Source organism: Hyperoodon ampullatus (assembly GCF_949752795.1).
Source record: "Hyperoodon ampullatus genome assembly, chromosome: X".
In the NCBI taxonomy this organism is placed as follows: domain Eukaryota; kingdom Metazoa; phylum Chordata; class Mammalia; order Artiodactyla; family Ziphiidae; genus Hyperoodon; species Hyperoodon ampullatus.
The window spans coordinates 92008230-92080318 of NC_136913.1; the positions used below are offsets into that span (position 1 = coordinate 92008230).

Here is a 72089-nt window from a genome sequence, read left to right on the forward strand (position 1 = left end):
CAAATTATTTCCCAAAGTAGAGCCCCTTGATGGCTTCTTGTAGCCTTAAGAATGAAGTCTCCACTGCTGTCTCTGGGGAAATGCAGATGGCCAACAGGCACATGCATACATGTTCAACATCACTAATCATCAGGGAAATGCAAACCAAAACCACAATGAGACATCACCTCACAAAAGGACACACATAACAAATTTTGGCGAGGATGTGGAGAAAAGGGAACCATCCTACACAGTTTCGCGGGAGTGTAAACTGTTGCAGCCACTGTGGAAAACAGTATGGATATTTCTCAGAAAACTAAAAGTAGAACTACCGTACGACCCAACAATTCCACTGCTGGGCATCCATCTGTAAAACACAAAAACACGAATTCAAAAAGATGCATGCATCCCAATGTTCATAGCAGTGTCATTTACAATTGCCAGTGTATGGAAGCACTCTGTGTCTTTCAACAGATGAATGGACAAAGAAGATGTCAGGTATATATACAAAGAAATACTAATCAGCCATAAAAAAAGAATTTTGCCATTGGCAGCAACATGGATGGACTTGGAGGGTATTATGTTAAGAGAAATGAGTGAGACAGAGAAAGACAAATACTCAGTAAATTAAAAAGAATTAATAACTGGCTGAATTAACGGACATAGAAATGAATGTAGAACAGACTTAAGAAAGGGTAAGTCTTCAACAACACACATGCTGCACAGAGCAGAGAAAGGGCAGGGCTTATTTGAAAACCACCTAATAAGTTGGTATTACTAGCACTACAGAGCTAGTGGGCCCTTTTGTGTGCGTCTTAAATGCCAAGTTTATTGTGTATGCAGTAGAGTCGTCAAATTTTTCTTACAGGAATTTGGCATGGCCAGAGTTGGGTTTTAGGAAGGTTAACTTAGCAAGTATATGAAGCATGTATCTGTGGGGAAAGACACAGAGGTAGGAGAAGGTTAGGAGTCTAGGGCAAAGTTCAGGCAAGAAGTAATGAAGGTAATGATACTAAGAGTTGGCAAGAATGTGGAGCAAATAGAAATCTCATCCTCTGCTCTTGGGAATATGAACTAGTACAACCGTTTTGAAAGATAATTGGTGTTACCTAGTAAAGTGAACTTGGACAGAACCTAAGACCCAGAAATTTCATGTCTAGGCCTATATTGTAGATCAGGGTTTCTCAACTGCTGACATGTTGGAAAGATAATTCTGGGTTGTAGAGGACTGTCCTGTGCATTGTAGGATGTTTAGCAGTATCCTTGGCCTCCACCCACTAGATGCCAGTAGCACACCCTCAGTTATGTCACCCAAAATGCTTCCAGACGTTATCAAATATCACCCTGGCTGGGGCGGATGGGGAAGTGCAGAGAATTGCTCTCAACTGAGAAACTAAAGAAGCTGTTGTATAAGGGCATAGTGGGATATGAATGAGAAAGTTCATCGCAAAATGATTTGCAAAAGCATAAAGCTGGAAACAAGCCACATGTCCATCAACAGGAAATAGACATATTGTGGAATTTTCATATGATGGATAACTATAGAGCAATGAATAATGATGACAACAGTTGCACACATCAGCATGGATAAATACCACAAACACAAAATTGCGGGGGTAGAGAAAGAGCAAGACAAGTAATACATCCAGTATAATTAGATCTACATGAAGTCCAAAATGGAGAAGAAATATCATTATTTACAGGAACATTCCTCTACAGTAAATGTATAAAAAAGTGAATTATTAACAAGTTCAGGATCGTGGTAACCTCTGGGAAGGAATGAGGGGATGAACCTGGAAGGGCACAGGGGGGCCTCCAAGGCATTAGCCGTGTTCTAGTTCTCAAGCTTGGTGGTGAGTACACAGGTTTACATATTATTAAGATATACCTTACATATATGCTGTATTATCTTCTGTATACATGAAACAGTTCATAAAATTTGTCAGGAAGTGATGCGGTCTAAAATAATGCAGGAAAACGGAGAGAAAGGCAACAGAGTAAATAACTAATTGGATGAGAGACAGAGACAGAGAGAGAGAGAGAAGAGCCAACCTTTAGGTGCCTCTTTGAATCATTTTAAATTCATTTTCTTCACAGAATTGGGGATGAAATCAATTCCTTATCTATAAACACACATAATTCATTGCTCAGACTTCTACAAAATGTACACTTTATGCCTCAACACGGATCCTACTATATGACGTGATTCACAGGACTGGATAATACTACATTTCACAAAACACCATTGTCTGAGAATCCTGCCCTGTTAGACTTGTACACCTGTACTCATTTGTATTCCTTGGAGTTATAAGCATCTGAAAATAGGTGGCTTAGAGTAAAAGTGATTCTTCATCACTAACTTTAGTGTCATTAGCATACACCTAACTGGTACAGAAAACTGTTTCCAACTTCGGCACCCACCCTACCCCTCTGCTTTTCTCCCAATGGTCACCTCTCAGGTAGTGGAATAAAAGGAGAACTTTGGGATCAACTCCTTTCAGAAGATGGAGCCATAACCAAGGAAAATATCAGAACATCCTAACCTTTCCTGGACCAGGCAGAGAGGGACAAGACAGGTCTCTTCCTAGAAAAAGCACAGAGTTTTCAAGGCTGAAGGACTCATTGAAAACATATATTATACATGTGGATACAGAAAAACCCACAAACACCCAGAGAAATAGGAAACACAGGATTTGTCCCTGACCTGATTTAGGGACTGTCTCTCAGAGACTCAGAGAAGCCTGATATGTTAGAGCTACAGCAAACCCTCAGAGCAGCAAGCCTGAGCTTCCTCCCTCAACATGAGAGGCTTCAGGTGCATGCATGTGGATAACGTAGCCCACTTGTCCTGTTACCTGTATACACGGCCATCACCTCGTAGATACCTCTCAGTCCTGAGAGTATAACACTGACAGTGCAACTCACCCCTCAGAAGCACAGACTCAGTGAAGAGGAACACACATGCCTCTTGGGGCTTGGGACATGGGGCCACCTGGAGAGTAAATACAGGGCCCTAGGTAACTGGAGCTCGGTAAGGGGCAGGGATAAGGACTCCAAGCATGCACCAAAAAAGGCTTATCTCAAAAAGAGGTATGCATGCGTTTGTTTAAACTGAAACTCCGGCGACATCCCTGGCAGTCCAGTGGTTGAGACTCTGTGCTCCCAATGCAGGGGGCACGTGTTCGAACCCTGGTCGGGGATCTGATATCCTGCATGCCACATGACATGGCCAAAAATATAAATAAATATATATATAAATATATAAATAAATAAGTGAACCTCCGTAAATTCTTAAGCCCAGGTAAAGGCCTTTAATATTAACTATTAACTATAGTTAATACGCTAACTATATTAACACAGAAATACACACACACACACCCTGCTGGCATGGCATGAACCATACGGAACCAAACCAATTTGAGGTCTTTCGAGGGACCCTACATGGATAAATTTCTACTTGGACTGTTCTTTCATTAAACAATGGTGACAAAAGGCCTCGTGCCTTTTGTTGTTGTTGTTCTAAGCATGAGGAATACTGTGTTACTACATGACAATGCATTTTTAAATGTCAACCCCACTGACAGGGGAAAGGGTTGTGGATACCTTACACTCACATCACTTTAACAGACCTTTATCAAGCATCTACAAAGAAGAAAACCCAGCGATTTAGAAGAGAGAAATCAATAAAAGCCTTTACGTCCTGCACAAGTCAGAAGCTCCCATTTTAGGGAGCTGGGGCGATACACACATAAATAAATAATGTTAATCTACTCTAGGATACGAGAGGAACTAGCATGGAAAACAGAAAATGTACTGATGCTAACCAGGAAGCTCTCAAGCAGCCTTAACTAAATATAGAAATAAGGCTTTGTACCCTCAAACCCCTGGTCCTTCCCTTCTCTGATCGTCTGCTCTGCTCAAGTACCACTTCACTCTTTTCCCTTAAAGAAGTTCCAGATACTAGGCCCATTTCCTCTTTTAATTTTCTTTAAATTAGGACATATTTCAGACCTCGACAAAGGTACAGAGAATGCTACACCCATGCAACCATCAGCCGTCTTAAGAAACGTTAGCTTACAAATAAAATTGAAACCAACTGTACCCCTCCCCAACTGAATTCTCCCTCTTTTTCCATAGATTTAACCACTGTCTTAAATAGGTTTATTGTTCTCATACACACCTTTCTGCATACTACATATGCATGCATTACTCCTATGTATGCCTTTTACTACAAATAGATGTATGTATAATCAATCTAATAATTTTGAATGCCTTTAAACTTCATATGTGCATGGTATCATAATGCTTTTATCGTGTTGGAACTAGGTTCTTCCTTTATCTATTTGTCCCTTCCACTACTGAATCTTTGCCCCTTGTTATAAGCTGAATTGTGTCCCCTCAAAAGATATGTTGAAGTCTTGACCCCCGGAACCTGTAAATGTGACCTTATTTGGAAATAGGGTATTTGCAGGTGTAATAAAGATCAGGTGAGGTCATACTGGATTAGGGTGGGCCCTTCATCCAATATGACTGGTGTCCTTATAAGAAGGGAAAGAACACAGAAAGAGAGACAGGGGAAAACACTATGTAAAGATGAAGAAAGAGACTGGAAATCTGCATGTACAAGCCGAGTGATGCCAAGGATTGACAGCAACCACCAGAAACTAGGAGAGAGGCATGGAACAGATGCTTCCTCTAAGCCTCCAGAAGGAACCAACCCTGCCGACACTTTAACCTCGGACTTCTGGTCTCCAGAACTGTGAGAGAATAAATTTCGGTTGTTTTAAGCCACCTGCTTTGTGGTAATTTGTTACGGTAAACCTAGGAAACTAACACATCCCTCCGGGAGGTCTTTGTGTCTCAGGCCCCTGAGAATTCTAGTACCTTCCTCAGTCCAGATCTTACCATCCTGTTCAGTTTACCTGCAATAGTACCAAGTCAGTGAATTAAGGCTGGTTCTACTGTAGGTGTAGTTAAATGTTTCCCCCATTGCTCTAAAGCAGTGGTTCTCAAACTTTAGTGTGCTTCAGTAGCACTTGGAGGACCTGTAAAACCCTGATGGCTAGCAGCCTACCTTCAGAATATCCAATCCAGTAGGTCTGGGGCAGGGTCTGAGAATTTGCATTTCAAACAAGTTCCCAGCTGATGCTGATGCTGATGATGATGCTGCTGCTCCATGGCAGGCCAGTAGCACCATCTGGTCCCCAGGCAAGCTAGGTCATCCATCAGTTTCTTTCAATAACATATACTAGAGGCTGGGCCACCATCTCTATCGTCACACAAGTTGTTTATAATCTAATGTTTTAATTTATTTGAGGCTGCTATAAAAGGATGTCAAACAGGCTTACCAAATACTTGAAAGGAATCCCTTTCAATGACAGTAAGGTGGGCCGAAATAAATAGAACAAAGATACATTGGAGTCAGTGTTATTTATGTTAAAAAAATCTGCAGCTTATTCGTGTCAAACAAGCTTTTATTTTCAATGTGAACAATACTGTCAAAGTTATATCTAAAAGGTAAGAATAAAGTCAGATAGCAGTTAATATCATTTTGGCATGATGAACTTTGAAACAAAATCTGTGTTGTGGGCTAATGAAAACTAGAATGTTCATGAAGAACAAATTCTTCTCTTCTTTCGCTGTCCACTTCTTTTAATGTCTTCCAACTGTAGGATGGGATAAGAGTCAATTAACAATTGTACACCAACAACATGCACCAGGGACTTTCTAAATATGAGTCAATACTATGTACATCTCTTGGCTCTCCAAGGAGAAAACAAAATGTTTTCTTCTTGTAACCCAGACCCTTGGTTGTCAGGGTGCACATCATTTCATCACACCAACCTCATTTCTCTCTTGCCAACCACTATATATGTTAGTTTTTTTTCTTGAAAGGCCACTCTGTGATTTAAATGTCTTTCCACCTTAAGAGCCTATGCTCCTTACCAAATCATAAATCCCTTATAATCCCAGACCTTCAGTTTCCGTATCTGTATAATGAGAATGAGGCTGTTATCAAACATCCACAGGTGTCAAAATTAAGAAAGGGAGAAAGAAAGAGTGTGATACTGAGAGAGAGAGAGAGAGAGATGAGAGAGAGAAAGGAAAAGATGAATGGGTAGCGGAAAGAGAAATTAGGATTGAATTACCAACTCAGTGATAGCCAATAATAATACTATGGCTCATTTTCTTTCCTTTTGAATAAAACATCTAAATTGAACTAATATTTGTGAATTACTCATGAAATGCAGTCTTATTTGAAATCCTTAACTTTTTACTACTTTGTAAGGAGTCACCTTCTCAAAGGCATTGTTATTCCAAGAGACTTCATTTCTGTGGCCAGGTGATGAAGGTACAGCTAGTGCACAGCTTAGTCACTTTAGCTGCTTCTCCTGGTGACCAGTCTCTAAAAGTATAGGTCTCTATATTTTAGACCGCTAAAAAAATATAGGTCTCTATTTACAGGTCTGATAAATTTCCCATCTGCAGTAGACTTAAAGCTACAGGACAAAGGACTTGTGGCTGTAAATGAAATACATTTCAGAACACACTTCCTTCTATACCATCTAGAATACAAGTACATTATTAACATTAAACTGTTTTTCCAAAACTAAATTTCAACAATTTTTTCTTATTATTTTACAAAAACAATTAAAAACATGATAGATGGCTAGAGGGAAGCAGCTGCATAGCACAGGGAGATCAGCTCGGAGCTCTGTGACCACCTAGACGGGTGGGATAGGGAGGGTGGGAGGGAGACGCAAGTGGGAAGAGAAATGGGGATATAGGTATACTATAGGTGATTCACTTTGGTATAAAGCAGAAACTAACACACCACTGTAAAGCAATTATACGCCAATAAAGATGTTAAAAAGATAAACAAAAAATACATTAAGGATGTAAACAAAACAAAACATAAAGCTGTCAGTAACAGGTATATGTCAGGACCGGTTGCACTATACAATAATACCTTGTCTTCTCCAGAACTGCCCTCTGCTGAGTCCATATCCAGCTTCAGTCCTTCTTCTGCTTTTTCATCTCCATCCTCTTTCTCTTCCTCAGCATTTTCATAATGATATTCACTCTCTTCTTTAGTGTCGAATGATACGGACTTTGGCATCACAAGGTGGTGGGAAACATTTCCCGATTTGAAATCAGCAGCAGAATCTAGTTCTCTGCTCTCAGGAGGATCTGGAGAAGAGAAATATGTCCGAAAATAAATAAATAAATAAGGAGAATAGCTGGTCATGTTCCTACTGGTTGATACAGCACTTCCTTGGCCCTCACACTTCTGCTGCTTGACAGTTTTCACAACATTATCCCCCTGTTTCCAGTAGATCTCACACACTGTGCTGCTGATTTTTTCTGGCCCTTTGGAGAAGGGATGGAAATCATTTGATCCTGAGAGCAATTTTGTATGTTTCTGCCAGAACGTCACTGGAAAATGTTCACCCCATTTCAAGACAAATTCTACCGCGAACCTCATTGATTCCTCAGCCACTGAAAAGTGCCCCTGTGCCATTTCATCATTTTCTCAGGTCATCGTACTGAGAATCTTTACATTTTTAGAAGCCCGTCAGCCAAAAGTGAGGTATGCCATTTGTTTGCCCCTAGGTTGGTAGAAGGCAGCATACTTTTTCTCAAGATCCTAAAGGTCTTTAGAGAATTGGGCTTCTACTTGTGCATATCGTGGCTGAAGGTTTTTGAGAGCTTTGACCCGCTGCTTAACCGCCAGAGGCCAGCGCTGAGTGCACCCTGCCTTTGAGGCCGATGCCGCAGCAGGGGCTGCAAGGGACAGGGGACTGGGCCTCCCCTAGCCAGCCTCGGCCCCTTCGACGGGTCCACAAGTCCCAGCCACCCAGGACTCGGAGGCATCAGCCAGGACCTCGCCCGCCCAGAACTCAGCCTCCCCTGCCCCCGCCACCGGTTCCTCTGCCTTCTGGGATGCCACCCCCTCCGCAGGCTCCCGCGGCTCCCAGGGCGGGGGGCCCTCTGCCTGGCACTCGCCCCACCAGACCTCACCTGCCTCTCCCAGGTCTTCCTGCCCATGAGGAAGCGCGGCAGCCTCTGCAGGGTCTGAGGGCCGTCGGGAGCGGCGCCTGACCATCACGCGGCCGGCGTGGGGCCCGGCCAGGACACGGTCGTTGTAGTGGCTGTGGTGCAGAAGACAATGGCCCACATCCCGGAGCAGGGAATGAAACTGCACCGCGGGCGCCCCGCGGCCTGCGACCACTCCCGCGCCTCCCTGCCCATGCTCGTCTTCCTCTTCTGTCTCTTCCTCCTCCTCGACCTCTTCCTCAGTTTCCTCCCCCTCTTCTGACTGGTACTCAGCCTCCTCCCGGTCCTCGATGTCTAATTCAAACTCTTCCTCCTCCTCGACCTCTTCCTCAGTTTCCTCCCCCTCTTCTGACTGGTACTCAGCCTCCTCCCGGTCCTCGATGTCTAATTCAAACTCTTCCTCCTCCTCCTCCACCATCTCTGCATCCCAGTCTTCTGCCACTGTGGCCTGGGCGGCCTCCTGCCCACCATCCTCCCCGTGAAGGGCTCTGGAGAGCCTCAGGGAGGCCAGAAGTGCTGTGACCCCCTCGACTCCATCCATCCCTCCAGAAGGGGAGGCACGGACCCCGAGGGGACTGGGGTCGCCACCCCCCCTGCCACCAGCTCCGTCCTGGCCACCTGGGATCGGCCCACGCTCCTCTGTGGCAGACATGGCAGGAGGGACACGCCAGACACGGATCGGGCTGCAGTGACGACCGTGGGGAAGATGGCGGCCGCTGCACTGAGTGTCGCTGAGGGAGCGGACGCTGTTGGCAGCTGGGCCACCGGGACGGGGTGGGGGCTGCAGAGAAGCCAGCTGCCCAGGGGACCAGAGTCGGAGAAAATGCCTCTGCGAGCCCCGCTACGGGAAGTGCAGACGGCCTGCCCGCGGAGCGCCCCGGCGAGACAGGGTCGCGGCCGCTGCGCACAGGGCGGGAAAGAGCTTGATTGGCTGCTGACGGGAGGCGGACCTTACAAGGGTCAACGAAGGGCCACTTCCTCCAGCGCCGACTCTAAGCTCATTTGCCAGCAGCCAAGGATTGACAGCACCACCGTCCAATGAGTGATCAAGTTCTTCACTTTCCCTGGAGGCCTTAAAGGGCCAGCTCACCCTCAGCCTCTGTGATCACACAGGAATCCCTTCTTTTCATTCCACCACTGCAAGAGCAAAACTACAATGCCCCTAAAGGCGGCGCCCTGGGGTATGGGAACCTGCATGTGTTCCCCAGTTGCCACCCTGGGGCAGCTCACGCTGATACAGACACACGTAGTTCAAAACTGAGAGAGAGAGAGAAGGTGTATAGATCAAATCTCAGCAACGCTTAAAACCTCCCACAAGAGACAGCAAGCGAATTTGGAGGTTTTAATGCTGTTAAGGCTCCTTAGAAAAGGACATACAGAGTCGATATGGATGCAGTGAGAATGGAGAGTGGAAGAAGCAGTAAAGACAGGAGCTGGAGAGTGTTTCATCAGGGCTCCCCAATTCAGTTGCAGCCTCCAAGAAATGAAGACAGACAGAGAGAGGGAAGAGAGACAGAGACAGAGACAGAGAGAGAGATTTCTTTTAAAGTCTGGGCTGAGCACCTGCTCTGCACTGGATTGTGCACACCCCTTGCCTCCCAAATTCATACGAGAAGCCCGTCCCCAGCCCCACCCCACCCCCAGGAGATGGTATTTGGAGACTGGGTCTTCAGTAGGTCATTCAGTTTTGGTAAGGTCAGGAGGCTGGGGTCCACACATTGGGATTATTGCCCTTACAGGAAGAGACCATAGATGGTACTCTCCTCCCACCATCCCAACGTGAAGCCACAGGAAGAAGGTGGCTATCTTCAAGCCAAAACGAGGGCCCTCACCAAGAACTCCACCCTCCTGGCACCCTGACTTTGGGCTTCCTAGCCTCCAGAACTGTAGGAAATAAATAACTGTCTTGTTTAAGCCGCCCAGCCCATGGCATTTTATTAGGGCAGCCTGAGCAGACTAATACAGCATGGCAGACGTTAACAGCACAGGCTTCCTAGAATCATTTCTCGGTCAACAGTCCGAGACTTTTTGTTGTACTCAGCCCCACTTAGCCGAGTGGTCAAGGGTAACGAATGCTGAAAACGAGGAAGAAATCAACAACTATTTTATGCTAATCCCAGTTACTACTGTTGATGGGCATAGAAGCAAGACTGGGTGTCAGCTGTAACTTCACGTTCAGGAGAACATAAGCTATGTCCCTTACTTCCAGTAAGCACACTGCCTTGGGATCCAGGACATCGAATTTGACACATCCTAACGTTTCACAGATGGGAAGCACACATTCTGCAGTGCGCTCCTGGGAAGGCTCAGGAGAAGAGCTGTTGTTGCCACCCTGAGTCACTATGGACTCCTCCTATCCCAAGTTGGGTTCAACGGTCAATCAAGACTGGTGACACCACACACACACACACACACACACGCACACACACACACACACACACACACACACTACCGAGACGCGATGCAAAGTGTATTCCTTACGTGAGGAGGCTTCTGGGGGGAGAGCAGGGCAGCCTTCTCAAGCTGCTCCAAAATAGACTTCAGAGAGTCAGGAATGGAAGAAATTGCTTTGGGAGTTCTACTGTGATTAGTGGATGGGGCCAGCATGACAGTTCCCTTGTGCTGGCAGTAGCTAGTGTCGTTTGATGCCCACTCCTCCTGCCCTCCACCCTACAACCGTGCCAAAGGAGAGAGTGGAGTGTGGGGCATTGGGGAAGAGGGAGGGTTGACGTTTAAAAGCCCTCAGCAGTCAAACATCAAAGGATGCAGTCAGACCCTATACTATAATTCACCTCTGGCGTGTTGCAAGCGACAGAAACGTGCCATTTTCGTGTAATGGAATCTGAACTTGTGGAAGTAAGCCACTCTGGAACTCTGAGTCCTGCAGCCTAAGGCCGGGTAGGGAGGCAAAAGGTCCACTGAAGGCTGTTCAAGAGCCCAGCGTGGTGTATCCTGAGAAGTAAAATGCATGCCTCGGTCACCATCAATAAGGCCCGGAACTCCAAACCCCATCAGGAGGGTCTTGGCGAAGCCCTGCGTAGTGGTTTTAGTATATGTAGAGACACGTGTGACCTGGATTTATAATTTGGGAGTCTGTGGGCCAAGAGATTCCCACGGCTCTTTACCCCAAAGGGGACAGTTTTACACAAGGAAACGTCGCTGCCGCCATGGGCCGGACCAGACAGCCAGACCGATGACAACGGCCTGATTGTCCATGAAAATGTGAAGATGGTGCTAACTGTTGGCCAGAGCATCCAGCGCTAAGGTGACTGCCTGAAGTTCACTCACTGGTGCTGTCTTTTCGTTGAACAGTTTTATCTATGGTTATTGTATTGATTACTGACAAGGAAAGAGTTTTCCTGACATTTTCCTATTTATTTTCCACATGTCAGTCTTTTTTGTTCCTTCACTCCTCAATTACTCTGCTTTCTGTTATTAATTACTTTTTATAGTGTACAAAGTGATCCTTTATCTCTCCTTTTGCTGTACTTTTTTAGTTTTTTTTTAGTGCTGGAGCTTTTTGTGGGGGCAGTGTCGGTGGTTACACTGGGAGTTACAATTAGTATCTTAGCTTTATAATAATCAAGTTTGTATTAACACGGAGATAGTTGCCATAGTATTCAAAAACTCTGCTTTTCCCTAGCTCTGCCACATTTCTTTATTTAATTATGGTGACACATGGCATGTCTGTATATTTGGTGCCCATTAACAGAGATTTATAGTTAATGCTTTATACATTTGTATTTTAAATCATATATGAGAACAAAAAGAGGAGATATAAACCAAAAGTGCAGCAGTACTGGCTTCTGCGTTTACCTGTGTAGTTACCTTGGCCTTTGTGGTTTATTTCTTCATATTGCTTCAAATATGTGCCCAGCATTGTTTCAATTCAGCCTGAAGGACTCCTTTCAGTACTTTCTATAGGGCAAGCTTACTAGCTATGTACTCTCTCAGTTATTGTTTGTCTTGGAATGTCTTTAACTCCCCTTCATTTCCCCCACATATAGAATTCTTGGTTGAAAGGGTATTTTTGTTCATTTGTTCTACGCTTTTAATATGCCATTCCAATGCCACCTGTCCTGTGTGGTTTCTGTAGAGGAATGCGCACAAATCTTACTGACGATTACTTGTATATGAGGAGTTGTTTCTATTGCTGTTTTCAAGGTTCACTCTTTGTCTTTGACTTTTGATGATTTGATCATGATGTGCCTAGGTGGGGATCTCTGATTCTATCCTGCTTGGAGTTTGTAGAACTTACTGGGTGTGTAGATTCATGTCTTTCCTCCGAGTTTGGAGGTTTTCAGGCATCATTTCTTCAAAGATTTCCTGCCCCTTTCTCTCTCTCCTCTGCCTCTGCAACTGTCATTATGTGTACATTGATAAGCTTGCTGATGCATATAAGTCTCATAGGATTTGCTCATTATTCTTCATTCTTTGCTTTTTCTGCTCCTCTTTTCCTTTCCAGAGACTGGATATCTCAACTAACCTTTTAAACTTTGCTGATTCTTTTTCTCCTGTTCAAATTTGCTGTTGGACATCTTTTATTAAATTTTCATTTCACTTACGGTGCTTTTCAGCTGAAGAACTTTTATTTTGTCCCTATTCATAATTTCTATCTCTTTGGGATACATCTTTCTCATTGTTTCCTAGTTCTTTGATCACTGTTTCCTTTCGGTCATTGAGTTTATTGAAGACAGCTGACTAAAAGTGTATTTTTCTAGTAACCCAAATACTGGGCTTCACCTCTGACAGTTTATAGTAATTAATTTTTTCCATGTGAACAGGACACACATTCCTCCCATCCCCTCCAACTTTATGGAAGTACAATTTACAAATAAAATTTGTATATTCAAGGGGAACAATATGATGCTTGATGTATGTACACATTGTTAAATGATTACCACAGTCAAACTAATTTATGCATCTATAACCTCACATAGCTAAAGGTTTTTTGGGGTGGTGCGTGGGATAAAACTAAGATCTACTCTCTCAGCAAGTCTCCAGCATACCATACAACATCTTAAATTAAATCTGCATGCTGTGCATTAGATCCCTAGAATGTATTCATCTTATAACTGATCATTTGTACCCTTTGATGAACCACCCCACAAATAACAAACCTGGAGGCATCATGGTTCCTGATTTCATTATTTGACAAAGGTATAGTAATGAAAACAGTATGGTAGTGGCATAAGAACAGATATATATATAGACCAATGGATCAAAATATGGAGCCCAGAAATAAACCCACACATATATGTTCAACTATTTGACAAGAACTCCAAGAACACACAATGAGGACAGGATAGTCTCTTCAATAAATGCTGCTGGGAACACTGCATATCCACGTGCAATGATACTATACTGGAGCCTTATCTTACACCATATCCCAAAATGAACTCAAAATGGATCAAAGACTTAAACGTAAGGCCTGAATCTGTGAAACTCCTAGAGGAAGAAACAGGGGTAAGCTCCTTGACATAGGTTATGGCAATGATATTTTTTTGAAATGACACCAAAACAAAGGCAACAAAATCAAAAATAAACAAGTGGACGACATCAAACTCAAAAGCTTCTGCACAGCAAAGGAAACAATCAACAAAATGAAAAGGCAACTGACCTATGAAGCAGAAGAAAATATTTGCAAATCATGTTATCTGTTGAGGGGATAATATGCAAAATATAAAAGGAATTCAATCAACTCAACAGCAAAAAACAAACCAAAAAAACATCAACCAATAATTCATAAAAGGGCACACGGTCCGAATAAACATTTTCCCAAAGAAGACATACAACTGGCAAATAGGTATATGAAGAGGTGTTCAACATCACTAACCATCAGGGAAATGCAAATCAAAGCTGCAATTAAGACATCACACCTATTAGGATGGCTATTATCAAAAGGACAAGAGACAGCATGTGTTGGCAAGAGTGTGGTAAAAAGGGAACCCTCGTGCCCTGTTGGTGGGAAAGTAAAATGGTGCAGCCACTGTGGACAACTGCATGGAGGTTCCTCAAAAGACTGAAAGTAGAACTATCAGATCAGCCAGCAATCCCACTCCTGAAAACAGATCCAAAGGAGGTGATTTCTGCTCTGCTCCCTTATGCTCATTGCAGCATTATTCACAATAGCCAAGGAATGGAGACAAGCTAAGTGTTCTGGGCAGATGAAAGGATAAAGAACATATCACAATTATATAAAAGACATATAAAAGAATTCTTCTTAAAAATTCATCAGAGGGCTTCCCTGTGGCACAGTGATTAAGAATCCACCTGCCAACGCAGTGAACATGGGTTCAAGGCCTGGTCCGCGAAGATCCCACACGCTGCGGAGCAACTTAGCCTGTGAGCCACAACTACTGAGCCTGTGCTCTAGAGCCTGTGAGCTGCAACTTCTGAGCCCGCTTGCTACAACTACTGAAGCCCGCAAGTCTAGAGGCCGTGCTGCACAAGAGAAGCCACCGTAATGAGAAGCCCGCGCACCACAACGAAGAGTAGTCCCCGCTCGCCGCACCTAGAGAAAGCCCATGCGCAGCAACGAAGACCTGACACAGCCAAAAATAATAAATCAATAAAAACAAAATAAATAAAGTAATAAAAGTTCATTTGCAAGACTATTCTTACCTTTAGGGGGTGACACAGAGAGGAACAGGAACAGAGACAAGACATGGTAGATTCTCCTTCCTTCAGACGTCTTGTCTCTCTCAGGAAATCTCTACAGGCACAGCTTAATAGTGAGCCAGCTGCAAAGGCAAAATAGGGTTGACAGAGACCCAGAAACTTAGAAAAGGTTACAGAATTTTCAGCCCAGATATTAAACAAATTTTACTTACCTCGCATCTACTTCCTCTTATATATCCTGACAAAGAATGCAAACAGTGTGCCTTGTGACACAAAATAAACACAGAAGTGACTATAACATCAGTAACACCCACTTCCAAAAACACAAGAACAAAACTTAAGACCTTTGTTAGGAAGTGTACTCATGTTTAGATAGTAAATAGGGAACCACTGACAGATTTTAATGAAATTTACATATATCATTAATTTTGATGTAGAAAATTTCATGTACATAATGACTTCTCTTCTTTCTCCCATGGCCACCTAGGAAACTCAGAGATTAGGAAAAAAGCTTCCTTCCCCATATGTTGGTTTAATATCCTAGCCTCAGATATACTCAACACCTCTGCCTGCGCCCCTGATGGAACACCACTCTCAGGTGAGGCAGTTTTTCTACCTGAAGGATTTCAAAATACCCTTAAGATTTGGGAAGAATTGGGAGGTCTAAAGGTAAAATCTGTGCAAACACTATGTAGAAGCAAAAACCTTGTATGACTCAGAAACGTATCTGGAGGGTTGAGTGGGTGTGTGTGAGTGTATGGGTAAAGATTGTTTCGGTTGAACTTTAGGCAAACTGTAAACATAAACTCTACACAGAAACACTTGCCAATCCCCTGTGTCTTTAAACTCATGAGATGAGCTGCCCTGCAGAGGCAGGACCTGGTGTCTTCGGGCAGCTGTGGCAGTTAAAGGGTGTGAGCTCTCAAACCAGACTGCCTGGATAAAAGTTCCAGTTCACTCACAGGCTGTGAGATCTTGGGCTCAGGATTTAATATCTCAAATCCTGTCTTATATAATAATTCTCAATTTCTCCATCAGTAAATGAGGTGAAAAATAGTCCCAACCTCATCGGATTGCTGTACAGATTTAATGAGCTAATACTTTACAAGGGCCTACTTGATGTAGAGCTTGGCACAGAGTAAGTGCAAATTAATGTCTGGATACATCACAAAATGAACACATTCCATGCTCACTGCTGTAGCTGCACAGATCATCTTTTACTCCTTCAAATATGCTATGTTCTCTTTCTTCTAATGGATCTTTGCCCATCTTCATTCCTCTAACTAGACCTTATGCATAGCTTTGGCCAAAACTGACTTTCTAAGCCCTAATCATCCTTAACGTCCCAAATCAGGCTTTTTTTTTTTTTTTTACAAGAAGCCTCTTCTCTGTTAAGACGGGGTTGCACATTTCTTCCTTTGTTATTTTTAAACTAAAGTGAAAATAAAATAACAGAAAATTAATGATTTTAGTCACTTTAAAATGGACAAATCAAATAAAAAGTTTTAAAAATAAAATGTACAAATCAGTTCTTTTAGTACATTCACGATGCTGTGCAGTCATCACCCCTATCTAGTTTCAGAGCATCTTCATCAACTCAAAAAGAAACCCTATACCCAGGAAGCGGTCATACCCCATTCCCTCCTATCCTCAAACACTGGCAACCACTAATCTCCTTTCTGCCACTATGGATTTGCCTAATCTGGACATTTCATAGAAATGGAATCATGCCATATGTGGCATTGTGTGTTTGTGTGTGTGTGTGTGTGTGTGTGTGTGTGTGTGTGATATTTTGTAATTTTTGTTCATGGTAGTTGTTATCTTTTTTCATTATGAACTTTTTCTCATTCTAAAAAAAGATTCACTTCATGCATGATTGTGTATAACGATAGAAGAGAATCTTCCATATTGTATGAGTTTCTTGCCTGACTGAACCCGTTTTGGACTCTCCCTGAAAATGACCTAGACTCCTTGGGTATAATGCCTGTAGCAGTCCAAGAACATACACAAAGATTGTATGCCCTGACCAAAGGATTTTTATCCCAGGAATATAATGTTGATTTGGATTTGTATCCCAGGAATATAATGTTGATTTAACATTAAGAAATCACAGTGTAGGGACTTCCCTGGTGGAGCAGTGGTTAAGAATCCACCCGAAAATGCAGGGGACACAGGTTCGAGCCCTGGTCTGGGAAGATCCCACATGCCACGGAGCAACTAAGCCCGTGCACCACAAATACTGAGCCTGCGCTCTAGAGCCCATGTGCCACAACTACTGAAGACTGCGCGCCTAGAGCCCATGCTTCGCAACAAGAGAGGCCACCGCAATGAGAAGACCGCACACCGCAACGAAGAGTAGCCTGCAGTCACTGCAACTAGAGAAAGCCCGCATGCAGCAACGAAGATCCAAGAGCAGCCAAAAAGAAAGAAAGAAAGAAAGAAAGAAAGAAAATAAATCACAGTGTAGGGACTTCCCTGCTGGAGAAGTGGGTAACAATCCACCCACCAATGCAGGGTACACGGGTCCGAGCCCTGGTCCGGGAAGATCCCACATGCCGCGGAGCAACTAAGCCCGTGTGTCACAACTACTGAGCCAGCGCTCTAGAGTCCTTGAGCCACAAATACTGAGCCAACGTGCCACAACTACTGAAGCCGGCACGCCTAGAGCCTGTGCTCCACAACAAGAGAAGCCACTGCAAGGAGAAGCCCGCGTACCGCAAAGAAGAATAGCCCCCGCTCAGTGCAACTAGAGAAAGCCCACACGCAGCAACGAAGACCCAACGCAGAGAAAAATAAAAATAAATAAATTTATATAAAACAAGAAATCACAGTGTAATACCTCTAACAGAATACCAGACAAATCCTCATGATCATCTTAAGAGACATTTATAAAGCCTTTAGCATAATTCAAGAAACTTCCATGATAAGAACTCTCAAAAAACTAGGATTAGAAGGTATCTTCTTCAATGCTCAACATCACTAATTATTATAGAAATGCAAATCAAAACTATAATGAGGTATCACCTCACACCGGTCAGAATGGCCATCATCAAAAAGTTTACAAACAGGGACTTCCCTTGGTGGTCCAATGGTTTAGACTCCACACTCCCAATGCAGGGAGCCCAGGTTCAAACCCTCATCGAGGAACTAGATCCCGCATGCCGCAAGTAAGAGCCCACATGCCACAACTAAAGGACCCCGCATGCCGCAAGTAAGAGCCCACATGCCACAACTAAACGATCCTGCACGCCACATCTAAAAGATCCCACATGTCACAACCAAAGATCCCACATGCCACGACTAAAGATCCTGCGTGCAACAACTAAAAGATCCCACGTGCAATGAAGATCCTGCACGGGGCAACAAAGATCCCATGTGCCCCAACTAAGAACCAGCACAGCCAAATAAATAAAGAAAATAAAATAAAATTTAAGAAAACGTTTACAAACACTAAATGCTGGAGAAAGTGTGGAGCAAAAGGAACCCTTCTACACTGTTGGTGGGAAATTAAATTGGTGCAGCCACTATGGAAAACAGTGTGGAGGTTCCTTCAAAACCTAAAACTGGAGTTGCCATATGATCCAGCAATTCCACTCCTGGGCATATATCCAGAGAAAACTCTAATTCAAAAAGATAAATGCACTGCAATATTCACAGCAGCACTATTTACGACAGCCAAGACACGGAAGAAACCTAAATGTCTATCGACAGATGAATGGATAAAGAAAACGTGGTACATATATACAATGGAATACCACTCAGCCATAAAGAATAATGAAATAATGCCATTTGCAGCAACATCGGTGGACCTCGAGATTATTATACTAAGTGAAGTATGTCAGACAGAGAAAGACAAGTATCATATGATATCACTTACATGTGGAATCTAATACAAAACGATACAAATGAACTTATTGATATTTACAAAACAGAAACAGACTCACAGACATAGAAAACAAACTTATGGTTACCAAAGGGGAAAGGGGGTGGGGAAGGGATAAATTAGGAGTTTGGGATTTGCAGATATAAACTACTATACATAAAATATGTAAACAACAAGGTCCTGCTGCATAGCACAGGAAGCTATATTCAATATCCTGTTGTTAACCATAATGGAAAAGAATATGCAAAAGAATGTGTGTGTTTGTGTATATATATATATGTATATATGAATATATATATATTTATATATATGACTGAATCCCTTTGCTGTACACCAGAAACTAACATAACATTGTAAATCAACTGCACTTCAATAAAAATATATTAAAAAATGAAACGCAGCTATGAAGCCATAAAAAAGGTACAAACTCTTAGTTATAAAATAAATGTCATGGGGATGTAATGTACAGCGTGATGACTACAGTTAATAATACTATATTGTATATTTGAAAGTTGCTAAGACAAAACCCTCTTCGGTTTGCTCTTAATAAGAGTTTATAATAGGTTTTTCCTTACCTTCTAAGTAATCTCCGTAGAAAGCAGAGATTCTGTGTCTTAGCAGAATAAATTCCTGTGCTTCTTGTTGATTTATCATGTCCTTTATTTGTAAGATAAATGAGTCTTCTTACTTCTAAAAGAGAGAAGGCTGTTTTTAATCACATTACTTCCAATATTTACTTTTGAAATCTTATATTAGTACTCTGGTTAAATAGGTGGCCAAATAGTTTCTTAGTGACCCATGATTCTATTTAGCCAAGTGTACAAATCTTTTGCCATTTCTAACAACTTGTGATATTGGGTCTTTCCAAATTCAAATCCTAAATGAAATCTTCTTGACCTCATACGGACACTGATATTTCCAAGAGAGCCTGCGGAAAATCCAGAGTTTGTTCTTTCACCTTGTAAATGAGAGATGTTACAATAAGTAGCTTTATTTGATAAGTTGAGTTGCACAGGAAGCACTGCCAAATATAAAGAGATGCTTAACCTTCTCTAGTTTATATTTCTATGGGTAAAATGTTATTAATACAAATACTTCAGAAATTGTATTGATTCCTATAAATGTCAGTGCCCTTGCTGTCCATGACGTATCTTGGTGCTGCTTTGCCTTCGAATTAGACAACATCAGCATAATGTTATCAGCTGTCATGCCAGTTAGTGTCTTAAAATGTTGTATGCCACAGAAACAACCAACTGTCCTTGGCAATTGCATCATTTTTGTGATGAACTTTCATCACGTCTTTTACTATGGCCATTTTCACTCTTTTGTCATCCACACTTGTTTTAGTTTGATGCCTCCCTGAAAGCTCTTGCAATCAGCTACAGGCCAGAGTAATTATCTTCAACAAAATGGGACTATCTTGGAGTCCCACAGAAAGGACTATGCCAGGTACTCTTGAGGCACACAACTCCTAATGGCATTGCTTAAATAACTTTGAGACCGTACCACCGGCCTGAGTCAGGATTTCCAGAATTCTCCTGGAGAAGCTGATAAGTTCATGAGATGGCTAACCCAAGATCAAGCAGAACAAGAATTACATAGGGCTGAATGAATTCGTCAAGGACGATTATGGCTTTTGCTTGGACTACTGCTGATGCTTTAATGTTCCGTTTTCTGCATATAAAGAACTGCCTACTTTTCTAACTTCAGCTATCTACAATTCATAACAGTTTAGTAGATCATACTTCTGTAAGCAGAAATGAAGCATTTATCTTTTTTTGCCTGACTGATCACTCTAGAATTTGAATATTCTTACTAAGTATTCTTATTTTCACAGTAATACAATGAACTGCTTAGGTTCAATAAGAATCCTTCCTCCTGGGAACAGAACATAATTGATTTGACTATATGACCAAAGCTCTGAGCGGACTATCATGTTTTGAAAGAATACAGTGTTTTTAAAAACAGTGATGGATTGATTGACTTGGCTGCACCAGGTCTTAGTTGCGGCACGAGGGATCTTCGTTGCGGCATGCGGGAACTTCAGCTGTGGCATGTGGGGTCTTTTAGTCACGGCATGTGGGATCCTTAGTTGTGGCATGCAAACTCGTAGTTGTGGCATGTGGGATCTAGTTCCCTGACCAGGGATCAAACCCGGGCCCCCTGCATTCAGAGCACAGAGTCTTAGCCACTGGACCACCAGGGAAGTCCCAGACTATCATAGTTGAGAACAATATATATAATCAGATATGACCAGATAGTTTTAAGGAACTAAAGGTGACTTTATGGAGCCAATGCTTACGAAGTCTTCTTGGGAAAATGGGCCTGGCACCTGGTTTACAGCTTTCTCAGCCTTACAGGTGAGCGGGAGAGGTCACCTCATGGCAGGCCTAGGAAACTTAGGATATTTTGGGGGCCTTCAAGAAGAGATTAATTTACCCAGATCTATAGGTACTGCAGGGGAATTGTGGTGGTGAGATTTTGGCTTGGATTCCTAGCTTTGCGAGGCTTTTAAAACTCCAATCGAAGTGAGACTCCTTATGAAAAGTTCCAGCAGAGTAAACTAAAAATGGCCTATGTGGTCAATTATCATTCTTGCTGCAATCGTGCAAATAAGCAAGCCAAATCTAATAAGACCAGACACTCTATAAGCAAGAATAATCTTACTTTGATTATCTTTGATCAAAAGGGAGGTGACGGGGCTTCCCTGGTGGTGCAGTGATTGAGAGTCTGCCTGCCGATGCAGGGGACATGGGTTCGTGCCCTGGTCCGGGAGGAACCCACATGCCGCGGAGCGGCCCGGAGCGTGTGCTCCGCAACGGCAGAGGCCACAACAGTGACAGGCCCGTGTACCGCAAAAAAAAAAAAAAAAAAAAAAGGAAGTGACGGTTGAGTGAAATTTTATATTTCAATAGAAAATGCACCCTTGTGAGGGGTGAGATTCTGGTCCTGTTCATTACCTTTCAGCTAGTTTGCACTTCTTCGTAAACTACATGGTTGTGTTACCTACATGTAACTTGGACTAGCTCCTGCTATCTCACACATTTTGTCAGTCCTTACCAAATTCTCAATTCTTCCAATTTCCTTCAACATCTGGCTGCAACTCTTCAAACTAATGTTTCCAATTTTTCTCCAACCCTCCTGATTTGACATCGCTGAGAACTCAAAGCTGACCACCCAGATTCTTACTGGATCCTTAGGTTTTCTTCTAACTGGCTTTGATTCACAGGATCTAAAGAAGCCCCGTGAGCTGAAGTTGGACAACTTGATGTAAACTTCAAAGGACTCTTCCCTGCAGCAGATCATGTATGATCCTCATGCCTGGAACTGCTGCCGTGTGGGCCACTCGGGAAATTCACTTTATCTTCCATGCTCTGCTCCACGAAATAATCATGACTGTGGATGATCTTACCAAAACCTAGCTGATGTCTATGCCATCAGAAAACATCCACTGTAAACTAGGAAATCCATCAGATTGCCACTGCCATCCTCACTCCACCATCTAAACATGCTTCAAGCCCAGCATCTTCAATGGGCTGTCCTTCTGGACTCAGAAACTGGCTTCAGATAGTCCACTACAAACATTAATCTTTCTTTTCCTTTTCTTAGAAACCCTCCTCATTAAATGCCTCATGCCTTGCATGATCCAGCAAATATCCTCTACTACCAAGCATCAGCAGATGGCTCAGTTGTTCCTTAATGAACAAAAGGTGACTGAATGAGAAATGGACTTATATCGTTCACAGGAAAAAAGAATGCCTCTTCTTGACTTGCACAAGAAGGGGAACTCAAAGTAACTCCCTTCTTAACCAAACTTGAGGCCATTCTGAGTCCTCTCCTTCACTAGGCCTCAAGCTTGATCCTATCTTTGGCCTGCCAAGCCCAGTTTGAGCAAAAATCCTCCTAGGCCAGTTTAGCAAGAATCCCCCCCTCCTTCGTATCTAAGTTCTTCATCCCTCCTCTTGAGGTCTAATCAAGTTCCACCCCCCAGCCTCCCTTCATCCTTGTGTTAGTCAGGGTTCTCCACAGAAACAGGACCAGTAAGAAACAGACAGGCATATAGATAGCTTATCTATCTATATCTACAGATCAATATCAATGGTAGGTATATATATATCTAGATATCTATGTCAGATATCTAATATCTATATATTTATAGATATATCTTTACATTAATGCTATTTCTCTGTTATATAGAGATATAGATGTTGATATAGATATAGATATAGATGAGGAGATTTATTATAGTAATTGGCTCATGAGATTATGGAGGCTGAGAAGTCCTACAATCTGCTGTCTGTAAGCTGGAAAACCTAGAAAGCCAGTGGTAAAAACCACTCTAAGTCTGAAGGCCTGACAAACAGGAAAGTCCCAGATCAAGATTGAAGGCCCAAGAATCAGGGGGCTGATGCTGCAAATCCTGGTCCAAGTCCAAAGGTCCAAGACTAGGAGTAGTGATGTCTAAGAGCAGAATAATATGGATGTCCCAGCTCAAGCAAAGAGAAAACTCATCCTTCCACTGCCTTTTTGTTCTATTCAGGCCCTCAAGAGATTGTGATAATGCCCACTTGCACTGATGAAGGCAATTTTCTTTACTAAGTCTGCCAATTCACATGCTAATCTCTTCCGGAATCCTGCTCACAGACACACCAAGAAATGTTTTACCAACAATCTGGGCATCTTTTACTCAAACCAAATAGACACCTAAAATTAACCAACACAATACCTAAGTTCCTCTCAGTAATCTGCCATTCACTAACTCCCTCACCCTCCCTGTTGGCCATAAGTTGTCATCTGTCTCTATTGTATGTGGAGTTGAGTTTATTTTCCCTATTGCAATAGTCCCTAGCCCCTATCACAATGGTCCTGAAAAAAAGCCTTCCTTGCCTTAAACTCCATATGGCATACTTTTTTATTGACAATATTGATGTTACTATGTTCCTCTGAGTGAGAGAATGTGTATCAGGATCATTGCTGTGAGCTAGGTAATGTGTCTGCATATTCACGTGAGATACTGTGAGAATGTGAGTCCATATGAGCGAATTTCTTCTGTGAGCTTATGTTGGAGCTATACGGTGGATGTGAGCATATCTGTGTGTGCATCTATACGTAAGCATGTTCCTGATTTCAAGAATGTGCATGTGCAAGTGAAAGTGTGAGTGACAGCATCGGGAAGCATCTGAGTGTTTATATTTGGGTCCCCATGTGAGTAAACTTATGAGTATGGTCATGAAATTAACTGAATATATCAGCATGTTTGTGTGAAGCTGTGAATGTGTAAGTGGATGCATGTGAACGTATGTTTTTTAATTTCAATTTGTAGGCAAATCTGAGCCTGTTCAGGGAGTATGCAAACATGTGACTGTGTTTAAGCATATCTCTGTGTGACATTATAAGTGTGAACATGTTCATGGGTGAGAGTGTTTTCTTAGGTGCAAATTTGTGTTTAAAATTAATATTTAAGTGTGTTCACTTGTATGAATGAATTTTTAAGCACGTGAAGGCAAGTTAGCATAATTCTGAGTCGTTGGGGGTAAATGTGTTTTTTGTGTGTTCTTGTTTATGTGTGAATATATTTGAATAAGGGAGCATGTATAAGGGAATGCATGTAATGGTTTTTTAAGCGAACGAATGAAATCGTGAGCTTCTTGCTGAGTGTGAGCATGTTCCTGTGCAATTCAATATGTAAGCATGTTACTGTTTGTGACAAGGATATTTTATATGGGTAAGGGAATGGGTGTGTGCATGTGTAAATGAAATGAGTGTACCTGGAGTGTGAGTGAACTTGTAACCATGTTTATGTTTTAAGTGCATGATTGATGATGATAATCTGAATGAGGTGGGGCTACTGTGTGTGTGTGAACTGTGAGCCACCAAGTGTGAATGTATGTTAGTATGTGTGAGTACATTTGCCAGTATATGTGTTTGAGTGAGTTATCTGTAAGCATGATAATGTGAGTGAACAAATGAGCATGTACGGGAGCTTGTGCATTTGTGAGAGTAAATATGCGGCCCTGTAATCTCAAACTGTGCTAGTATCTCAGTCTCTGAGGACTGCTTTAAATGTATGTTCAAGCGTACCCTTGAAATTGCAGCCATATGCATGGGGGTTAGCATGTTTGTATGAGTAAGTGAACGTGTATCAGGTTCACTGTGGTGAGCTAGTTCACAGGTGAGTATATTTGTGTAAGTGAAACCTGAATAAACATGAGTGGAAGTGCATGTGAGTGTATTTGCTTCTTTGAGTAGATATTCTGAGCTTCATGGAGGATGTGAGCGTGTTTGTATGTGAATACCTATGTGAACATGTTCCTGATTTTAAGAGTGAAAATGTACATGTGTAAGTGAATGTGTGAGTGGGAACTCCTGAATGTATGCATTTGTGTCCCTGTGTGAATGAATCTCTTGGCATGGTCATGTGATTGAGTGTTTGAGCACGTTCGTGTGAAGGAGTGAATGTCAGTATGTATGTGTGAATGTATGTGTGTCTGTGAGTGGGAGTGAATTGGTGGGCAAGTTTGAGAATGCCTCAGTGTTTAAGTGTTTTGTGAGTGAGTGAATGTGTGAGTGTATGTATGTGAGCACATCTGTCTGTGACAGTGTGTAGGTGAGCCTGTTTGTGGGTGAGAGTGGTCTCTTGGATCTACATTGGCACGCTTAAAGTGAACACTTTTGTATGCTCACCTGTATAAATGAACTTGTAAGCCTGCGAATCATGTTACCATATTCATGTATAGTGGATGAGCAAGTATGTTTTCTTGTGACCTTGTTAATATGTGACTACAGTAGTTGCAGACTATTCATGGGGGACTGATTCCAGCAGCCACCAAGGATACCAAAATCTGAGAGTGTCCAAGTCCCATAGTCAGCCCTCTCTATCCCTGTAGTCTGCATTCGCGGACTCAACCGACTGTGGATCATAAACATAGCACGTGATATGCAGCTGGTTAAATCTGTGAAAGCAAAACCCATTGATACAGAGGGCTAGCCATAAATTTATTGAAAAAAATCTGCATATAAGTGGACCCACACAGGTGACACTCTTGTTGTTCAAGGGTCAGCTGTATATTCGAATGAGGTCATTCATGCCCATATGTGTGAGTCAATGTAAGGGTTTTTATATAAATGAGTGAATTTGTGAGCTTCTAAGTCAGTGTGAGCATGTTTGTGTGCAATTGTATTTGTGACTATGTTAATGTTTATGACCAAAAATGTGCATGAGTAAATGAATGTGTAGGTTTGTGCATACACACACAATGAGCATGTCTGGAATGTGAGCGAATTTGTAATCACTCTTGTGTGTATAAGTGAATGTGTGCATTTGCTCACAAGTGTGACGTGGGAAATTTTGGGTAGGTATATGAATGCCTGAGTGTCTGAAGGGGAATATATGTGCATATGTGTATATGTGTACGTAAATGTGTCACTACACGTGTTTGAGTAGTGAAATTTGAGCATGTTAATATTAGTGAATTAATGTTTGAAAGTATGCATATATCTGAGTTCGTCCACTCACAACACTGAATATATGAACATGTAGATCTGAGACAATATTTGTGTTGATGTACATGTTCGTGCGTGTTCAAGTGCATTTTTTTTTCTTTTGCGGTACGTGGGCCTCTCACTCTTGTGGCCTCTCCTGCTGCGTAGCACAGGCTCTGGACACGCAGGCTCAGCGGCCATGGCTCAGGGGCCCAGCCACTCCGCGCCATGTGGGATCTTCCCGGACCGGGACACGAACCCGTGTAATTGAGTGAATTTGTGAGCTTGGTGTGACCATATTTGTGTGCAAGTGAATATATGAGCTTGTTACTCTTAGTGACAATAATAATGTGCATGCGTGAATGGGTGTTTATAACTGCAATGAGCATATCTGCAAGTGAGTTAATTTGTACTCACTTTCGTGAGTGAATGAATACGTAATTCAGCTCATGAGAGTGAGTGAGGTGTGGGATACTTTTTGTGAGTGTGTGAAAGTATGAACATTTGGGTGTGAATGTACGTTAGTTACCATGTGTATGGATGAGGGTAAGTTGTCACTATATGCTTTTGCATAGTGAATGCAAGTGGTAATGTGAGTGAATGTGTAACCACGTGCTTCTATGTGAGCATCTATCTTCTTTAGAGTGAATATGGAACCTGTACATCTGTGTATGCTGACATGTTTGTGTGTTCAACTGTATGTTTAAATTTGTGACCATGTGTACAGCTGTTATCATGTTTCTCTGAGTTAGTGAATATGTATAGTTTATTACTGTGAGTTGAATCGTTCAGTGTATTTCTGCGAGTGAAATACGAACATGAGTGTAAGTGCATGTGAGTGTATATTCTTCTGTGAGTGACTACTGGACCTTCACCTAGAAGTGAGCACACTTATGTGTAAGTGTCCATGGGAGCACGTTCCTGATTTTCACAATATTAATGTGCATGTATAAGTGAATGTGTTCGTGGGAGCATCTTAGTATATATGTTTGAGTCCCCGTGTGAATGAATTTGTGGGTACGCTCATGTGATTGAGTGACCGTTTGAGTAAGTTTGTGCGAAGGAGTGAATGTGTCGGTATGCATGAATGTTTCTGTGTCTTTGAATGTGAGCAACTTTGTGGGCATATTTGAATGAGTATTTGAGTATGTTTTGTGAGTGACTGTGTGAGCATGTTTATGTACGCAAGCATGCCTTCTATGACGGTTTAAGTGTGAGCCGGCTCATGGGTGATTGTGTTCTTAAGTGTAAATTTGTGTTTACAAAGTGAATATTTGTGTTCCCATCTCTACGCGTCCATTTGTTAGCATGTGCAATCCTATTAGCATATTAGTGGGTATGAGCAGGTGGTTTTCATGTGATCTTGATAACGTACAACTATATTTGAATAACCTACTCTGAGAGCATGTGTGAGTGAATGGGATTTTATGTAACTGAGCGAATGGGTGAGATTCTTAGTGTACGTTCTTGAGCAAGTGAGTCTGTAAGCATGCTGTGTTTGTGACAATGATAATTTGCATGGAAAAGTGAATGTGTGAGTGTGTGCAGATACATGCAATGAATGTGTCTAGAATGTGAGGGAATTTGTAATCACTTTCGTGTGTATAAGTGAGTATGTGATTATGCTTATGCGAGTGTGGTACGAGCTACTTTGTGGGAATGTTTGAGGATCTGAGTGTGCATATGTTAGTATGGGTATGTGTGTGAGCCAGTTTGTATGTGCATTTGAGTGAGTGAACTATAAGCATGTAAACAGGACGAGGGAATGTTTGAGCGTGTGAACATATGTAAGCATGTACACTCGTGAGAATGAATGTGTAAACTTATACATGTGACAGTGTGTTAGGATGGCATTTGAAAGTTGACATATGTGTGTTTTAAAGTGTATGTTTCATAGTGGATGTGAGCATGTTTTTGTGTGAGGGTTCTTACAAGCATGATCCTGATCTTCTCAATGTTAATCTGCATGTGTAAGTGAATGTCTCAGTGGGAGCCTCTGTGTGAATGAATGTGGGCATGGTCATGTGGCTGAGTGAATGTCACCATGTTGTGTGACTGAATGTGTCAGTCTGTGTGTGTGAATGCATGTCTTTGAATATGAGTGACTTTGTGGGCATATTTCAATGCGTGAATGCTTAAACTTTTTGCTGAGTGATGAATGTGTGAGTGTGTGTATATACGTATGTCTCTGTGTAAGTGTATGTGTGAGCCGGCTCATGCTCCTTCATTGTGAGCAAGCATTTTTCAAGTGATGTTTCGTTGCACTCATTGTATGTCTGGATGGTGAGCATGTCCAGACACGTTAGCATGTTTCTGTGTAGTGACTATATGGTGGGTTTCTTTTTTATCTTGTTTATGTGGGAGTACATCTGAGTCAGGTCATGTGTGAAAGTGTGTTGTAAGGGAAAGTGTTTTACGTGTTGTAAGATTTTGTGAGATTCTTGGTGACTGTAAGAAGATTTCTGTGCAAGTGAATGTATAAGCATGTTTCCGTTTGAGACAATGAGAATTTGCATAAAATTGAAAGTGAATGTGTGATTGTGGAACTCTAAACCTAATATGTATGGCGTATGAATGAATTTTTTATCATATTCATCTGTGTGAATGTGTGGTAATACTTCTGTGACTCACTGAGTTGTCGGCATGATTGTGTGAGTGAAGGGAAGTGTGTGTGTGAGTGCGAATGTATGCATGTTTACGTATGTGAGGAACTCGTCAGGATGTTCACTGCAAGAAGTGAACTATACTCATCTTAATGTTGGTCAGCCAGTGTGTGATCCTGTGCATATATGTCAGGATGCACATTTTTGAAAGTGATTATGTGAATGTGTACGTGTCTTGGAGTATGATCACGGAAGAATATTTGAGTGGTCAAGTAAATGTTTGTTGGTGTTCATGTGTATGCATTACCTTGTGACCATATGCTTGGATGAAAGCATGTTCACGGGCGTGTATGAATGTATTTTATGCTCATATTCATGCATGTATACTGTGTGGGTGAAATGTGAGCGCATGACTTGAGTTCATGTGAGCGTATGGATTAATGAATGCGTGAGCTTTGTGGTGAGCATGAGCATATTTGTGTGCAAGGGCGTACGTGAGCATGTTCCTGATGGTGAGCATGTTAATGTGGGTAGCTAAATGGGAGCACTGGAGAGTATATTTTTGGGTATCCCTGTGAGAGAAACGGTAATCATGGTATGCGACTGAGTGAAGGTGTCAGCTCATTTTTATGGAGTGAATGTATCAGTGTGTTTGTATGAGCAGCTCTGAGTATGTACATCAGTGAAATTGTGAGCATGTTCAAGTGAGGGAGTCAATGTCTGACCACGCTCATGGAAATGACTGAAGTTGTGAGCATACCTGAGTAAACGTGCGAGCATATGGTGCGAATGTGAATGAGTAGTATTGAGTTTTTAGTCAGTATGTTCATTTGGATGAGTCAACACTACGTGTGTTAATGCAATTGTGTGTCTATAGGTGACGATGCACACTGTGAGCATGAATACATGAACTTTTACACGTCTTCAAGTGTGATTATATTTGAAATGTTTGAATTTATTGAAAAAGCATTTGTGTGTGCATGTGAATATGCGAGCATGTTCATGAATGATAGCATATTCATGTAGGTGTGACGGCTTATTGTGTTTATTTATGTGAGCTTGTTAAAGTGTGAGTACACTGTATGAGTGGAATGTGAGCATGGGAGTATGTTTATGAGTTTATGTGAGTGAATGCTGGGGCTTCGTGACGAGTGTGACCATGTTTACGTGCAAGTGTATATGTAGGTTCCTGATTGTGAGCATGTTCAGGTGCATGAAAAGTGAATGGGTGTGTTGGGAAATGAATATAGGTCTCTATGTGCATGAAACGGTCAGCATGCTCATGTGGTTGAATGACTGCTTGAGTAGGTTTATGTGCAGTGAATGTGTCAGTGTGTGTATGTGTGCATCTGAGAGTGTTTATGTATGAGGGAATTCATCAGCATGTTCTTAGGAGTTCATGTGTGAAAGCGTCTTGTTACTAGGTGAGTGTATGTTACTGGGTATATGCAAGCCTTTCCACGGCTGAGAGTGCCTTATTGTGAAGGAGTCTGTATATTTAAGTGAATATTTTGTGTGTACTCATCTGTATGAGTGAATTGGTGAGCATCTGAGTGCATGTCAGCATATTCTTATGTGATGATTGTGTATGTGTGTTTTTGTGTGATATGTGAATGTAAGTATACTTGTATAAGGGAATGTATGGAAGTATGTGTGTGAGTGTACTTTTTTCTGAGTTTGAGATAACTTGTGAGCTTCTTGGGAGGTGTGAGCATGTTTGTTTTGACGTGCCTACGTGAGTTAATTCCTGTTTGTGACAATATGGGTAAGTGAATGTGTGATTGTTTGCACATAAATGTAATGAGTATGTTGTGACAGCACTGTGGCAATGGCGACCTACAAGAATGTCCTGGGCTTCCCTGGTGGCACAGTGGTTGAGCGTCTGCCTGCCGATGCAGGGGACACGGGTTCGTGCCCCAGTCCGGAGAGATCCCACATGCCGCGGAGCGGCTGGGCCCGTGAGCCATGGCCGCTGAGCCTGCACGTCCGGAGCCTGTGCTCCGCAACGGGAGAGGCCACAACAGTGAGAGGCCCGCGAACCGAAAAAAAAAAAAAAAGAATCCGCCTGCCAATGGAGGGGACACGGGTTTGAACCCTGGTCCGGGAAGATCCCGCATGCCACGGAGCAACTAAGCCGTGCGCCACAACTACTGAGCCTGAGCTCGAGAGCCCGCGAACCACAACTACTGAGCCCACATGCGGCAACTACTGAAGCCCGGGCACCTAGAGCCCGTGCCCCACAACAAGAGAAGCCACCGCAGTGAGAAGCCCGTGTACCTCAACGAAGAGAAGCCCCCACTCGCGGGAACTAGAGAAAACCCGCGCACAGCAACGAACACACAACACAGACAAAAGTAAAAAAAAAAAAAACAAAAAAAACATGTAATGGACTGAATTCTGTTCCCCCCAAATTCGTATGTTGAAGCCCTAACCCCACAGTGACTATATTTGGAGATATGGCCTTAAGGTTAAACGAGGTCATAAGCTTGGAGGTCTAATCCAATAGGGGGGTATCCCTATAAAAAGAGGAACAGACGCCACAGAGCTCTCTCTCTCCCCACACTGAACAAAGTAAAGGCCATGTGAGGACACAGTGAGAAGCCAGCTGTCTGCCAAGAACAAAGGTCTCACCAGGGTATAAATTCTTTTAGCAAATTCTAGACTTCCAACTGGATTGAATTGTGGACCTTTGTATCAATTTAAATTGTTTCCTCCCTCTGCATTCAAGTTTTCTGATTTCTTTCTCTCTGATTCTTTTTGCTTGTTTGTTTGTCACTGGATGTACTTTGTGTGTGTGGGTGAGGGTGTGTCCTCTCTAATCTGCTCATATTTATAGATTTCTTCCTTCAGAGAGCATCAAACCAGTTTCATTAGGGATAGAAGCCACCCCTATGGCAATGGTTGCTTAATAAGTCTTAAGGACTCTGGCTTAAGTTGGGGTTAATTTCATCACTGTGTCACAAAAGTGCCATGGTTGCTTTTCCCTATCATTAGGATGATCAGGATTTTTACTGCAACAGAGGCATACGCAAAGGAGTGGCACAGCAGAAGATTGCTGGGCCCCCAAGCCAGAGGTGGGTGGACTGAAACCATCTTCTCCTATGGTGCTGCCACTTGCGCTGCATGGAATTATTATTATTATTATTTTGTCTTTTCTCTCTATACAAATTCCCTCAGAATATTTTAGATTTCTAGCAGGGCAAATTTACAGCTGTGGGTTTTATCTCCATTTAATCATGAGTGGTCCAGACCTTTTCGGTGCTTATGGGGACAGGTTCGGAGGCACACTGACCCACCTCTTGGGCAGCCCAGGAGAGGAGGACATCGCAGGCCATGCAGGACACGTGGGGGTTGCATTCTGGAACAGCGTGAACCAGAAGGCTCTGTGGGAGGCGGGCTTTGCAGTACTAAGAGGGTGAGGTACGCCCTGGTGCCTAAGCAAGGATGTGATTGGCTTGTTTGAATCGTTCTGCTGGCTGACAAGGAAACACTATTCAGGGGTAAGAAGCAGGAATGCATCCGGTGCATTTAATAAGAAGGGTTGTTGCTAGAGGACCCTATCTGGCGGAGCAGAGTGGGGAGCGGAATCTGGGATTAGGCCGTTCGAGGCCCTCCCAGTTTTACCAGCCGTCAACTCAGCACGGAATACTAACTTTAGCCCTCACCGCACCATCACCCCCTCCCCCCGCGCACTCACACACAGGGGCCAGTATACCTGGCTGAGGAGAACTCAGGCCCTGGAGACGGAGGGGTGGACCCTGGGGCGGTAGCTCCCCGACCCCCGCCATTTCAGCGCTATTAGGTACCACAGCAACACAGGGGCTGAAACAAGGGGGCTCCATCGCAGCTGCACGTGCCCAGCCCCACCACCAACTCCTCTACGGACTGGCCAGCAGGCAGCGCGCGTGGGCAGCGGTTCAAAAGCCCAGGCCCACGTCTGCTCCAGCCGCCTCCTTCTAAGAGGTCGCCCACTCACCCTCTGCCCGCCCAGCTCACGGCAGCCTGGCGACCCCGCTCACCAATCAAAGAAGTCCAGAACGACGTCAGGAACATCAGGCGAGGAGAGGTCAGAAGCCAAAGTGGAATTTCCAGCTGGGATTGGGGTCGTCGCCCGCCAAGGGCCGGGTCCTGATGAGGAGTTAGGCGCACAGCGGCCCGCCGCATGTCGGGACGCCATAGCTCCGACCGTCCGAGGACGCTCGAGAACGCTGCGGAGCGGGAGGCCGACAGACGACGGGGGGCGCGGGATAACCAAGAGGAGCGGGGCGAGGAGGTCGTGCTTCTGCAAAGAGCCGCCTGTAAGGTGCGAACATCGAGGCAAAGGGGAGCGCGGAGGGTGCGGGTCGACCAGCGGCCCTGAGCCAGGGAGCGGCAAGAAGAGCAGCAGCCCAGCAACTTCACTCCACGCAGCACCCCGACCACAAACCCAGCCGCTGCAGACAGCTCGGGGTCGGACGCACTGCTGGCGGCCGCTGGGCGGGCCTGAGGCCCGGCGCACAACTGGCTCCGCCCACCCCGATGGCAAGCGAGCTTCGCCAATCAGGCAGGCGCCGGGAGACTTTCAACGAGCTGCACGGTCCCGCCTCCTACCACAGCCTGTGTGCCGCCCAGCCCTCTGCTCCTTCTGGCGTCTGCAGTCATTCCCGGGTCAGCCGCAGTTCCAGCTCCCTGGCAGCTGGAGAGCTGGGCCGGGGGTCGGCGGCGCGGGGCACCCCGCCCTGCACCTCCCCTCTGCAAAAACGCAAAATGTGCTTTTCACTTGGAACAGCGTATCCCCAAGAGTTTGCTTTTTGTGGTGAAAGTAGTAATTTGACCACCCGGGCTCAATCTGCGTTTTGAAAATACTGGACACCTTTGAGGAATCAGGACCTAGTTGACTGGTGGTCATTCCCTGACCCTCGGGCCTCCAGTGAACCAGACTGCCTGTCCTCTGGAAGGCATAGAGGAGGTTCAACCAGTGCGTCTTGTGACACGGTTCTGGCCCATCATCAGGACCGAAATTGGGCTCCAGGAGCCCCCCTCCCATAGCTAAGGGATGCACAGTTGAAGTGAGGGTTCTTGGCTGACAGCATTGAAGGGGAAAAGAAGGCAACGGTCAGTGTATGGGATCTTCAAGGCAGTGAGCCCCCGGAGAGCAGGCCACTCTAATGCTCCAGCATTCTGGCCCCGCATGTGGGGGAAAAAAGCCTTACATTTTTGCTAGAGGGCTTCTCTTCTTTCCGCTACCCTGAACATTGCCACATAGAGTAGAAATATCTCAGAGAAAGAGGAAATGCTTCCACTCATTCACTACCCTTCATCCTTCCCATCTCAGGTACCTTGATGAAGCAAGGTCAGAAAGAGGCTTCTTCAGAGCACATAAGCCACATGGGCAATGAACAGATAGACCTCAGTCATATTCACCAGCGCTGGACCTCGTGAGGCATGCCATGTAAAAGTGTTGAAATCAAAATGGATTTCAGGTTCACTCTTGGTCAACTAGAATATTCAAACAAACATTCCCCCCCTTCCCCTTTCCTTCAGTATTTGGTGAAAAGAGCTGGGACCGCTTGTGTCCAGCATATTGCACAGCTTTACTTGCATGGAACTCTCTGGGGTGGCTGAGTGTTTTGTACAGCTAAAAAATTAACTCTTTACCCCACCTCGACCTCTTCTCAAGCACCCTCTTTCTTCTTCTTTTTTCTAAACGATTTTAGAATCACACGTGTTTAAAATGTGTCTCTTAATTTCCTTCCTTCTCTTCACCAGCAGAGAATCTTCACACATTCGTTTTCCCTCTCCTTTCCCCCTCTTTTTCCTTCTATTGCAGTTAGTGCTCTCTTCTCACTTACGGGGCAGATCCGCATAGAACTAACCCACTTACTTACGTGGGGGATCCCTCTATAACGAACCATCACAACAGCAGTGGGTCAGTTGAGCCCAGCCCTACTGCTCTTAATCCTGCACCCCTTGTCTCTGGTCACCCAGGCATCCTCGTCCAGCCAATGCTTGCTGGTTAAAAATGAAAAGGCCATTTCAGTTCAGTTTGTCTGAGCATCTGAATTGTATATGGGCGAGGAGGTGTGGGGACTGCCTAGAGAAGGAGGGTCGATGGGCCCAAGGTTACACAGTGGCAAAGAGCGAAACTAGAACCCTATTTCCAGGTTGGCCTACTTCTAGAAAAGTGTGTTTTTCCAGAGAAACTCAGCTTTGACTGCTATTTCAGGCAGCCACAGGCATGTGGGAATTGTTTTGTTTCAAAGCAGGTTATTCCTATTCCTGGAATCAAATTCTTCAATCAGTGTCTCAACTGACAGGAAAAGTAAGCCTCAAGTTTTTCTCCTAGGCGTCCTTGTGACTATGGATATGGCCAAAAACTTGATGGCAAGAATGAATTTATTTCCAGAGCTTACGTCCCCCACTCACATGACAAAGAGCCGAGAAGGCAGCAAGGAATATGAAAAAGCCAGGATAATTTATACTTGTTGAGTTTTTGTCTAGTTTATTTATTAGAATGTACATCAATATCCAGATTGAATGCACTTAAACCTGAATATGGGATCATGGTGTAGAGGACATAGCACTGACCTAGGAGTTAGTCCATCTGTGTTCTGACCCAGCTCTGACCCATGACTGCGAGTATTCCAGTTTGTCTAGAGTATGAGTATGAGGTGGATTGGGAGGTAAGGCAAGAGGTAAAACACGTAAGAAGAAAAAGAATAGGTAGTACCTGGCCTAGTGAGGGCCGCACATTCAGTGCACAGAAAATAACTACTCAGTGAATATGTGAAGCTAAGAAAGAGAATTTTATTTTATTTTATTTTTTTACTTATAAACAGCTAACAGTTATTTTTCACAGTCGTAGAAGCTGGTTAGTCCAAGATCAAGGTACCAGCAGCTTCGGTATCTGGTGAAGGCCACTTCCTGGATCATAGGTGGCAACTTTTCACTATGTACTCACTGGTGGAAGGGTCAAAGTATCTCTCAGGACCCCCTTAAATAAGGCCCTAATCTCATTCATGAGGGCTCCACCCTTATGACCTAGCCACCTCCCAGAGACACCACCTTCTAATACCGTTATTTTGGGGTTTAGGATTTCAACACATAGATTTGGGGGAAATACAAGCATTCTATTTAGGATACCTACCCAATTTCCACACTGCCCACAAAGTGCCATGTCTAAACCCAAATAAAATCACATCATTTTCTTACTTTAAAAAGTCCAAAGTCTTCTGATTGACTGGCAGAGAACTTTTCTTCTTCAACCTTTCTCTCCATAACCTATTCCACATACTCCATTTCTCATCTGCATCTCTTCTATTTTTCTTTTTTGTTTGCTTTCTTTCTTTCTTTTTTTTTTTTTTTTGCGGTATGCAGGGCTCTCACTGTTGTGGCCTCTCCCGCTGCGGAGCACAGGCTCCGGATGCGCAGGCTCAGCGGCCATGGCTAAGGGGCATAGCTGCTCCACGGCATGTGGGATCTTCCTGGACCGGGACACGAACCCGAGTCCCCTGCATCGGCAGGCGGACTCTCAACCACTGCGCCACCAGGGAAGCCCTCTACTTTTTTTTTAAGTTAATTTTTATTGAAGTATAGTTGCTTTACAATGTTGTTTTAGTTTCTGCTTTAGAGGAAAGTGAATCAGTTTTATGTATATGTATATCCCCTCTTTTTCAGATTTCCTTCGCATTTAGGTCACCACAGAGTATTGAGTAGAGTTCCCTGTGCTATATATTAGTTTCTCAGAAAGAGAGTTTTAGATCTGATCGTCCAAACAAAGGAATTTGAATTTCATCTTACATTCAACAGTAAGCATTTGGAGGATTTGTGCAGGAAAATGACACCATCAGGAAGAAACTTTCAGTTACTTTCTGGAGGAAGAACTAGAAGAAAGAGAGACTGGGGACAAGGAGAGAAGTTAGGAGGGTGGTGCACACCTCTGCTTCCAGTCATGGCAGGCTAAGTCATTTGCACTCACCATCCCAATGAGGACAACTAAAAAATACTGGGTGAAATGTGAAAAAGAAATTATCTTCATTAAGCGCTAAGAAACTCTGAGGCTAAAATCTAGAAGAAAGCAAAAACCCAAATAGGAAAGCCCAGCACTCAAAGCCACTTTTGCCTGAGGGCATTAGCAAATCCAGAAGAAAGAATTGTGACACTGAGCTGTGGTTTTGGTGGCCTCATGGAAAAGAGATGAAAAGTTGAAGTTCTCATCCCCAGTGAGTAGATCTGATAAGCCTTCCAGCCACTCTAAAATAAGTGGCTACCCCTTTGGGATAATGGTGAACCAGAAGCAACAAGCCCTGGCATGGAATTGCAGTCTAGATATCCATCACCAGAGTGATCCAAGGAACTTCAAGCCCTGAACTTGGATTAAAGTGGTCTTGGACAGGTAGTGACCCCAGGCATTTCGCAGCAGCAAGTAAAAATGCTCTCTGCAGGAAGGTTCTGTCTTCCTATGCCTGAAATCAGTCTGATAAATAATTTTTCAGTGGTATATTGGCACATAGTCAAACATAAGTGGACACATAAGCAACAAAATACATTGTAAGTGACAGCTGAAAGAAAAACTAGGCAATGAAAACAAATTCACAAATATTTCAGATATCCGAATTATGAGACACAGACTATAGTCACTATGGCCTACTATAGTTCAAAAAATTTTTAAAAAGCTTTAAAATATTTTCAGGGAACAGAAAATCCTAAAAAGTGGCATAGCCAATTTGAAAAAGAATCAAACAGGACATCTAGGACTAAACAATATAACGATTGAGGGTTCAAAGTATGCGTTTAACAGAAGGCTAAACATAATCATTAGATGATGATAAATGCGATGAAGAGAAATAAACCTAAGAGAGAATTACGGAATTCGAAGATAGACCAAAGAAATCATCCAGAATTTTGCCTGGAGAAATGAATTATATGAAGAAAAATGTAGGATAAGAGACACAATGAATAGAGTGAAGAAGTCTAATATACATTTAATTTAAATCCTGGAAGGACACAACTGAGTAATGGGAAAGAAGATGATGGCCAGAAATTTTCCAGAGCAGATGAAATGCACCAATCCACAGATTCTAGAAGCCCAGTGAATTCTCAGCAGGATAAACAACAGATATTCACTCCTAGACACATCATAATGAAAGTGCAGGAAATCAGAAAGAATGAAGGCTATGTTAATGATCCAAGTTAGAGATAATGAATCTTGACCTTGGGCAGGAGCAGAAGAAATAAAGACAAGGGGATGGGCCTCTACACGCTTGCCTTAAGAATACCTTTTGCTCAGACTTACCATGAACGACTATTTTATAAGCATTCTCCATTTCATTCTTCATTAATAAAATACATTTGCTAACAAATCTATTTGTTAGAGCAACCTGACACCTAGGAGCTGTTCAAATTTTCTTAGTCATACATGAAAGGTCGTCATCTTATAAGTATGTCGTCTCATGGGCTATGAAAGGGGTGAGTATTCTCCATAGGAATTATGACGGTTAATTTTATGTGTCACCTTGATTGGGCTAAGGAAGAATTTCAAGTGCATAAACCTATTCCAGGAGCTATTAGGTCTGGAAAAGCTTCTGTTTGGATCTGCAGATCCTATTTAGGAGTGAGCTATGGAAATGAAGTCAGAGTGACCTTTCTTGTGTTCCATTTAATGCAAACATATTAAGAGAGCATCTTTACACTGAAATGCATTATTATGGCAACTTGCTTATACAGAACTTCACTTTGAATTTATTAAAAATAAATGGAAACGCTTATTTCACCTTGAGGATTATGTGTGGACCTTAACTGACAAAATGTACTCTCTACCCCATCCCACTGATCAGAAAATGGCCACCCTCCTCCAGAGGACGAATAATAATCATTTAATCCTCACTTCAGCTCTGTAAGGTAGGTATTATTCCTCCCATTTTCCAGCCGGGAGGGGAGATGATATAGTAGATGTCAGAGGTTAGACTCTGAAGCCAGACTGCCTGGGTTGGAATTTCACCTGTGCTACCCACTAGCCGTGGAATCTTAAGCAAGTTACATAGCTTCTCTGTGCCTCAGTTTCCTCATCTCTAGAGTAAGATAATATTAGGACTTCTTTAGAGGCTGCAATGAGTTAATTCATGGAAGGCACCTAAATTATTATGGCCAATCATACAATCAGTGCTCAAAATATGGAAAATCTACTTGTTCTAGAGTTACGAGGCCATTTTTTTGTGGCCACTTAATAGCATGAATGAGAAGGAAAAATATGCATCCCTGAAGCCGACTAGAAGAAGAAACATGGGTCATGGGAGCAGCCTGGCCTTATTATCCATAGTTCCTGAAATGAGCTGTGTGACCCTGACTGGGGGCAGGGGGAGGTGTCTACAAGGGTTGGAGAATGCACTCCAGGGGGAGCCAGTGCCTAAGATATGTCCCAAATGTGTCTGCCCAGCCAGAAGCTCCTGGAATCCCGCAGATGAGAGAAGGCCCTTTCCCACACAGGCTCCAGGAAGTGTTTAGAACCCCAAGGAATATACAAATTACTAAGCTCAATGAATCACAATAAATTCACTTTAAAAGTACTAGTTTACCCTCTTAATTTACAAGTGGCAATGTATGAAGCAACTGATTGTTCATCATAGTTTTTCTTTGGGAGACCTGAAGCAGTTTCTGGCTTACCCAGTAGGGATGTCAAACCCCTGAGTGACGCGCAACCACCTTATCACCTTACCTTATAATTTCTAATGGCTGGACTTCGTGTTCCGTTGTCATCACAGAATGTAAATGGTTTCAACTATTACTTTGTTCAAAGCCCTTAGTCCATATCAAACTACCTTCCCCTTTAATTTTCAGTTAAGACTCTCAAGTAGTTCCTAGAGCAGCTTCAGCATTTATACCTTTCTGTCAGCAGCTTTGTCTCAGATATTCATGTGGATACAGCCTTGTTCACAATGGAGCCCAGGGCAAAATGCAGAATGTTTTTGTGTTTCTGATTTACTATAATGAGGGATAAGTGTGCTTAGGGCAATCACTGCCATGGAGAGCAAAGGGGAAATTTAGTGGAACATAATGTGTGTTGACTTGAGTAAGCCTCAGTCCCGTGCCCCTCCCTTGGGGTTGGATTCCAGTTTCTGACTACCCAAATGTGTTCACAATGCACACTGGAAGATGTAGCCCCATCTGGCAACACTGGAAATAAGCAAGGAGTCATAGGGCCCCTTAATACAGAGGAATTCCCCAGGTCACTGAGTTGGTGAACTCAAGGTGATCCGGTATTCCTCCATTCCTCATGATAGCACTATTTATTGAGAGAGAACCATATGCCAGGTCTTGTGCCATGTACAGCCACACACACGGTCTGCCCACCGGGAAACGACTCCTTAGTTGAAATATAGATGATGAGCCAAGGAATTTCAAAACACATGGTGCAGTGATGTACATAAGAGGGGCTCCTGAACCAGGCTTGAGGGTTTGCAGAGAAAACTGGATGTCTGGGGCAGGAGTGAAAGGAAGTATTAATCTTCACACTTTTATGTCTTTCCCTCAACCCTGCCATAATTTATAGACAAGTCCTATTTTCTGAGTAAAATATAAATCCAACCACTTTCTAACACCTTGCTTTTGTCACTCTGGTCCAAGCTCCCATCGTCTCTCAGGTGGACTACTCCAATAGCCTCCTAATTGGCTTCCCCACTTCCAGTTTTATATCCTGTGGCAAATATCGTAGGTTAGCTCACTTGACTCCATTACAATCCCAATCACAGCAGGTAAGGCTTGATCGAGGTTGCAGACCAAGTCTACATTTCCTGAACTCCCGCCCTTATGGCCTGGATTCCACACATAGCTTAGCCTCTGCCAAGCAGATAATAAACCCCCATGAGATTTGGTAGGAGCAGGAAGGTGGAGTCTATGCTGCTTCCTCTGTGGTTTCTGGTTTCTCTTAGTGAGCATGGGCTCAGAAACTTTCGCTTCTCCTGCAGCAGTAATAATAGAGGTCCCAGGGTACAGTTCCTAGTTTTGTGGGTATCAAAAGGCAAGGCATGGGACATCAACTTTGTATAGATGGAGAAGGAGGCAATGTGGTCTCAAAGCCAAAATTTGTGATGCTCTCAGCAGAAACAGAGTGGTCCAATGTCTTCTTCACTTTCCACCCTCCTGATTGTACCAGTTCTGGGGTATTATTCAAGAAAACAATTCTGGAAATTATAACTACTACTTGAGTTAAAACAAACATGACCACCACCACCCCCATGCAAAAGTCTCTTGTGCTTTTCCCTCATACACCCAGGTATTTTGTAGGCTCTTGTGATTTATCTATGCATGCCTGTTTTTGTACTTTGTAAAAATGGCCTCCTATAGAATGTTTTCTTGTGTGTGTCTGTTCTGTTTTCTTTTTCTGGCTTGATATCTTGATTCATAAGATTCATCTAACTTGTATGTAGCCAAGATTGTTCATTTTCTTTGCTGTATGACATTCCACTGATGCATATATCACTTCATATAACTACCAACTAGTTTTTGAATTTGGGTTGTGTCCAGTTCTGGACAATTACAAACAATGCAGCTCTGTGCATCCTTGGCCTTGTCATCTGCTTTGCATGGGCATGGGGTTCTCTAGGCGAAGCGCCTAGTGGTAGTATTAGTGGGTCCAGGGTAAATATATCTTAAACTTTGAGGGATACTGAATATTCCCGTTATTCAGTTCTAAATATTTCTTGATTTCCTCCAATCCAAGGATTAGTTAGTAGTATGCTATTTTGTTTCCAAACATTTGGGTGTTTTAAAGCTATCTCTGTGTTATTACCCACTGCATTAAGCATTATCTTCAGAGAGTCTAGATTTCATGCCAGGGATCCTTTGCAGTTTATTGAGGCTTCCTTTTTCTTAGTAAGGTCTATTTCTGTAAACGGTCAATATGCTCAACAGAATTTATGTTCTCTGCTTGTTGGGTATAAAGTTTTATAGTATCTAATAGCTCAAATGTATTATTGCTTAGGCCTTTGATATCACTGCTTATTTCTGTTTGCTTGGACGTTCATGTTCTGACAGTGGTGGGTTAAAATCTCCAGCTCTCATTGTTAACGTATCTATCAGTCCCTACAGTCATAAAATTTATCATTGAGGTTTAAGCTATCCTGCTATGCCACCTTCTATAACTCCCTCACGCTATCATCCACTGACCCTAGCCATCCACTGCTCTCTGCCCCATCCTACCACCTTCTACATGACTCCAACTTCCACACCAATCACTCAACAATTTGACGCTCTCATTTCCAATGAACATCTTTACAACATACTAGCCAACCCCTCTCACAGACACACTCTGTTTATTCTTCAACCTAAACTTCTCTACCTCTCACATCTAAAATGAAAATATCCCAGTGTTGGACCACAAGCCCCTGGCCATGCTGCTCTCTCATTCTTCCACTCTCTCTACATGTGTTCTTTTATCTCACTGAGCCCTCCTATTCCTTGGCCTCTCTATTTTCTGCCCATCTGCACTCTCCCTCTTCTGTCTCTCCCTCCTGTCACTATTGATTTGGTTTGGGGTTCTCCCTATTTTTTTTTTTCTGGCCGTGCCGCGCAGCTTGCTGGGATCTTAGTTCCCCGACCCAGGATCGAACCCTGGTCCCCAGCCACTGCCGAGTCCGAACCACTGGACCGCCAGGGAATTCCCTGGGGTTTCTCCTCTTTTCCTTCTTTTCCTGCTCCCACTCAGGCATACTAAGTTCTCAATACATCTACCACCACTTATTCTTCTACACTCATAACACCTTCTGTATCTCCACATCCAGTTATCACCCACAGCCAATCAACTGTTGATTTTCAGTTCTATACACTTCTTCATGTGCTTTCAATACCCCTACCTTAGTCTAGGACTTCAGCATCTCTCACATAAATCACTGCTACAATGAGCACTCCATTCTTGCTCCTCTCTGATCCTTTCTTCACATTGCTTTCAGAGTGACATTTCTAAAACACAAATTATTTCCCAAAGTAGAGCCCCTTGATGGCTTCTTGTAGCCTTAAGAATGAAGTCTCCACTGCTGTCTCTGGGGAAATGCAGATGGCCAACAGGCACATGCATACATGTTCAACATCACTAATCATCAGGGAAATGCAAACCAAAACCACAATGAGACATCACCTCACAAAAGGACACACATAACAAATTTTGGCGAGGATGTGGAGAAAAGGGAACCATCCTACACAGTTTCGCGGGAGTGTAAACTGTTGCAGCCACTGTGGAAAACAGTATGGATATTTCTCAGAAAACTAAAAGTAGAACTACCGTACGACCCAACAATTCCACTGCTGGGCATCCATCTGTAAAACACAAAAACACGAATTCAAAAAGATGCATGCATCCCAATGTTCATAGCAGTGTCATTTACAATTGCCAGTGTATGGAAGCACTCTGTGTCTTTCAACAGATGAATGGACAAAGAAGATGTCAGGTATATATACAAAGAAATACTAATCAGCCATAAAAAAAGAATTTTGCCATTGGCAGCAACATGGATGGACTTGGAGGGTATTATGTTAAGAGAAATGAGTGAGACAGAGAAAGAAATACTCAGTAAATTAAAAAGAATTAATAACTGGCTGAATTAACGGACATAGAAATGAATGTAGAACAGACTTAAGAAAGGGTAAGTCTTCAACAACACACATGCTGCACAGAGCAGAGAAAGGGCAGGGCTTATTTGAAAACCACCTAATAAGTTGGTATTACTAGCACTACAGAGCTAGTGGGCCCTTTTGTGTGCGTCTTAAATGCCAAGTTTATTGTGTATGCAGTAGAGTCATCAAATTTTTCTTACAGGAATTTGGCATGGCCAGAGTTGGGTTTTAGGAAGGTTAACTTAGCAAGTATATGAAGCATGTATCTGTGGGGAAAGACAGGGAGGTAGGAGAAGGTTAGGAGTCTAGGGCAAAGTTCAGGCAAGAAGTAATGAAGGTAATGATACTAAGAGTTGGCAAGAATGTGGAGCAAATAGAAATCTCATCCTCTGCTCTTGGGAATATGAACTAGTACAACCGTTTTGAAAGATAATTGGTGTTACCTAGTAAAGTGAACTTGGACAGAACCTAAGACCCAGAAATTTCATGTCTAGGCCTATATTGTAGATCAGGGTTTCTCAACTGCTGACATGTTGGAAAGATAATTCTGGGTTGTAGAGGACTGTCCTGTGCATTGTAGGATGTTTAGCAGTATCCTTGGCCTCCACCCACTAGATGCCAGTAGCACACCCTCAATTATGTCACCCAAAATGCTTCCAGACGTTATCAAATATCACCCTGGCTGGGGCGGATGGGGAAGTGCAGAGAATTGCTCTCAACTGAGAAACTAAAGAAGCTGTTGTATAAGGGCATAGTGGGATATGAATGAGAAAGTTCATCGCAAAATGATTTGCAAAAGCATAAAGCTGGAAACAAGCCATATGTCCATCAACAGGAAACAGACATATTGTGGAATTTTCATATGATGGATAACTATAGAGCAATGAATAATGATGACAACAGTTGCACACATCAGCATGGATAAATACCACAAACACAAAATTGCGGGGGTAGAGAAAGAGCAAGACAAGTAATACATCCAGTATAATTAGATCTACATGAAGTCCAAAATGGAGAAGAAATATCATTATTTACAGGAACATTCCTCTACAGTAAATGTATAAAAAAGTGAATTATTAACAAGTTCAGGATCGTGGTAACCTCTGGGAAGGAATGAGGGGATGAACCTGGAAGGGCACAGGGGGGCCTCCAAGGCATTAGCCGTGTTCTAGTTCTCAAGCTTGGTGGTGAGTACACAGGTTTACATATTATTAAGATATACCTTACATATATGCTGTATTATCTTCTGTATACATGAAACAGTTCATAAAATTTGTCAGGAAGTGATGCGGTCTAAAATAATGCAGGAAAACGGAGAGAAAGGCAACAGAGTAAATAACTAATTGGATGAGAGACAGAGACAGAGAGAGAGAGAGAAGAGCCAACCTTTAGGTGCCTCTTTGAATCATTTTAAATTCATTTTCTTCACAGAATTGGGGATGAAATCAATTCCTTATCTATAAACACACATAATTCATTGCTCAGACTTCTACAAAATGTACACTTTATGCCTCAACACGGATCCTACTATATGACGTGATTCACAGGACTGGATAATACTACATTTCACAAAACACCATTGTCTGAGAATCCTGCCCTGTTAGACTTGTACACCTGTACTCATTTGTATTCCTTGGAGTTATAAGCATCTGAAAATAGGTGGCTTAGAATAAAAGTGATTCTTCATCACTAACTTTAGTGTCATTAGCATACACCTAACTGGTACAGAAAACTGTTTCCAACTTCGGCACCCACCCTACCCCTCTGCTTTTCTCCCAATGGTCACCTCTCAGGTAGTGGAATAAAAGGAGAACTTTGGGATCAACTCCTTTCAGAAGATGGAGCCATAACCAAGGAAAATATCAGAACATCCTAACCTTTCCTGGACCAGGCAGAGAGGGACAAGACAGGTCTCTTCCTAGAAAAAGCACAGAGTTTTCAAGGCTGAAGGACTCATTGAAAACATATATTATACATGTGGATACAGAAAAACCCACAAACACCCAGAGAAATAGGAAACACAGGATTTGTCCCTGACCTGATTTAGGGACTGTCTCTCAGAGACTCAGAGAAGCCTGATATGTTAGAGCTACAGCAAACCCTCAGAGCAGCAAGCCTGAGCTTCCTCCCTCAACATGAGAGGCTTCAGGTGCATGCATGTGGATAACGTAGCCCACTTGTCCTGTTACCTGTATACACGGCCATCACCTCGTAGATACCTCTCAGTCCTGAGAGTATAACACTGACAGTGCAACTCACCCCTCAGAAGCACAGACTCAGTGAAGAGGAACACACATGCCTCTTGGGGCTTGGGACATGGGGCCACCTGGAGAGTAAATACAGGGCCCTAGGTAACTGGAGCTCGGTAAGGGGCAGGGATAAGGACTCCAAGCATGCACCAAAAAAGGCTTATCTCAAAAAGAGGTATGCATGCGTTTGTTTAAACTGAAACTCCGGCGACATCCCTGGCAGTCCAGTGGTTGAGACTCTGTGCTCCCAATGCAGGGGGCACGTGTTCGAACCCTGGTCGGGGATCTGATATCCTGCATGCCACATGACATGGCCAAAAATATAAATAAATATATATATAAATATATAAATAAATAAGTGAACCTCCGTAAATTCTTAAGCCCAGGTAAAGGCCTTTAATATTAACTATTAACTATAGTTAATACGCTAACTATATTAACACAGAAATACACACACACACACCCTGCTGGCATGGCATGAACCATACGGAACCAAACCAATTTGAGGTCTTTCGAGGGACCCTACATGGATAAATTTCTACTTGGACTGTTCTTTCATTAAACAATGGTGACAAAAGGCCTCGTGCCTTTTGTTGTTGTTGTTCTAAGCATGAGGAATACTGTGTTACTACATGACAATGCATTTTTATTTTTATTTTTTTTTTTTTGCGGTATGTGGGCCTCGCGCTGTTGTGGCCTCTCCCGTTGTGGAGCACAGGCTCTGGACGCACAGGCTCAACGGCCATGGCTCACGGGCCCAGCCGCTCCACGGCACGTGGGATCCTCCCGGACCGGGGCACGAACCCGCGTCCCCTGCATTGGCAGGCGGGCTCTCAACCACTGCGCCACCAGGGAAGCCCGACAATGCATTTTTAAATGTCAACCCCACTGACAGGGGAAAGGGTTGTGGATACCTTACACTCACATCACTTTAACAGACCTTTATCAAGCATCTACAAAGAAGAAAACCCAGCGATTTAGAAGAGAGAAATCAATAAAAGCCTTTACGTCCTGCACAAGTCAGAAGCTCCCATTTTAGGGAGCTGGGGCGATACACACATAAATAAATAATGTTAATCTACTCTAGGATACGAGAGGAACTAGCATGGAAAACAGAAAATGTATTGATGCTAACCAGGAAGCTCTCAAGCAGCCTTAACTAAATATAGAAATAAGGCTTTGTACCCTCAAACCCCTGGTCCTTCCCTTCTCTGATCGTCTGCTCTGCTCAAGTACCACTTCACTCTTTTCCCTTAAAGAAGTTCCAGATACTAGGCCCATTTCCTCTTTTAATTTTCTTTAAATTAGGACATATTTCAGACCTCGACAAAGGTACAGAGAATGCTACACCCATGCAACCATCAGCCGTCTTAAGAAACGTTAGCTTACAAATAAAATTGAAACCAAATGTACCCCTCCCCAACTGAATTCTCCCTCTTTTTCCATAGATTTAACCACTGTCTTAAATAGGTTTATTGTTCTCATACACACCTTTCTGCATACTACATATGCATGCATTACTCCTATGTATGCCTTTTACTACAAATAGATGTATGTATAATCAATCTAATAATTTTGAATGCCTTTAAACTTCATATGTGCATGGTATCATAATGCTTTTATCGTGTTGGAACTAGGTTCTTCCTTTATCTATTTGTCCCTTCCACTACTGAATCTTTGCCCCTTGTTATAAGCTGAATTGTGTCCCCTCAAAAGATATGTTGAAGTCTTGACCCCCGGAACCTGTAAATGTGACCTTATTTGGAAATAGGGTATTTGCAGGTGTAATAAAGATCAGGTGAGGTCATACTGGATTAGGGTGGGCCCTTCATCCAATATGACTGGTGTCCTTATAAGAAGGGAAAGAACACAGAAAGAGAGACAGGGGAAAACACTATGTAAAGATGAAGAAAGAGACTGGAAATCTGCATGTACAAGCCGAGTGATGCCAAGGATTGACAGCAACCACCAGAAACTAGGAGAGAGGCATGGAACAGATGCTTCCTCTAAGCCTCCAGAAGGAACCAACCCTGCCGACACTTTAACCTCGGACTTCTGGTCTCCAGAACTGTGAGAGAATAAATTTCGGTTGTTTTAAGCCACCTGCTTTGTGGTAATTTGTTACGGTAAACCTAGGAAACTAACACATCCCTCCGGGAGGTCTTTGTGTCTCAGGCCCCTGAGAATTCTAGTACCTTCCTCAGTCCAGATCTTACCATCCTGTTCAGTTTACCTGCAATAGTACCAAGTCAGTGAATTAAGGCTGGTTCTACTGTAGGTGTAGTTAAATGTTTCCCCCATTGCTCTAAAGCAGTGGTTCTCAAACTTTAGTGTGCTTCAGTAGCACTTGGAGGACCTGTAAAACCCTGATGGCTAGCAGCCTACCTTCAGAATATCCAATCCAGTAGGTCTGGGGCAGGGTCTGAGAATTTGCATTTCAAACAAGTTCCCAGCTGATGCTGATGCTGATGATGATGCTGCTGCTCCATGGCAGGCCAGTAGCACCATCTGGTCCCCAGGCAAGCTAGGTCATCCATCAGTTTCTTTCAATAACATATACTAGAGGCTGGGCCACCATCTCTATCGTCACACAAGTTGTTTATAATCTAATGTTTTAATTTATTTGAGGCTGCTATAAAAGGATGTCAAACAGGCTTACCAAATACTTGAAAGGAATCCCATTCAATGACACTAAGGTGGGCCGAAATAAATAGAACAAAGATACATTGGAGTCAGTGTTATTTATGTTAAAAAAAATCTGCAGCTTATTCGTGTCAAACAAGCTTTTATTTTCAATGTGAACAATACTGTCAAATTTATATCTAAAAGGTAAGAATAAAGTCAGATAGCAGTTAATATCATTTTGGCATGATGAACTTTGAAACAAAATCTGTGTTGTGGGCTAATGAAAACTAGAATGTTCATGAAGAACAAATTCTTCTCTTCTTTCGCTGTCCACTTCTTTTAATGTCTTCCAACTGTAGGATGGGATAAGAGTCAATTAACAATTGTACACCAACAACATGCACCAGGGACTTTCTAAATATGAGTCAATACTATGTACATCTCTTGGCTCTCCAAGGAGAAAACAAAATGTTTTCTTCTTGTAACCCAGACCCTTGGTTGTCAGGGTGCACATCATTTCATCAAACCAACCTCATCTCTCTCTTGCCAACCACTATATATGTTAGTTTTTTTTCTTGAAAGGCCACTCTGTGATTTAAATGTCTTTCCACCTTAAGAGCCTATGCTCCTTACCAAATCATAAATCCCTTATAATCCCAGACCCTCAGTTTCCGTATCTGTATCATGAGAATGAGGCTGTTATCAAACATCCACAGGTGTCAAAATTAAGAAAGGGAGAAAGAAAGAGTGTGATACTGAGAGAGAGAGAGAGAGAGATGAGAGAGAGAAAGGAAAAGATGAATGGGTAGCGGAAAGAGAAATTAGGATTGAATTACCAACTCAGTGATAGCCAATAATAATACTATGGCTCATTTTCTTTCCTTTTGAATAAAACATCTAAATTGAACTAATATTTGTGAATTACTCATGAAATGCAGTCTTATTTGAAATCCTTAACTTCTTACTACTTTGTAAGGAGTCACCTTCTCAAAGGCATTGTTATTCCAAGAGACTTCATTTCTGTGGCCAGGTGATGAAGGTACAGCTAGTGCACAGCTTAGTCACTTTAGCTGCTTCTCCTGGTGACCAGTCTCTAAAAGTATAGGTCTCTATATTTTAGACCGCTAAAAAAATATAGGTCTCTATTTCCAGGTCTGATAAATTTCCCATCTGCAGTAGACTTAAAGCTACAGGACAAAGGACTTGTGGCTGTAAATGAAATACATTTCAGAACACACTTCCTTCTATACCATCTAGAATACAAGTACATTATTAACATTAAACTGTTTTTCCAAAACTAAATTTCAACAATTTTTTCTTATTATTTTACAAAAACAATTAAAAACATGATAGATGGCTAGAGGGAAGCAGCTGCATAGCACAGGGAGATCAGCTCGGAGCTCTGTGACCACCTAGACGGGTGGGATAGGGAGGGTGGGAGGGAGACACAAGTGGGAAGAGAAATGGTGATATAGGTATACTATAGGTGATTCACTTTGTTATAAAGCAGAAACTAACACACCACTGTAAAGCAATTATACGCCAATAAAGATGTTAAAAAGATAAACAAAAAATACATTAAGGATGTAAACAAAACAAAACATAAAGCTATTAGTAACAGGTATATGTCAGGACCGGTTGCACTATACAATAATACCTTGTCTTCTCCAGAACTGCCCTCTGCTGAGTCCATATCCAGCTTCGGGCCTTCTTCTGCTTTTTCATCTCCATCCTCTTTCTCTTCCTCAGCATTTTCATAATGATATTCACTCTCTTCTTTAGTGTCGAATGATACGGACTTTGGCATCACAAGGTGGTGGGAAACATTTCCCGATTTAAAATCAGCAGCAGAATCTAGTTCTCTGCTCTCAGGAGGATCTGGAGAAGAGAAATATGTCAGAAAATAAATAAATAAATAAATAAGGAGAATAGCTGGTCATGTTCCTACTGGTTGATACAGCACTTCCTTGGCCCTCACACTTCTGCTGCTTGACAGTTTTCACAACATTATCCCCCTGTTTCCAGTAGATCTCACACACTGTGCTGCTGATTATTTCTGGCCCTTTGGAGAAGGGATGGAAATCATTTGATCCTGAGAGCAATTTTGTATGTTTCTGCCAGAACGTCACTGGAAAATGTTCACCCCATTTCAAGACAAATTCTACCGCGAACCTCATTGATTCCTCAGCCACTGAAAAGTGCCCCTGTGCCATTTCATCATTTTCTCAGGTCATCGTACTGAGAATCTTTACATTTTTAGAAGCCCGTCAGTCAAAAGTGAGGTATGCCATTTGTTTGCCCCTAGGTTGGTAGAAGGCAGCATACTTTTTCTCAAGATCCTAAAGGTCTTTAGAGAATTGGGCTTCTACTTGTGCATATCGTGGCTGAAGGTTTTTGAGAGCTTTGACCCGCTGCTTAACCGCCAGAGGCCAGCGCTGAGTGCACCCTGCCTTTGAGGCCGATGCCGCAGCAGGGGCTGCAAGGGACAGGGGACTGGGCCTCCCCTAGCCAGCCTCAGCCCCTTCGACGGGTCCACAAGTCCCAGCCACCCAGGACTCGGAGGCATCAGCCAGGACCTCGCCCGCCCAGAACTCAGCCTCCCCTGCCCCCGCCACCGGTTCCTCTGCCTTCTGGGATGCCACCCCCTCCGCAGGCTCCCGCGGCTCCCAGGGCGGGGGGCCCTCTGCCTGGCACTCGCCCCACCAGACCTCACCTGCCTCTCCCAGGTCTTCCTGCCCGTGAGGAAGCGCGGCAGCCTCTGCAGGGTCTGAGGGCCGTCGGGAGCGGCGCCTGACCATCACGCGGCCGGCGTGGGGCCCGGCCAGGACACGGTCATTGTAGTGGCTGTGGTGCAGAAGACAATGGCCCACATCCCGGAGCAGGGAATGAAACTGCACCGCGGGCGCCCCGCGGCCTGCGACCACTCCCGCGCCTCCCTGCCCATGCTCGTCCTCCTCTTCTGTCTCTTCCTCCTCCTCGACCTCTTCCTCAGTTTCCTCCCCCTCTGCTGACTGGTACTCAGCCTCCTCCCGGTCCTCGATGTCTAATTCAAACTCTTCCTCCTCCTCGACCTCTTCCTCAGTTTCCTCCCCCTCTTCTGACTGGTACTCAGCCTCCTCCCGGTCCTCGATGTCTAATTCAAACTCTTCCTCCTCCTCCTCCACCATCTCTGCATCCCAGTCTTCTGCCACTGCGGCCTGGGCGGCCTCCTGCCCACCATCCTCCCCGTGAAGGGCTCTGGAGAGCCTCAGGGAGGCCAGAAGTGCTGTGACCCCCTCGACTCCATCCATCCCTCCAGAAGGGGAGGCACGGACCCCGAGGGGACTGGGGTCGCCACCCGCCCTGCCACCAGCTCCGTCCTGGCCACCTGGGATCGGCCCACGCTCCTCTGTGGCAGACATGGCAGGAGGGACACGCCAGACACGGATCGGGCTGCAGTGACGACCGTGGGGAAGATGGCGGCCGCTGCACTGAGTGTCGCTGAGGGAGCGGACGCTGTTGGCAGCTGGGCCACCGGGACGGGGTGGGGGCTGCAGAGAAGCCAGCTGCCCAGGGGACCAGAGTCGGAGAAAATGCCTCTGCGAGCCCCGCTACGGGAAGTGCAGACGGCCTGCCCGCGGAGCGCCCCGGCGAGACAGGGCCGCGGCCGCTGCGCACAGGGCGGGAAAGAGCTTGATTGGCTGCTGACGGGAGGCGGACCTTACAAGGGTCAACGAAGGGCCACTTCCTCCAGCGCCGACTCTAAGCTCATTTGCCAGCAGCCAAGGATTGACAGCACCACCGTCCAATGAGTGATCAAGTTCTTCACTTTCCCTGGAGGCCTTAAAGGGCCAGCTCACCCTCAGCCTCTGTGATCACACAGGAATCCCTTCTTTTCATTCCACCACTGCAAGAGCAAAACTACAATGCCCCTAAAGGCGGCGCCCTGGGGTATGGGAACCTGCATGTGTTCCCCAGTTGCCACCCTGGGGCAGCTCACGCTGATACAGACACACGTAGTTCAAAACTGAGAGAGAGAGAGAAGGTGTATAGATCAAATCTCAGCAACGCTTAAAACCTCCCACAAGAGACAGCAAGCGAATTTGGAGGTTTTAATGCTGTTAAGGCTCCTTAGAAAAGGACATACAGAGTCGATATGGATGCAGTGAGAATGGAGAGTGGAAGAAGCAGTAAAGACAGGAGCTGGAGAGTGTTTCATCAGGGCTCCCCAATTCAGTTGCAGCCTCCAAGAAATGAAGACAGACAGAGAGAGGGAAGAGAGACAGAGACAGAGACAGAGAGAGAGATTTCTTTTAAAGTCTGGGCTGAGCACCTGCTCTGCACTGGATTGTGCACACCCCTTGCCTCCCAAATTCATACGAGAAGCCCGTCCCCAGCCCCACCCCACCCCCAGGAGATGGTATTTGGAGACTGGGTCTTCAGTAGGTCATTCAGTTTTGGTAAGGTCAGGAGGCTGGGGTCCACACATTGGGATTATTGCCCTTACAGGAAGAGACCATAGATGGTACTCTCCTCCCACCATCCCAACGTGAAGCCACAGGAAGAAGGTGGCTATCTTCAAGCCAAAACGAGGGCCCTCACCAAGAACTCCACCCTCCTGGCACCCTGACTTTGGGCTTCCTAGCCTCCAGAACTGTAGGAAATAAATAACTGTCTTGTTTAAGCCGCCCAGCCCATGGCATTTTATTAGGGCAGCCTGAGCAGACTAATACAGCATGGCAGACGTTAACAGCACAGGCTTCCTAGAATCATTTCTCGGTCAACAGTCCGAGACTTTTTGTTGTACTCAGCCCCACTTAGCCGAGTGGTCAAGGGTAACGAATGCTGAAAACGAGGAAGAAATCAACAACTATTTTATGCTAATCCCAGTTACTACTGTTGATGGGCATAGAAGCAAGACTGGGTGTCAGCTGTAACTTCACGTTCAGGAGAACATAAGCTATGTCCCTTACTTCCAGTAAGCACACTGCCTTGGGATCCAGGACATCGAATTTGACACATCCTAACGTTTCACAGATGGGAAGCACACATTCTGCAGTGCGCTCCTGGGAAGGCTCAGGAGAAGAGCTGTTGTTGCCACCCTGAGTCACTATGGACTCCTCCTATCCCAAGTTGGGTTCAACGGTCAATCAAGACTGGTGACACCACACACACACACACACACACACACACACACACACACACACACACTACCGAGACGCGATGCAAAGTGTATTCCTTACGTGAGGAGGCTTCTGGGGGGAGAGCAGGGCAGCCTTCTCAAGCTGCTCCAAAATAGACTTCAGAGAGTCAGGAATGGAAGAAATTGCTTTGGGAGTTCTACTGTGATTAGTGGATGGGGCCAGCATGACAGTTCCCTTGTGCTGGCAGTAGCTAGTGTCGTTTGATGCCCACTCCTCCTGCCCTCCACCCTACAACCGTGCCAAAGGAGAGAGTGGAGTGTGGGGCATTGGGGAAGAGGGAGGGTTGACGTTTAAAAGCCCTCAGCAGTCAAACATCAAAGGATGCAGTCAGACCCTATACTATAATTCACCTCTGGCGTGTTGCAAGCGACAGAAACGTGCCATTTTCGTGTAATGGAATCTGAACTTGTGGAAGTAAGCCACTCTGGAACTCTGAGTCCTGCAGCCTAAGGCCGGGTAGGGAGGCAAAAGGTCCACTGAAGGCTGTTCAAGAGCCCAGCGTGGTGTATCCTGAGAAGTAAAATGCATGCCTCGGTCACCATCAATAAGGCCCGGAACTCCAAAGCCCATCAGGAGGGTCTTGGCGAAGCCCTGCGTAGTGGTTTTAGTATATGTAGAGACACGTGTGACCTGGATTTATAATTTGGGAGTCTGTGCGCCAAGAGATTCCCACGGCTCTTTACCCCAAAGGGGACAGTTTTACACAAGGAAACGTCGCTGCCGCCATGGGCCAGACCAGACAGCCAGACCGATGACAACGGCCTGATTGTCCATGAAAATGTGAAGATGGTGCTAACTGTTGGCCAGAGCATCCAGCGCTAAGGTGACTGCCTGAAGTTCACTCACTGGTGCTGTCTTTTCGTTGAACAGTTTTATCTATGGTTATTGTATTGATTACTGACAAGGAAAGAGTTTTCCTGACATTTTCCTATTTATTTTCCACATGTCAGTCTTTTTGTTCCTTCACTCCTCAATTACTCTGCTTTCTGTTATTAATTACTTTTTATAGTGTACAAAGTGATCCTTTATCACTCCTTTTGCTGTACTTTTTTAGTTTTTTTTTAGTGCTGGAGCTTTTTGTGGGGGCAGTGTCGGTGGTTACACTGGGAGTTACAATTAGTATCTTAGCTTTATAATAATCAAGTTTGTATTAACACGGAGATAGTTGCCATAGTATTCAAAAACTCTGCTTTTCCCTAGCTCTGCCACATTTCTTTATTTAATTATGGTGACACATGGCATGTCTGTATATTTGGTGCCCATTAACAGAGGTTTATAGTTAATGCTTTATACATTTGTATTTTAAATCATATATGAGAACAAAAAGAGGAGATATAAACCAAAAGTGCAGCAGTACTGGCTTCTGCGTTTACCTGTGTAGTTACCTTGGCCTTTGTGGTTTATTTCTTCATATTGCTTCAAATATGTGCCCAGCATTGTTTCAATTCAGCCTGAAGGACTCCTTTCAGTACTTTCTATAGGGCAAGCTTACTAGCTATGTACTCTCTCAGTTATTGTTTGTCTTGGAATGTCTTTAACTCCCCTTCATTTCCCCCACATATAGAATTCTTGGTTGAAAGGGTATTTTTGTTCATTTGTTCTACGCTTTTAATATGCCATTCCAATGCCACCTGTCCTGTGTGGTTTCTGTAGAGGAATGCGCACAAATCTTACTGACGATTACTTGTATATGAGGAGTTGTTTCTATTGCTGTTTTCAAGGTTCACTCTTTGTCTTTGACTTTTGATGATTTGATCATGATGTGCCTAGGTGGGGATCTCTGATTCTATCCTGCTTGGAGTTTGTAGAACTTACTGGGTGTGTAGATTCATGTCTTTCCTCCGAGTTTGGAGGTTTTCAGGCATCATTTCTTCAAAGATTTCCTGCCCCTTTCTCTCTCTCCTCTGCCTCTGCAACTGTCATTATGTGTACATTGATAAGCTTGCTGATGCATATAAGTCTCATAGGATTTGCTCATTATTCTTCATTCTTTGCTTTTTCTGCTCCTCTTTTCCTTTCCAGAGACTGGATATCTCAACTAACCTTTTAAACTTTGCTGATTCTTTTTCTCCTGTTCAAATTTGCTGTTGGACATCTTTTATTAAATTTTCATTTCACTTACGGTGCTTTTCAGCTGAAGAACTTTTATTTTGTCCCTATTCATAATTTCTATCTCTTTGGGATACATCTTTCTCATTGTTTCCTAGTTCTTTGATCACTGTTTCCTTTCGGTCATTGAGTTTATTGAAGACAGCTGACTAAAAGTGTATTTTTCTAGTAACCCAAATACTGGGCTTCACCTCTGACAGTTTATAGTAATTAATTTTTTCCATGTGAACAGGACACACATTCCTCCCATCCCCTCCAACTTTATGGAAGTACAATTTACAAATAAAATTTGTATATTCAAGGGGAACAATATGATGCTTGATGTATGTACACATTGTTAAATGATTACCACAGTCAAACTAATTTATGCATCTATAACCTCACATAGCTAAAGGATTTTTGGGGTGGTGCGTGGGATAAAACTAAGGTCTACTCTCTCAGCAAGTCTCCAGCATACCATACAACATCTTAAATTAAATCTGCATGCTGTGCATTAGATCCCTAGAATGTATTCATCTTATAACTGATCATTTGTACCCTTTGATGAACCACCCCACAAATAACAAACCTGGAGGCATCATGGTTCCTGATTTCATTACTTGACAAAGGTATAGTAATGAAAACAGTATGGTAGTGGCATAAGAACAGATATATATATAGACCAATGGATCAAAATATAGAGCCCAGAAATAAACCCACACATATATGTTCAACTATTTGACAAGAACTCCAAGAACACACAATGAGGACAGGATAGTCTCTTCAATAAATGCTGCTGGGAACACTGCATATCCACGTGCAATGATACTATACTGGAGCCTTATCTTACACCATATCCCAAAATGAACTCAAAATGGATCAAAGACTTAAACGTAAGGCCTGAATCTGTGAAACTCCTAGAGGAAGAAACAGGGGTAAGCTCCTTGACATAGGTTATGGCAATGATATTTTTTTGAAATGACACCAAAACAAAGGCAACAAAATCAAAAATAAACAAGTGGACGACATCAAACTCAAAAGCTTCTGCACAGCAAAGGAAACAATCAACAAAATGAAAAGGCAACTGACCTATGAAGCAGAAGAAAATATTTGCAAATCATGTTATCTGTTGAGGGGATAATATGCAAAATATAAAAGGAATTCAATCAACTCAACAGCAAAAAACAAACCAAAAAAACATCAACCAATAATTCATAAAAGGGCACACGGTCCGAATAAACATTTTCCCAAAGAAGACATACAACTGGCAAATAGGTACATGAAGAGGTGTTCAACATCACTAACCATCAGGGAAATGCAAATCAAAGCTGCAATTAAGACATCACACCTATTAGGATGGCTATTATCAAAAGGACAAGAGACAGCATGTGTTGGCAAGAGTGTGGTAAAAAGGGAACCCTCGTGCCCTGTTGGTGGGAAAGTAAAATGGTGCAGCCACTGTGGACAACTGCATGGAGGTTCCTCAAAAGACTGAAAGTAGAACTATCAGATCAGCCAGCAATCCCACTCCTGAAAACAGATCCAAAGGAGGTGATTTCTGCTCTGCTCCCTTATGCTCATTGCAGCATTATTCACAATAGCCAAGGAATGGAGACAAGCTAAGTGTTCTGGGCAGATGAAAGGATAAAGAACATATCACAATTATATAAAAGACATATAAAAGAATTCTTCTTAAAAATTCATCAGAGGGCTTCCCTGTGGCACAGTGATTAAGAATCCACCTGCCAACGCAGTGAACATGGGTTCAAGCCCTGGTCCGCGAAGATCCCACACGCTGCAGAGCAACTTAGCCTGTGAGCCACAACTACTGAGCCTGTGCTCTAGAGCCTGTGAGCTGCAACTTCTGAGCCTGCTTGCTACAACTACTGAAGCCCGCAAGTCTAGAGGCCGTGCTGCACAAGAGAAGCCACCGTAATGAGAAGCCCGCGCACCACAATGAAGAGTAGTCCCCGCTCGCCGCACCTAGAGAAAGCCCATGCGCAGCAATGAAGACCTGACACAGCCAAAAATAATAAATCAATAAAAACAAAATAAATAAAGTAATAAAAGTTCATTTGCAAGACTATTCTTACCTTTAGGGGGTGACACAGAGAGGAACAGGAACAGAGACAAGACATGGTAGATTCTCCTTCCTTCAGACGTCTTGTCTCTCTCAGGAAATCTCTACAGGCACAGCTTAATAGTGAGCCAGCTGCAAAGGCAAAATAGGGTTGACAGAGACCCAGAAACTTAGAAAAGGTTACAGAATTTTCAGCCCAGATATTAAACAAATTTTACTTACCTCGCATCTACTTCCTCTTATATATCCTGACAAAGAATGCAAACAGTGTGCCTTGTGACACAAAATAAACACAGAAATGACTATAACATCAGTAACACCCACTTCCAAAAACACAAGAACAAAACTTAAGACCTTTGTTAGGAAGTGTACTCATGTTTAGATAGTAAATAGGGAACCACTGACAGATTTTAATGAAATTTACATATATCATTAATTTTGATGTAGAAAATTTCATGTACATAATGACTTCTCTTCTTTCTCCCATGGCCACCTAGGAAACTCAGAGATTAGGAAAAAAGCTTCCTTCCCCATATGTTGGTTTAATATCCTAGCCTCAGATATACTCAACACCTCTGCCTGCGCCCCTGATGGAACACCACTCTCAGGTGAGGCAGTTTTTCTACCTGAAGGATTTCAAAATACCCTTAAGATTTGGGAAGAATTGGGAGGTCTAAAGGTAAAATCTGTGCAAACACTATGTAGAAGCAAAAACCTTGTATGACTCAGAAACGTATCTGGAGGGTTGAGTGGGTGTGTGTGAGTGTATGGGTAAAGATTGTTTCGGTTGAACTTTAGGCAAACTGTAAACATAAACTCTACACAGAAACACTTTCCAATCCGCTGTGTCTTTAAACTCATGAGATGAGCTGCCCTGCAGAGGCAGGACCTGGTGTCTTCGGGCAGCTGTGGCAGTTAAAGGGTGTGAGCTCTCAAACCAGACTGCCTGGATAAAAGTTCCAGTTCACTCACAGGCTGTGAGATCTTGGGCTCAGGATTTAATATCTCAAATCCTGTCTTATATAATAATTCTCAATTTCTCCATCAGTAAATGAGGTGAAAAATAGTCCCAACCTCATCGGATTGCTGTACAGATTTAATGAGCTAATACTTTACAAGGGCCTACTTGATGTAGAGCTTGGCACAGAGTAAGTGCAAATTAATGTCTGGATACATCACAAAATGAACACATTCCATGCTCACTGCTGTAGCTGCACAGATCATCTTTTACTCCTTCAAATATGCTATGTTCTCTTTCTTCTAATGGATCTTTGCCCATCTTCATTCCTCTAACTAGACCTTATGCATAGCTTTGGCCAAAACTGACTTTCTAAGCCCTAATCATCCTTAACGTCCCAAATCAGGCTTTTTTTTTTTTTTTTTACAAGAAGCCTCTTCTCTGTTAAGACGGGGTTGCACATTTCTTCCTTTGTTATTTTTAAACTAAAGTGAAAATAAAATAACAGAAAATTAATGATTTTAGTCACTTTAAAATGGACAAATCAAATAAAAAGTTTTAAAAATAAAATGTACAAATCAGTTCTTTTAGTACATTCACGATGCTGTGCAGTCATCACCCCTATCTAGTTTCAGAGCATCTTCATCAACTCAAAAAGAAACCCTATACCCAGGAAGCGGTCATACCCCATTCCCTCCTATCCTCAAACACTGGCAACCACTAATCTCCTTTCTGCCACTATGGATTTGCCTAATCTGGACATTTCATAGAAATGGAATCATGCCATATGTGGCATTGTGTGTTTGTGTGTGTGTGTGTGTGTGTGTGTGTGTGTGTGTGTGATATTTTGTAATTTTTGTTCATGGTAGTTGTTATCTTTTTTCATTATGAACTTTTTCTCATTCTAAAAAAAGATTCACTTCATGCATGATTGTGTATAACGATAGAAGAGAATCTTCCATATTGTATGAGTTTCTTGCCTGACTGAACCCGTTTTGGACTCTCCCTGAAAACGACCTAGACTCCTTGGGTATAATGCCTGTAGCAGTCCAAGAACATACACAAAGATTGTATGCCCTGACCAAAGGATTTTTATCCCAGGAATATAATGTTGATTTGGATTTGTATCCCAGGAATATAATGTTGATTTAACATTAAGAAATCACAGTGTAGGGACTTCCCTGGTGGAGCAGTGGTTAAGAATCCACCCGAAAATGCAGGGGACACAGGTTCGAGCCCTGGTCTGGGAAGATCCCACATGCCACGGAGCAACTAAGCCCGTGCACCACAAATACTGAGCCTGCGCTCTAGAGCCCATGTGCCACAACTACTGAAGACTGCGCGCCTAGAGCCCATGCTTCGCAACAAGAGAGGCCACCGCAATGAGAAGACCGCACACCGCAACGAAGAGTAGCCTGCAGTCACTGCAACTAGAGAAAGCCCGCATGCAGCAACGAAGATCCAAGAGCAGCCAAAAAGAAAGAAAGAAAGAAAGAAAGAAAGAAAATAAATCACAGTGTAGGGACTTCCCTGCTGGAGAAGTGGTTAACAATCCACCCACCAATGCAGGGTACACGGGTCCGAGCCCTGGTCCGGGAAGATCCCACATGCCGCGGAGCAACTAAGCCCGTGTGTCACAACTACTGAGCCAGCGCTCTAGAGTCCTTGAGCCACAAATACTGAGCCAACGTGCCACAACTACTGAAGCCGGCACGCCTAGAGCCTGTGCTCCACAACAAGAGAAGCCACTGCAAGGAGAAGCCCGCGTACCGCAAAGAAGAATAGCCCCCGCTCAGTGCAACTAGAGAAAGCCCACACGCAGCAACGAAGACCCAACGCAGAGAAAAATAAAAATAAATAAATTTATATAAAACAAGAAATCACAGTGTAATACCTCTAACAGAATACCAGACAAATCCTCATGATCATCTTAAGAGACATTTATAAAGCCTTTAGCATAATTCAAGAAACTTCCATGATAAGAACTCTCAAAAAACTAGGATTAGAAGGTATCTTCTTCAATGCTCAACATCACTAATTATTATAGAAATGCAAATCAAAACTATAATGAGGTATCACCTCACACCGGTCAGAATGGCCATCATCAAAAAGTTTACAAACAGGGACTTCCCTTGGTGGTCCAATGGTTTAGACTCCACACTCCCAATGCAGGGAGCCCAGGTTCAAACCCTCATCGAGGAACTAGATCCCGCATGCCGCAAGTAAGAGCCCACATGCCACAACTAAACGATCCTGCACGCCACATCTAAAAGATCCCACATGTCACAACCAAAGATCCCACATGCCACGACTAAAGATCCTGCGTGCAACAACTAAAAGATCCCACGTGCAATGAAGATCCTGCACGGGGCAACAAAGATCCCATGTGCCCCAACTAAGAACCAGCACAGCCAAATAAATAAAGAAAATAAAATAAAATTTAAGAAAACGTTTACAAACACTAAATGCTGGAGAAAGTGTGGAGCAAAAGGAACCCTTCTACACTGTTGGTGGGAAATTAAATTGGTGCAGCCACTATGGAAAACAGTGTGGAGGTTCCTTCAAAACCTAAAACTGGAGTTGCCATATGATCCAGCAATTCCACTCCTGGGCATATATCCAGAGAAAACTCTAATTCAAAAAGATAAATGCACTGCAATATTCACAGCAGCACTATTTACGACAGCCAAGACATGGAAGAAACCTAAATGTCTATCGACAGATGAATGGATAAAGAAAACGTGGTACATATATACAATGGAATACCACTCAGCCAAAGAATAATGAAATAATGCCATTTGCAGCAACATCGGTGGACCTCGAGATTATTATACTAAGTGAAGTATGTCAGACAGAGAAAGACAAGTATCATATGATATCACTTACATGTGGAATCTAATACAAAACGATACAAATGAACTTATTGATATTTACAAAACAGAAACAGACTCACAGACATAGAAAACAAACTTATGGTTACCAAAGGGGAAAGGGGGTGGGGAAGGGATAAATTAGGAGTTTGGGATTTGCAGATATAAACTACTATACATAAAATATGTAAACAACAAGGTCCTGCTGCATAGCACAGGAAGCTATATTCAATATCCTGTTGTTAACCATAATGGAAAAGAATATGCAAAAGAATGTGTGTGTTTGTGTATATATATATATGTATATATGAATATATATATATTTATATATATGACTGAATCCCTTTGCTGTACACCAGAAACTAACATAACATTGTAAATCAACTGCACTTCAATAAAAATATATTAAAAAATGAAACGCAGCTATGAAGCCATAAAAAAGGTACAAACTCTTAGTTATAAAATAAATGTCATGGGGATGTAATGTACAGCGTGATGACTACAGTTAATAATACTATATTGTATATTTGAAAGTTGCTAAGACAAAACCCTCTTCGGTTTGCTCTTAATAAGAGTTTATAATAGGTTTTTCCTTACCTTCTAAGTAATCTCCGTAGAAAGCAGAGATTCTGTGTCTTAGCAGAATAAATTCCTGTGCTTCTTGTTGATTTATCATGTCCTTTATTTGTAAGATAAATGAGTCTTCTTACTTCTAAAAGAGAGAAGGCTGTTTTTAATCACATTACTTCCAATATTTACTTTTGAAATCTTATATTAGTACTCTGGTTAAATAGGTGGCCAAATAGTTTCTTAGTGACCCATGATTCTATTTAGCCAAGTGTACAAATCTTTTGCCATTTCTAACAACTTGTGATATTGGGTCTTTCCAAATTCAAATCCTAAATGAAATCTTCTTGACCTCATACGGACACTGATATTTCCAAGAGAGCCTGCGGAAAATCCAGAGTTTGTTCTTTCACCTTGTAAATGAGAGATGTTACAATAAGTAGCTTTATTTGATAAGTTGAGTTGCACAGGAAGCACTGCCAAATATAAAGAGATGCTTAACCTTCTCTAGTTTATATTTCTATGGGTAAAATGTTATTAATACAAATACTTCAGAAATTGTATTGATTCCTATAAATGTCAGTGCCCTTGCTGTCCATGACGTATCTTGGTGCTGCTTTGCCTTCGAATTAGACAACATCAGCATAATGTTATCAGCTGTCATGCCAGTTAGTGTCTTAAAATGTTGTATGCCACAGAAACAACCAACTGTCCTTGGCAATTGCATCATTTTTGTGATGAACTTTCATCACGTCTTTTACTATGGCCATTTTCACTCTTTTGTCATCCACACTTGTTTTAGTTTGATGCCTCCCTGAAAGCTCTTGCAATCAGCTACAGGCCAGAGTAATTATCTTCAACAAAATGGGACTATCTTGGAGTCCCACAGAAAGGACTATGCCAGGTACTCTTGAGGCACACAACTCCTAATGGCATTGCTTAAATAACTTTGAGACCGTACCACCGGCCTGAGTCAGGATTTCCAGAATTCTCCTGGAGAAGCTGATAAGTTCATGAGATGGCTAACCCAAGATCAAGCAGAACAAGAATTACATAGGGCTGAATGAATTCGTCAAGGACGATTATGGCTTTTGCTTGGACTACTGCTGATGCTTTAATGTTCCGTTTTCTGCATATAAAGAACTGCCTACTTTTCTAACTTCAGCTATCTACAGTTCATAACAGTTTAGTAGATCATACTTCTGTAAGCAGAGATGAAGTATTTATCTTTTTTTGCCTGACTGATCACTCTAGAATTTGAATATTCTTACTAAGTATTCTTATTTTCACAGTAATACAATGAACTGCTTAGGTTCAATAAGAATCCTTCCTCCTGGGAACAGAACATAATTGATTTGACTATATGACCAAAGCTCTGAGCGGACTATCATGTTTTGAAAGAATACAGTGTTTTTAAAAACAGTGATGGATTGATTGACTTGGCTGCACCAGGTCTTAGTTGCGGCACGAGGGATCTTCGTTGCGGCATGCGGGAACTTCAGCTGTGGCATGTGGGGTCTTTTAGTCACGGCATGTGGGATCCTTAGTTGTGGCATGCAAACTCGTAGTTGTGGCATGTGGGATCTAGTTCCCTGACCAGGGATCAAACCCGGGCCCCCTGCATTCAGAGCACAGAGTCTTAGCCACTGGACCACCAGGGAAGTCCCAGACTATCATAGTTGAGAACAATATATATAATCAGATATGACCAGATAGTTTTAAGGAACTAAAGGTGACTTTATGGAGCCAATGCTTACGAAGTCTTCTTGGGAAAATGGGCCTGGCACCTGGTTTACAGCTTTCTCAGCCTTACAGGTGAGCGGGAGAGGTCACCTCATGGCAGGCCTAGGAAACTTAGGATATTTTGGGGGCCTTCAAGAAGAGATTAATTTACCCAGATCTATAGGTACTGCAGGGGAATTGTGGTGGTGAGATTTTGGCTTGGATTCCTAGCTTTGCGAGGCTTTTAAAACTCCAATCGAAGTGAGACTCCTTATGAAAAGTTCCAGCAGAGTAAACTAAAAATGGCCTATGTGGTCAATTATCATTCTTGCTGCAATCGTGCAAATAAGCAAGCCAAATCTAATAAGACCAGACACTCTATAAGCAAGAATAATCTTACTTTGATTATCTTTGATCAAAAGGGAGGTGACGGGGCTTCCCTGGTGGTGCAGTGATTGAGAGTCTGCCTGCCGATGCAGGGGACATGGGTTCGTGCCCTGGTCCGGGAGGAACCCACATGCCGCGGAGCGGCCCGGAGCGTGTGCTCCGCAACGGCAGAGGCCACAACAGTGAGAGGCCCGTGTACCGCAAAAAAAAAAAAAAAAAAAAAAAAAAAAGGAAGTGACGGTTGAGTGAAATTTTATATTTCAATAGAAAATGCACCCTTGTGAGGGGTGAGATTCTGGTCCTGTTCATTACCTTTCAGCTAGTTTGCACTTCTTCGTAAACTACATGGTTGTGTTACCTACATGTAACTTGGACTAGCTCCTGCTATCTCACACATTTTGTCAGTCCTTACCAAATTCTCAATTCTTCCAATTTCCTTCAACATCTGGCTGCAACTCTTCAAACTAATGTTTCCAATTTTTCTCCAACCCTCCTGATTTGACATCGCTGAGAACTCAAAGCTGACCACCCAGATTCTTACTGGATCCTTAGGTTTTCTTCTAACTGGCTTTGTTTCACAGGATCTAAAGAAGCCCTGTGAGCTGAAGTTGGACAACTTGATGTAAACTTCAAAGGACTCTTCCCTGCAGCAGATCATGTATGATCCTCATGCCTGGAACTGCTGCCGTGTGGGCCACTCGGGAAATTCACTTTATCTTCCATGCTCTGCTCCACGAAATAATCATGACTGTGGATGATCTTACCAAAACCTAGCTGATGTCTATGCCATCAGAAAACATCCACTGTAAACTAGGAAATCCATCAGATTGCCACTGCCATCCTCACTCCACCATCTAAACATGCTTCAAGCCCAGCATCTTCAATGGGCTGTCCTTCTGGACTCAGAAACTGGCTTCAGATAGTCCACTACAAACATTAATCTTTCTTTTCCTTTTCTTAGAAACCCTCCTCATTAAATGCCTCATGCCTTGCATGATCCAGCAAATATCCTCTACTACCAAGCATCAGCAGATGGCTCAGTTGTTCCTTAATGAACAAAAGGTGACTGAATGAGAAATGGACTTATATCATTCACAGGAAAAAAGAATGCCTCTTCTTGACTTGCACAAGAAGGGGAACTCAAAGTAACTCCCTTCTTAACCAAACTTGAGGCCATTCTGAGTCCTCTCCTTCACTAGGCCTCAAGCTTGATCCTATCTTTGGCCTGCCAAGCCCAGTTTGAGCAAAAATCCTCCTAGGCCAGTTTAGCAAGAATCCCCCCCTCCTTCGTATCTAAGTTCTTCATCCCTCCTCTTGAGGTCTAATCAAGTTCCACCCCCCAGCCTCCCTTCATCCTTGTGTTAGTCAGGGTTCTCCACAGAAACAGGACCAGTAAGAAACAGACAGGCATATAGATAGCTTATCTATCTATATCTACAGATCAATATCAATGGTAGGTATATATATCTAGATATCTATGTCAGATATCTAATATCTATATATTTATAGATATATCTTTACATTAATGCTATTTCTCTGTTATATAGAGATATAGATGTTGATATAGATATAGATATAGATGAGGAGATTTATTATAGTAATTGGCTCATGAGATTATGGAGGCTGAGAAGTCCTACAATCTGCTGTCTGTAAGCTGGAAAACCTAGAAAGCCAGTGGTAAAAACCACTCTAAGTCTGAAGGCCTGACAAACAGGAAAGTCCCAGATCAAGATTGAAGGCCCAAGAATCAGGGGGCTGATGCTGCAAATCCTGGTCCAAGTCCAAAGGTCCAAGACTAGGAGTAGTGATGTCTAAGAGCAGAATAATATGGATGTCCCAGCTCAAGCAAAGAGAAAACTCATCCTTCCACTGCCTTTTTGTTCTATTCAGGCCCTCAAGAGATTGTGATAATGCCCACTTGCACTGATGAAGGCAATTTTCTTTACTAAGTCTGCCAATTCACATGCTAATCTCTTCCGGAATCCTGCTCACAGACACACCAAGAAATGTTTTACCAACAATCTGGGCATCTTTTACTCAAACCAAATAGACACCTAAAATTAACCAACACAATACCTAAGTTCCTCTCAGTAATCTGCCATTCACTAACTCCCTCACCCTCCCTGTTGGCCATAAGTTGTCATCTGTCTCTATTGTATGTGGAGTTGAGTTTATTTTCCCTATTGCAATAGTCCCTAGCCCCTATCACAATGGTCCTGAAAAAAGCCTTCCTTGCCTTAAACTCCATATGGCATACTTTTTTATTGACAATATTGATGTTACTATGTTCCTCTGAGTGAGAGAATGTGTATCAGGATCATTGCTGTGAGCTAGGTAATGTGTCTGCATATTCACGTGAGATACTGTGAGAATGTGAGTCCATATGAGCGAATTTCTTCTGTGAGCTTATGTTGGAGCTATACGGTGGATGTGAGCATATCTGTGTGTGCATCTATACGTAAGCATGTTCCTGATTTCAAGAATGTGCATGTGCAAGTGAAAGTGTGAGTGACAGCATCGGGAAGCATCTGAGTGTTTATATTTGGGTCCCCATGTGAGTAAACTTATGAGTATGGTCATGAAATTAACTGAATATATCAGCATGTTTGTGTGAAGCTGTGAATGTGTAAGTGGATGCATGTGAACGTATGTTTTTTAATTTCAATTTGTAGGCAAATCTGAGCCTGTTCAGGGAGTATGCAAACATGTGACTGTGTTTAAGCATATCTCTGTGTGACATTATAAGTGTGAACATGTTCATGGGTGAGAGTGTTTTCTTAGGTGCAAATTTGTGTTTAAAATTAATATTTAAGTGTGTTCACTTGTATGAATGAATTTTTAAGCACGTGAAGGCAAGTTAGCATAATTCTGAGTCGTTGGGGGTAAATGTGTTTTTTGTGTGTTCTTGTTTATGTGTGAATATATTTGAATAAGGGAGCATGTATAAGGGAATGCATGTAATGGTTTTTTAAGCGAACGAATGAAATCGTGAGCTTCTTGCTGAGTGTGAGCATGTTCCTGTGCAATTCAATATGTAAGCATGTTACTGTTTGTGACAAGGATATTTTATATGGGTAAGGGAATGGGTGTGTGCATGTGTAAATGAAATGAGTGTACCTGGAGTGTGAGTGAACTTGTAACCATGTTTATGTTTTAAGTGCATGATTGATGATGATAATCTGAATGAGGTGGGGCTACTGTGTGTGTGTGAACTGTGAGCCACCAAGTGTGAATGTATGTTAGTATGTGTGAGTACATTTGCCAGTATATGTGTTTGAGTGAGTTATCTGTAAGCATGATAATGTGAGTGAACAAATGAGCATGTACGTGAGCTTGTGCATTTGTGAGAGTAAATATGCGGCCCTGTAATCTCAAACTGTGCTAGTATCTCAGTCTCTGAGGACTGCTTTAAATGTATGTTCAAGCGTACCCTTGAAATTGCAGCCATATGCATGGGGGTTAGCATGTTTGTATGAGTAAGTGAACGTGTATCAGGTTCACTGTGGTGAGCTAGTTCACAGGTGAGTATATTTGTGTAAGTGAAACCTGAATAAACATGAGTGGAAGTGCATGTGAGTGTATTTGCTTCTTTGAGTAGATATTCAGAGCTTCATGGAGGATGTGAGCGTGTTTGTATGTGAATACCTATGTGAACATGTTCCTGATTTTAAGAGTGAAAATGTGCATGTGTAAGTGAATGTGTGAGTGGGAACTCCTGAATGTATGCATTTGTGTCCCTGTGTGAATGAATCTCTTGGCATGGTCATGTGATCGAGTGTTTGAGCACGTTCGTGTGAAGGAGTGAATGTCAGTATGTATGTGTGAATGTATGTGTGTCTGTGAGTGGGAGTGAATTGGTGGGCAAGTTTGAGAATGCCTCAGTGTTTAAGTGTTTTGTGAGTGAGTGAATGTGTGAGTGTATGTATGTGAGCACATCTGTCTGTGACAGTGTGTAGGTGAGCCTGTTTGTGGGTGAGAGTGGTCTCTTGGATCTACATTGGCACGCTTAAAGTGAACACTTTTGTATGCTCACCTGTATAAATGAACTTGTAAGCCTGCGAATCATGTTACCATATTCATGTATAGTGGATGAGCAAGTATGTTTTCTTGTGACCTTGTTAATATGTGACTACAGTAGTTGCAGACTATTCATGGGGGACTGATTCCAGCAGCCACCAAGGATACCAAAATCTGAGAGTGTCCAAGTCCCATAGTCAGCCCTCTCTATCCATGTAGTCTGCATTCGCGGACTCAACCGACTGTGGATCATAAACATAGCACGTGATATGCAGCTGGTTAAATCTGTGAAAGCAAAACCCATTGATACAGAGGGCTAGCCATAAATTTATTGAAAAAAATCTGCATATAAGTGGACCCACACAGGTGACACTCTTGTTGTTCAAGGGTCAGCTGTATATTCGAATGAGGTCATTCATGCCCATATGTGTGAGTCAATGTAAGGGTTTTTATATAAATGAGTGAATTTGTGAGCTTCTAAGTCAGTGTGAGCATGTTTGTGAGCAATTGTATTTGTGACTATGTTAATGTTTATGACCAAAAATGTGCATGAGTGGGCCTCCCTGGTGGCGCAGTGGTTGAGAGTCCGCCTGCCGATGCAGGGGATACGGGTTCGTGCCCCGGTCTGGGAGGATCCCATATGCCGCGGAGCGGCTGGGCCCGTGAGCCATGGCTGCTGAGCCTGCGCGTCCGGAGCCTGTGCTCCGCAACGGGAGAGGCCACAACAGTGAGAGGCCCGCATACCACAAAAAAAAAAAAAAAAAAAAAAAAAAAATGTGCATGAGTAAATGAATGTGTAGGTTTGTGCATACACACACAATGAGCATGTCTGGAATGTGAGCGAATTTGTAATCACTCTTGTGTGTATAAGTGAATGTGTGCATTTGCTCACAAGTGTGACGTGGGAAATTTTGGGTAGGTATATGAATGCCTGAGTGTCTGAAGGGGAATATATGTGCATATGTGTATATGTGTACGTAAATGTGTCACTACACGTGTTTGAGTAGTGAAATTTGAGCATGTTAATATTAGTGAATTAATGTTTGAAAGTATGCATATATCTGAGTTCGTCCACTCACAACACTGAATATATGAACATGTAGATCTGAGACAATATTTGTGTTGATGTACATGTTCGTGCGTGTTCAAGTGCATTTTTTTTTCTTTTGCGGTACGTGGGCCTCTCACTCTTGTGGCCTCTCCTGCTGCGTAGCACAGGCTCTGGACACGCAGGCTCAGCGGCCATGGCTCAGGGGCCCAGCCACTCCGCGCCATGTGGGATCTTCCCGGACCGGGACACGAACCCGTGTAATTGAGTGAATTTGTGAGCTTGGTGTGACCATATTTGTGTGCAAGTGAATATATGAGCTTGTTACTCTTAGTGACAATAATAATGTGCATGCGTGAATGGGTGTTTATAACTGCAATGAGCATATCTGCAAGTGAGTTAATTTGTACTCACTTTCGTGAGTGAATGAATACGTAATTCAGCTCATGAGAGTGAGTGAGGTGTGGGATACTTTTTGTGAGTGTGTGAAAGTATGAACATTTGGGTGTGAATGTATGTTAGTTACCATGTGTATGGATGAGGGTAAGTTGTCACTATATGCTTTTGCATAGTGAATGCAAGTGGTAATGTGAGTGAATGTGTAACCACGTGCTTCTATGTGAGCATCTATCTTCTTTAGAGTGAATATGGAACCTGTACATCTGTGTATGCTGACATGTTTGTGTGTTCAACTGTATGTTTAAATTTGTGACCATGTGTACAGCTGTTATCATGTTTCTCTGAGTTAGTGAATATGTATAGTTTATTACTGTGAGTTGAATCGTTCAGTGTATTTCTGCGAGTGAAATACGAACATGAGTGTAAGTGCATGTGAGTGTATATTCTTCTGTGAGTGACTACTGGACCTTCACCTAGAAGTGAGCACACTTATGTGTAAGTGTCCATGGGAGCACGTTCCTGATTTTCACAATATTAATGTGCATGTATAAGTGAATGTGTTCGTGGGAGCATCTTAGTATATATGTTTGAGTCCCCGTGTGAATGAATTTGTGGGTACGCTCATGTGATTGAGTGGCCGTTTGAGTAGGTTTGTGCGAAGGAGTGAATGTGTCAGTATGCATGAATGTTTCTATGTCTTTGAATGTGAGCAACTTTGTGGGCATATTTGAATGAGTATTTGAGTATGTTTTGTGAGTGACTGTGTGAGCATGTTTATGTACGCAAGCATGTCTTCTATGACGGTTTAAGTGTGAGCCGGCTCATGGGTGATTGTGTTCTTAAGTGTAAATTTGTGTTTACAAAGTGAATATTTGTGTTCCCATCTCTACGCGTCCATTTGTTAGCATGTGCAATCCTATTAGCATATTAGTGGGTATGAGCAGGTGGTTTTCATGTGATCTTGATAACGTACAACTATATTTGAATAACCTACTCTGAGAGCATGTGTGAGTGAATGGGATTTTATGTAACTGAGCGAATGGGTGAGATTCTTAGTGTACGTTCTTGAGCAAGTGAGTCTGTAAGCATGCTGTGTTTGTGACAATGATAATTTGCATGGAAAAGTGAATGTGTGAGTGTGTGCAGATACATGCAATGAATGTGTCTAGAATGTGAGGGAATTTGTAATCACTTTCGTGTGTATAAGTGAGTATGTGATTATGCTTATGCGAGTGTGGTACGAGCTACTTTGTGGGAATGTTTGAGGATCTGAGTGTGCATATGTTAGTATGGGTATGTGTGTGAGCCAGTTTGTATGTGCATTTGAGTGAGTGAACTATAAGCATGTAAACAGGACGAGGGAATGTTTGAGCGTGTGAACATATGTAAGCATGTACACTCGTGAGAATGAATGTGTAAACTTATACATGTGACAGTGTGTTAGGATGGCATTTGAAAGTTGACATATGTGTGTTTTAAAGTGTATGTTTCATAGTGGATGTGAGCATGTTTTTGTGTGAGGGTTCTTACAAGCATGATCCTGATCTTCTCAATGTTAATCTGCATGTGTAAGTGAATGTCTCAGTGGGAGCCTCTGTGTGAATGAATGTGGGCATGGTCATGTGGCTGAGTGAATGTCACCATGTTGTGTGACTGAATGTGTCAGTCTGTGTGTGTGAATGCATGTCTTTGAATATGAGTGACTTTGTGGGCATATTTCAATGCGTGAATGCTTAAACTTTTTGCTGAGTGATGAATGTGTGAGTGTGTGTATATACGTATGTCTCTGTGTAAGTGTATGTGTGAGCCGGCTCATGCTCCTTCATTGTGAGCAAGCATTTTTCAAGTGATGTTTCGTTGCACTCATTGTATGTCTGGATGGTGAGCATGTCCAGACACGTTAGCATGTTTCTGTGTAGTGACTATATGGTGGGTTTCTTTTTTATCTTGTTTATGTGGGAGTACATCTGAGTCAGGTCATGTGTGAAAGTGTGTTGTAAGGGAAAGTGTTTTACGTGTTGTAAGATTTTGTGAGATTCTTGGTGACTGTAAGAAGATTTCTGTGCAAGTGAATGTATAAGCATGTTTCCGTTTGAGACAATGAGAATTTGCATAAAATTGAAAGTGAATGTGTGATTGTGGAACTCTAAACCTAATATGTATGGCGTATGAATGAATTTTTTATCATATTCATCTGTGTGAATGTGTGGTAATACTTCTGTGACTCACTGAGTTGTCGGCATGATTGTGTGAGTGAAGGGAAGTGTGTGTGTGAGTGCGAATGTATGCATGTTTACGTATGTGAGGAACTCGTCAGGATGTTCACTGCAAGAAGTGAACTATACTCATCTTAATGTTGGTCAGCCAGTGTGTGATCCTGTGCGTATATGTGAGGATGCACATTTTTGAAAGTGATTATGTGAATGTGTACGTGTCTTGGAGTATGATCACGGAAGAATATTTGAGTGGTCAAGTAAATGTTTGTTGGTGTTCATGTGTATGCATTACCTTGTGACCATATGCTTGGATGAAAGCATGTTCACGGGCGTGTATGAATGTATTTTATGCTCATATTCATGCATGTATACTGTGTGGGTGAAATGTGAGCGCATGACTTGAGTTCATGTGAGCGTATGGATTAATGAATGCGTGAGCTTTGTGGTGAGCACGAGCATATTTGTGTG

General features: G+C 42.9%; 1 protein-coding gene across 1 annotated transcript; it reads right to left on the reverse strand.

Moving 5' to 3' along the window:
• Positions 1-244: 244 nt before the first annotated feature.
• Positions 245-8689, reverse strand: LOC307069764 (uncharacterized protein; the record flags this gene model as incomplete). The annotated part of the gene is made up of 4 exons (XM_079728090.1): positions 245-346; positions 6950-7170; positions 8002-8311; positions 8453-8689. The coding sequence occupies 4 exons, from the start codon at positions 8687-8689 to the stop codon at positions 308-310; spliced, it is 807 nt and encodes a 268-aa protein (XP_079584216.1). The 3' UTR covers positions 245-307.
• Positions 8690-72089: the final 63400 nt, after the last annotated feature.